Source organism: Coenobita brevimanus, chromosome 72, assembly GCF_032717465.1.
Source record: "Coenobita brevimanus isolate Jiangsu-jjx chromosome 72, ASM3271746v2, whole genome shotgun sequence".
NCBI lineage: Eukaryota > Metazoa > Arthropoda > Malacostraca > Decapoda > Coenobitidae > Coenobita > Coenobita brevimanus.
Window position 1 is genome coordinate 2,030,111 of NC_137025.1, and position 72,089 is coordinate 2,102,199.

General features: G+C 42.5%; 1 protein-coding gene and 1 pseudogene across 1 annotated transcript; both read right to left on the reverse strand.

Annotated features, from left to right (window-relative positions):
* Positions 1-13,667: 13,667 nt before the first annotated feature.
* Positions 13,668-54,701, reverse strand: LOC145407225 (1-phosphatidylinositol 4,5-bisphosphate phosphodiesterase epsilon-1-like). The gene is made up of 25 exons (XM_080278261.1): positions 54,426-54,701; positions 54,225-54,353; positions 46,081-46,371; positions 39,624-39,773; positions 37,998-38,096; positions 36,102-36,348; positions 34,844-35,094; positions 34,492-34,637; positions 33,697-33,946; positions 32,770-32,948; positions 32,220-32,361; positions 30,462-30,665; positions 29,425-29,543; positions 29,018-29,150; positions 28,326-28,457; positions 27,621-27,752; positions 26,337-26,596; positions 25,593-26,067; positions 23,370-23,482; positions 22,539-22,740; positions 20,398-20,504; positions 18,925-19,150; positions 17,115-17,280; positions 14,694-16,322; positions 13,668-14,651 (listed from the first exon to the last, which is right to left on the reverse strand). Exons 1-25 carry the CDS (start codon positions 54,699-54,701, stop codon positions 13,948-13,950), a joined length of 6,762 nt encoding a protein of 2,253 aa, XP_080134387.1. The 3' UTR covers positions 13,668-13,947.
* A 3,742-nt stretch (positions 54,702-58,443) lies between these two features.
* Positions 58,444-59,241, reverse strand: LOC145407226 (sphingomyelin synthase-related protein 1 pseudogene; annotated as a pseudogene).
* Between the last annotated feature and the right edge of the window lie 12,848 nt (positions 59,242-72,089).

Here is a 72,089-nt window from a genome sequence, read left to right on the forward strand (position 1 = left end):
AATTTTTCTGTAATTAACATGGACTTAATGGCACAAAAGTATGCTAAAAAAAGGGGTGGGTTGTAACAAAAACCTGCTGTACTGAAACACAAGACAGTTATACAATAGCCTACTGTACCGTATAGCTTCACATTTATTACTAAAAATTTTGAGTTAACTGACACAAGGACTAATCAACCACAAGTAGGTTCTGAGATAAGCGAGGCTGAAGTTTGTGCTCAGTACTTTTTATGTAACCCAGAAACAAACCATTTTCTGTCATAAGCCCAAGTTCTCAACTCCTAATCCTACTCTTAGCTGGAGACAAGTCATATGTAAGCTTTATACTCAACAAAGATCTGTTGTCCAGTATTGAGGTGATACAGTGGTTCAAAGCCTTGCCAGAATGCAAAAGAAATGCTTATAATGAAACTGTTACACCTGCAGCCAACAAAAGCTTCAACAACCAATAGGTCTTCATCTGATGTGAAATGCTGCTTACAACTTTTTTCAGTAAGGGTTCAGGGTAGCAGGTGGTCAAAAATTGTGACACACAACTGAACTTTGTCTCAAGAGACAGGAAAATTACCATGTCACATCTCAAGATGGAAAATTAAGAGTAGGGAAATGAGCAGTACCTGTATATAACCAGGCCAACTTGTTGCATCAAACTTAACTCATTAAATCAGAAGATGTATTAATCATTTTACTCTTTCTCCCATCTGGTGATTGTATTCAACTGCACAAGGACCTCCAGTTGTGAAAGGATCAATCAAAGCTATATCTGATCCCCTCTGGTTCACAAAGTCTTTCCAAGCCTGAAGAGAGCTGTTTGGAGACAGCAAAAATAAAAAAATTATAGCACTAAAATCAAGGTGTTTAAAAGTTAGTGGCTGGTTGAAATGTCACCCTTCCAACTCAGCCTCAACCTAACCTTCCAAAATATCCACCTGACCAGCTTATTTGACTTGTTAAGCCTGGGGACATCTTTTCCAATTTATTGTTATTCAGCCTAGAACTCTTCATACTGGAGAAGTTAGATATAGCCTTACTAAACCCCTCAGAATACAACAAACCTTTCCAAAATTGAATTAAGCTGCCCAGCAACAGTTAAAAGATTAGTCAAAACTAAGTATCAACTTACAAAAGGACGTCATATGACCAACTCTCAATTTACCCTCTTTGACTTGTAGGAGCCTGAGGATAGGCTGCCACAGTCCAGTACACTGAAGGGTAGATAAACAACCTACCGGTACTTCCCTTGGTGGCAGTACATGATAAAAAAGCCTCCAGTCAGTTATTAATAATCGAACATATGGAAGGCCATCACTCAGATCGGGATATTCTAATCATAAGCTGTCTACAGTACAAAAACTATTTTTAAAAACATCACTTCCAAACACTGTGCAATTAATCTCTCTCAGTTACCCCATTCACTGCATGGAGACATCTAAAACAACCCATCCAAATGCTCAGGATAAAACACCACCCCATCCATTCCTGATACTCTAGCTTGGACAAACAGTAAATCACAATTACCAATGTTAAACCATTTTAATTCTAAATTTTCTTTCTTTCCTTTTTTTTTTTTTTTTTTTTTTTTTTTTTTTTTTTAAATGCTGCTACCAAAAGTTTTATTCAGCTTGGGGAGACATCTCAGTGGAAAGGTTAACTGATATTGCTAAAATGAGCTACCTCCAACCTCACAAGAAACCTGCCTGTATATACAACAAACCACTACACTGAATTTGTACCAAACTCCAACATAACCCTTTCAGTATTGTGACTGTCTCTATATTATATTTTTTCTATTACCACTGGATTAATACTGCATTGGAAAGACTCCTCACTGTAAGAAGATTAGAAACAATATTCATTAACCTTTTAATTATCAGTATATCATTCACATTTTGTATTTACTACCACCAAATTATTTCATTCAGTAAGGGTTTGAGTTTCAAGTGATGTTGCTACCACCAAATTATTTTCTAGACAGCAAAGTGGAGTCTTACTCATGTACTGCTACCTCCAAATGGTTTAATGTAAGACCTCTTGTACTGAAGGTAGTATACACTGAGTCAGAAAAACCAATTTTATTTTATTCCTGCCACCTCTTGATGATCTTAGTCTATGTGGGGCAGACTTTTTGAACTGGAGGTGTTAGATAAAGCTTTGATAAATTCTTTCAATACCAGATGTCCTTCCTAAGTTTCACAAAACTGTCTGGTAACAGCCATCAAAAAACCCGACATCATCTGAACCATAGAGGTTAAACACAAGGTCAGGACCCTCCTATTAAGCAATCATCTTTGGCAGACTTACGGGAATAATTCTTCACTACCAACACCTCATCATACCTGAAGCCTGATATGGATTTTGTGGATTGTGCATCTTATGGCCAGGAATGAGCAATATCTCCCCGGATTCTCTTATAAAACGCTCAAACCTTGTTAAGATAATCTGGGCCCAAAACTGCAAGGTATTTACCCAACTCACTAAAAAAATAAATAAATAAATAAAAAAAGTCTTTACATGGATATTATACTAAGTCCTAACCTAACCCTGAAAGCCATTTTCTTCTCTCAGGTTAGGAATAATGGAAACCAAGGGTAGGACCAAATGATGTGGTTTTCACAGTTACATCGTCTTGTTCAGTTTGGTTTGTGTAATACCAGTAAATATGGCTGCAAAACTATCATAATCTTGTCCTTTTATCCTTCCATCACCTGTGTGGGATGTAACCATCAACTTTAATAAAATGTCTGAAACTTTGCTACCTCCTTAACTGTGTAGGACATGACCAATTATTGTACAAAATGCATAAACCTTTCCTAGTTATCTCCACTTGAATAGCCAGGGTGTAACAAACTCCTAGTTCCACTAATAAAATGCCTAAAGCTTGTTCAGTTACTCCTCAACTGCAGGTGATCAAACCAACCTTGAAGATGAATGGGTATCACAAAGCTATTCAAAATATACCCAAATCCCTCCTCACTTCTAAACAGCTCACCATATGGCTACCTAAATAACTGCATTGTGCTGTACTTGCAACTCTTTACAAAATTATCTACATCCATGTCCTATATAATAAAACTTAGCTTCCTATATATTATGTACTGTATATCATTTTCAGTCTAAGAATCTCCCTACACCTAAAAATTTCCTCATATAACCTACAGTATCAGGCAGTCTACTTATTTCTCCATTCTCCATATATTTTCCAAAAGTCCAAAACAAATTTTATGCTTCTAAAAAATCAAGTTCTTATGCTGTACACTTTTAGAAACCTAACCATTATTTTACCTTCAAGTATTACGGTAATTACTCTATGCAATATAATATTAAATTGAAAAAAATTCCAAGTCAAAGAACATTACAGCAATGTACAACAATTACATGGTGTTACAAATTTTCCCTTATATATTCTTATACAAATCATCATTACATTATCAAATACTGTATTACAAACTCTGCCAGACTTTCTAAACCTATCTGTAATTAGGAACACCAACATCCAACCATATTACATGATGTTAATTACCTTGCCTGTGCTTATCATTTCCCAAATGTAATCAGTATTCCAGTAACTGAGAATGCTTATTGTTGACCTCTACACATACATGAAAGCACCTACAAATGTTCTTTTCCGCAGATATTTCCATCATTTCTCCCTCTAATCCTTCACCAATACTCTGAATCCTACAAACACGACTTTTCTCAAAATGCATTTCTACCACATCTCAACTTCTCCATCTTCACTTAAAGATGACAAATACAAGTAATGGTACATCTTTCCTCAGTCATCCTCACTTCTTGTCTTTTCTACTTCCACAGCAAAGATTTTATAAATACAAACAAATAACTGGTCTTCACTCTTCAGTCACTCAGCTTTATACAGTACAGTACTATGATTCTCCTCCTCATTACCCACAGTCAGATGCTTAAATTCCAGAAAGGGTGGCCACAAATAAACTCGATATCAACCGTTCTTTCCACAGGTTAAATAAGTGCCTTTCTTACAACCTGTCCGTGTAACTATTCCAGTTTGTTGAACACCACAAATTTACTGTACTGTACTTAAGTGCTTTCCAATGTTGAGACTGAATAAAAAAATTAATATGATATGGTTACAGTAGCTACTTCAAATAGGACAAAATTAGTAAACCAAGTGTCCATGGTACCAAAACACTATGGACAGACAATTATGAGATTATATATCCAGTATCCAAACACAATTAGCCATTAATTTAAAGCTTCAACTGGCCTGATGTTGGAGTGTCTCTACATGCACTCCACACTGGACAGTACTTCAATCTGTGGATTAATCTTTGAAGTGCTTCCAACACCTAACCAATCATATTCATCACTACACAGGAGTGACATCAACTGCAAGCCAAAACACAACAAACAGTTTCCTCCCTCTTGAGGATATGAGAAATTGATGCAATACCTTACACATTAACAATCTCACACAAATCCTGTGACAGACCTACAATAAAAAAATGAAGGTGGTCACACAGACTGACAAACATCCACATACAATCACCTATCTCTTACCATGTCACACCATCAACTACTTAAATATCTTCACTATGTTGATGTCTGATTTTCTTTAGCCTAGCAACTACCATAAATTTTTTTCAACCATGAGACCCACTGCACTGAAGAAGCTACAGTCTCCAATAACCCCTTAATATTATTCTTCCTTATGGCACACACTGTTATTCACCTCTAGTAGTGAAGGAGTTAACACGCTAGGTGAGGATATGTTAACTTGGATACTTAAGTTACATTAGGTGAGCTAGACATGGTAGTAAGGTTAAGAATGTACAGATTAGGTTACAGTAGGATATGGTAGCCTTCATAATAGCCCAGTACAGTATATACCTTGTAATTAGGAAAATAATCCCTTCAATCTGAAGATGTAATTTGTTTTATTCTTGCTGTATCCTGATAATCACCTTCACCCTATGGTAGACTCTTTAAACAGGAAGGGTTATATATCGCCTTCACAAACTACTGTATTTTGTTACCATACATCCCTCAAGATGAGTAACACCATCATGTGGATTTGATTAACAAGAAACATCATCAGACTGAGGGAATTAATGGAAGTCAAAACAGAATATTATTGGTCATAAGTGGATTAACAACTAAACTACTTGCTATTAGTTGAAAAAGGAACTTACACTAGGTTAGACATGGTAAGAGTAGGAGCAATCAGACCTGAAGACTCATGATATCTACAAATATTTCATAGGAGTTTGTTTATATTGTGCTTTTTGGGGAACATATCCTTACACAGTACAAAGTTAAAGTGATAATACTTGACTGAGGTATGCTGGTTACATGGGATGGTGTGCACGTGTGTGTGTGTGTGTGTGTGTGTGTGTGTGTGTGTGTGCGCACTTGGCTTATATACATAACTGTGCAAGTGGACTTCATGCAGGAATTGGTGCATGTGTAACATGTCCATATACCACTTGTTTCATGTGACGTCCTTTTGAAATTAATATTGTTGCTACCATATGATTCTACTCATCTCAGGAGAGACCTCTTGTACTAATGGAGTTTAGTAATGCTAAATCTATCCGTACAATTTTGACGCACCAATCTGAAGCTCAGTTACCGGTACATCAGAAGATGGTATGAATAAGATGAAAAAGACATTCTTGGGATCAAAAGGTTAAAAGTGTGAATGTAATTTTTAATTTAAACTGAATGAGGTCTGTCAATGAAAGTACAGTGGGATGCATCTTGGGTGTATATGAAATGTACTGTATGTGGGTCTGTATGTGAAACTGTGCAGCTATATGGGACTGGCCAGTGAGATGGTATGATGGGTTTGTGCAAGCAACTGAAGGAGTTAGATCTGTAGACTGAACTATAGGAATTGAGTAGAATGCAAGAGCTTGTGTGCATGAAGGTTAACTCCTTGGGTATATCATCATCCTTGCTACTGCCAATTATTTTCATCTTTCCATTGGACTGAAGGGGCAAGAAACAATTTCCATTAACCCTCATTAATACAATACTGTCTTTCTAGTTTACTCCCTGATCATTTTATTCAGCTTTGGATAAATCAACCTATGGTCCTGTACACTTAAGGGGTTAATGACAAGTTAGATGAAGGTGAATGCATGAGGTGTAATCAGGCCCCTTAAATTTTCTATGCCCAGTTATGGAACACCTGCAACTGACAATGTGATCAGCATGCATCTCACATTACAGAGTGCTGTCAGGAGTAACATAGAAAGGTAGGCCATGATCTATTGGGGGGGGGGGAAAAAAAAAAAAAAGGGGGGGGGGGGGGGCTTGTCCACACCTTCATGCTTTCAATTTTAGCAACATGGCTCTACGTTGTTGCCAGTGGAGTCTGCACATATCAGTCTATTTTGATTATATTTGTAATGGATTAATGTGGCTGTCCTTCCTGCATGTAAAGGATGACTGAGCTGATTTTTTGCTATTAAGTGTGCATGTTTGCAAGAAATCCTAATGATCACTGCCAGCAAATGCCAATTTGCAATATATATTAAAAACCATTAGTTTACAATTAACTCACTCCTCAAATGATGTTACTGTTACTGTTCTGTACATATAATTTACAAAACATAATGGCAACAACGGTAAAAATAATGATAGAATCATAAATTATTATACAATAACATAAATAAATTTCCTACAAAAAAATATAGCTGCAACAAAGGTTTCCATGGAGGTATCCACATGTGTACAGGAAGAGACTGTTGCCCAAATACTTCTTCCTTAGCTTTTAACATTCTTTTTCTGTGCCTGCCCTCTTCTCTTCCTGTTTCTCCCATCTTTCCTGTCACTTTTTAAAGTTTTTCTTTCCTTTACAGGTGGCTTTACATTGAGTGACAAGCCAAATGGTTTCCCGTAAGCCAAGAAACCATTTACAACACTGGGTGGTAACCATATAACCAAACCATACACGCTCCCTACGGTACGTGTCAACAAGTGGTTTGGTGGAGGGTTGGTGCCCCTCCCGATGAAACAAATAACTCAAAAGTCAAATAGCCACCCCGTACGGGATTATGGCGTCTGGCAATAGATAGACAGACAGATAATTACTACTGTACTTGCCAGATACCAATGTATTTTAGTTAAGAAGCTCCCAAGCACCTCTTCCTTACTAGTTTACTACTGTATCTGGTAGCTATGTTAATACAGTCTTGCATGTTATTTATATATCTAACAAAGGATATATAAAGGAAAATAAGGTGTTAAATGCTGGGCAAATAAAACATGTAAGAGATGCAGGAGAGCCCCTTAATCTGATAAAAAGATGACCATACTTCAAAACAATGACATTTCAAAAATTTCTCTTCTTGCTATTGCCAGATACCCAGTTAAGGTGAGGCCTACTGATATCAAGGCCATATTTCTAATAAATTAGTAGACAAATTAGAAATTGGCCAACTTATGAAGTAACCAATGTTCATCAAACTAAGAATCAGAATACCTGGAAAGCTGATACAGTTTTTATAAAATACCTTATCATTCTTTGTGATAACTGTTTCATCCTGCAGGTGGGAGGGGGGGGGGGGAATCCACTCGATCCAAGCCCCTAATGGTGAATTAAACTTTGTTTGGATCTCAACCATGGCGGACTTTGAACCCAACGTTTGCATAATGGTTACAATAAAACAATAATTAAGTCTAGTGGTTAAAAAGATCAATGAATACAGCTTACCAATGCCATTAGTGCCTTCGTGCGTGCTGCTAAGCGTGTTAATGTCTCTCGCATTACAAAAGCGGGTTTTAGATATACCAATAAAAAATTAGATACAGATTCACATACAACACAAGGAATAATTATTGGACTCCATACCTTACTCAATCCAGTGAAATTCATGAAGTTAAGCATTCTGGTGGACACCCTCTCCTCGCGATCACCTCTATTCCATTATCTCACCGATCTCACCTTCATCCCTAGTTTTATTTCCGGCTTACATTAAAAATGTTCTTCAGACATACTAACTTTTGTATTATAATAAAAATATTATCACGGTTATCGAAATATCAATAAAGCTTACTAAAATACTTCAGAATAAAAATTTTACGTTTAGTACTCTCCGGCTATGTCATAAAAAGCTTCCGTAAAATTAGCAACTGAATTTACCAAACTCGCCACTTCGTCAGTATAATTACCAATTGCTTTTATATTATTATATACACCAGTCATATAATCGGTAGTGTAGTTTTGGCAGGCTTTTTACGGGCACAAGTCCATTAACATAAGCCCGTTAAAGCACACGGAGCATCCAACCTTAAATATTTCTTGAATTACATACAAGTTTCCCCAAAAGAAGCCACAGTACAATACTGAGGCTGGGATTTCTTTTTGCACAGGCGACAACACCATCTGCATTGCAAGTTGCTTTATATTTGCTCTGGCCGGGGAGGTACCCTGTAGCCTACCTGGGTTTCCATTCTCCTCTTGCCTACCCGCACAAATAATCTTATTTGGGATCTCACCTCATGTACATCTGCAAACAGAACTAATATGACAGCATACAGCATGGCTGACGGGCTCTCATTAAAATTATTAAATTTATCACACATAACCCTTGATTACAGTCATCTCTTCCTGCACACTGACACACGAAACTTTTCCATTATTTCAAGCAAGGCTACATGACCTGGCACACTGTACAACATTAGCTTATCAAGACCAACTCAAGGTACAATATATATATATAATATATATATATATATATATATATATATATATATATATATATATATATATATATATATATACACACAGTATAGAGGATGAACTAAGACAGCATACAGTAACCTCGTCTCAAACAAACTCTGATTTACTTACCTCCAACTTTAGTAATCTTTTTGAGCCACCCAAACAATATCTTTCTATCCCCAAAAGATTTAGTGTAAGTGAACAATCTCCTCATAGCCCCCCCCCCCCAAAAAAAAAAAAAAAAGTTTAATATTTACAACAGGTGTAGCTGCTCAACCAACCGGCCAACAGAATCAACCAAGCTGTCAGGCAACATATTGGCATTTCCACCACTGCTCTCCTACATACTTTTTTTTTTTTTGACAGCCATAACCCTTTTCAGCTCAGCTGATGGCCAGGTATATGCAGACTAGGGGGAAAATCTTGACTAAAAACTGTGAAAATACATTGCCACCTCATAACTAAGGTTCTCCAAATTTCACACAGCCACAACTCTGTATTCAAGTTATGCAAGTGGCCCAATTCCATCAGATGAAGACAACCTGGCTATAGTTACCTTTCCTGTCTCACTGTACTGTAATTTATTATTTTTTAGTTTATATAACAGCAAACTGTACAGTGCCATATCTTATCTACAAAAAACTAAAGTACAGTACATGACACAAAGGAGGGTACCATAATCTATCTAATAAATTGGGGTAGTTACATAATGAACCTGCCTTCGTAAATGTCGAGCACTGAATTACACAAACTTCAAATTTAACGATCCACTATTCTTTCCAATTAGTTTGCAACAAAAAGAGTGTACTGTAGTCATAAGCATAATAGCCTGGACTGGACTTCACTCCGTACCCATGCTCAGATTCCAGTCTCAACTAGCTGCCGATTATTTTTTTAATGAACCTTCATGGGAAATAAATAATTTTTGTTATATGAAAAATAAATAAACCAACAAAAATGATAAATGCCAAATACTATGATAAGTCAACATATTCAATCACTCCTTGAAAAATGCAGTACAGTACATGAATCCACCTAATGTCAGGATACCAACAAATACAAAAATTACACAGTACAGTACCATGTAATTTACTGCTTTGTGCAAGGATAAACCAATAAAGATGATACTCAATGTAATCAACTACTTCAGAGCAACCCAAGTTCAGAAAACTTCAGAAGACAGAACTAGTAAGGCTGAATACAGTATACAGCAATTTGAATACTGTATTTATAGGGCAGGCTAAGTTAACAGTAACTCCATCTTAATAAGAAGAGTAGATAATTTATAAGTGTGCGGTTACTGAGAACAAAAGTTTTATGGCGAACTGGAAGATGAGTATGGGTTAATGATAGAAGACTGATCATGGCTTTGGACACTTTGTACAACTTACTTTGCAATTTATTTTTCATATTACACTTAAACATTCTCTTTTATGTTATTTATATAGTTTTAATATCGACACAATTTGCTTTAATACCAAGTGAGATGTTGCAGTGTAATGTGAAGAATAAATCACTAAAGAAAAGGCGTCACAATGCTTCCAATGCCACCTAGAATGTAATGGCCCAATAATGATGATAATTTGGGTACCAGCACCCGATAAGAAATGAAAGGGCTTTAATAAGACAGCTACTCCTTGTAACTTTACCATGAACAAAATGTATTATAGTGCATTTTTTACTCTGACCTACCAGAACTCCATTACCCCTTTCAGTTCAGTTGATGGCAAAGTGTACTCAGACTGGAGGGTTGATTAGACTAGTAATCAAGGAGACCATCCATACCTCATAACTAAGGCACACAGATTTTCATGCAACCAAGGTGTATTCAAGTTGTGGAAGTGGCCCAATTCTAACACAAGAACACAAATCAGCTCCAACAACCACAGTCCAGTGCCGCATAACTCCTTGAATCCGATGATGCATTTTGCATTCTGTTCTTGCTATCTCCAGTGATTTGACTTTGCTATGGGGATTTATCAAACTGGAGGTGTTGGATATGGACTTTCATTAACCTCGACCACAGAGTTCTATTAACCAGATTAAAACCCTCAAAAGCTAGCAAGAACATACCAAAAACTACATCATTGGATGGAAGGGGACAAGGAAAATACGAGGGCATGGAAACAACTGCATTCATAATTATGCAGCTTTCCTTATTCAGTTGTAACATCCTAGACTCATACCAAGAAATCACCAAATGTACCGGTATCAATCAAAACCACACACAGATTTATTCCTCAGTCTCATTTACAGCCTGGGTTTTATTCTCGTCTTTACTGTTTGAAGCCTTACCAGCACCTCTTCCTTACCAATTTAGTTCTGCATATGGCACATTACTGGCTGTTTGTATTCTGGTTTTGCAATCTTTTTCAGTACCTTAAGGACATAAATTATATACATGAAAATATCAAGGCACAATATGCAAAATAAATAGCTAAGGAAGATGCGTAAGCAAGTCTGCTAATGTGACAAGAACAGAGATCCATGTGATGTACAACGTGTGCTTTAAACTAGATGATCAACATTTCTATTTTAGGCACAACAACTGTGGCTGAACAAAACTATGCCATATCTGTACCATTAAATGCATCTTTCCTTATTTTATTTTTTTTTTACAAATATATTGACAGTTAACAACAAAGTTGTTTGGGCTTAATAGTAAATACTGTACTGAAATTTAATAATTACATATTAATACATACTGTATTCATATTCATTTGATTTGAAATTTATTATTATTTGATATGACTGGGAATGATTGGAGTGAAATTATAAATGATTGTGAATAATTTGTATTGCAGTACCTTACGATATCACAAGTGATTCTCAAGTACATCTACAGAGTCTGACAAGCCTAGGAAATGCAGATGTTTAGATATTTTGAGCTAGTGATTAAGACTATCCATAATGATGACTACAGATGATGAAATGAAGACGACATATGATTCACCATTCCACGATATGTTGGCATTTATGCTATACTGCTCCTTAAAATGTTTTGATTTTTATACGGACAATTACAAATGCTGAAATCTGTGAAGTTGTAGAGGGCTTAGCGAGGAGGATGAACGTAATTCCAGCTCTGAAACATGTGCGTCAGATGCCGAGGACCAGCATAACACAAACACCGATATGTTCCAGATACATCAGCTGCACAGACTAATGGCCGCATTCTAGGAGGCATATGAGTCTTTGCAGCAACTCTTCCTTGGCAATTTATTTTGTATATCATATCTTAATATTCTCTTGTATGCCATCTATATCACTTCAAATTCGATATAGATTGCATCAATAACATACACGAGGATACTGAGGTGTAATGCACAGAATGAATTGCTAAAGAAGAGGTGCTAAGAAATCTCCAGAGCCACTTAGAATACAACCCTAAAACTCTGGGGGGGAAAGTTAATTAATTCCTACAGGTTTTTCAAATAACACCGACACGCACGAACACCAACCACGACACTGATATGACTGACACGAGGGGGAAGTTATGCAAAATATCTCTCGGTTTGGGGAAGGATGGAGGGCAGGGGTTGAGAGAGTAAGAGGAAAGTAGGATGGAAGGGAGCTGGATAATATACAGTACTCTGCTTAATTCGTATTGCTATTTACACTATAATATATGTACATATGGTTTTAGAGAATCATTTAATGTGCCTGCCATTTTTAACCCCTTCACTCCAATGACACATTTTTGTATTTTATTCTCACTACTTTCAGATGATATTATTGACCTTATGAAAGACCTCACATTTTAAAAGAGGTTAATGAAGGCTATATTTAACCCCTCCAATTCAGAAAGTCCATCAAAAGCCAAGTAAAAGCATCAGGAAAGGGCAAGAATAAAATTTTAAAATATGTCTTCAGAGTGAAGTGATTAATAGACTTTCCACAATAAGGCGATATATCTCAACCCACCATGGGCAGGCTAATAATATTCACCACAAAAATATTATAAATACCCAGTAGTCCATTTCACAAATACTGCATAAGAAAAACTTCCCATTTAAATATATATATAATATATACTGTATACATATATACTGTATATATATCTATGCTTCCAAAAAAATCTGCTCAGCCACCTAAATGCTACAAATCACCAAATATTTACCTCACTATAAAAAAGTCAGTGAACAAATATTATATAACCTCTTGGATGGCTTCACCTCATGCACTCCTTAAAAGTTTTATATTATATATATATATATTTATATTTATATATAAGATAATTTCCATGCTATAGACAACATTCAGTTCAACTTATATCAACAACACATTAAAAAAACTCGACGACAAAATCTTCCTCTCGACAAGAACCTCACCACTTTCATAACATAGCCATAAATTTTTCCAGTGCTGTATACAAATACCCACAGGAAAACCAAATGGAAAAGTCACAGTTCACAGCAAGGTCAGACAGGTTGAATAATCACTCAACTGTGTTTGCCGACAAAAACATTCGCAGTTTTACAAATTCACCACACATGCACTCACACACACATAAGAAACACTCTGCATATACTTTAAAATTATTTATTAACAGAGAATCTTAGTGATTGGGATCATTTGCATGGCTCTGAACTGATTATCCTTTACATCAGAGCATAACCAGCACAAACGCTCACTTCGTCAGTCTTCCATTCTCTGATTGTCCTTCGGAAATCACCAACAACTGATATGCCATGTGTCTGAGTTTTGGAAAGTGCATATGGCTGTATATGCTTATAAAACTGATACCGTACTTAAAATTATTTGACCTGATAAGTTTTCATTATAAATATGTTGTATTTTAAAAATATTTTGGTACAACGTCAAGATCAGTGCTGTAACACCATGTATACATCTTCAGATTGGGAAATGGTGTCCTGTTGGAGGAATATGTTGGAATCTCTGCTTTGGCTTGCTTGAAATAATTCAAGCGACATGTGTATTTATCGTCTATAGTCCTTGCTTGTGGCCCCATTCGAACACCATTCTAAAAATTTATTTTCACATCACATAGTTTCACTGTTGCAGCTCATTATCTCCAGTGTCTTCTTTCATGAGCAACAGCTCAAAGACAGAAAGAAAATTACTGATTTAATGGATTGTCTTGCCTTGTGGATTCTGGATTACAAGAACCTCATTGCACATTTTCAGACCCATCATGAGTCTGCTCACTTTCAACTCAACATTGAATTTTTTCAAATGATATACCATAATTACACTCAATATCTCTGTCTGGATTAATTTCATCTCCATACCTTTTGTATTTTCTTAAGAGATACTTTCTTCAGCTTGTGAACAGCAGCACGAAATTCAGAGGCAGGGATGGGCTCATCATCCGAGAGAATCTCACCCTCAGAATGAGCCCCACTTGATCCACCTGCTGCTCTCCAGGTCTCGTGCAGACTCTTGAACCTGCGATCTGGGAAGGTGCCCTCATGACCAGCTGCCAGAGCACTTGGGTCACTGTATGTCTCTTTAACAGGCCGCCGGTCCTGCTGTCGTGACCTACTGTATCTGCTGATGGCTGTGGTGAGGGTGGTGCCAAGTGCAGAGGCTGCTGCCGAGGCTCTACTAAAAGTACCCTCAGAAGGAGCTCCTCGTTCTTTCAGCACCAGTTTGCCAAGGGTCTTCCATGCTGCCTGCACTTTGTAGATGTTCTCTGTGTCCGGGAGCACTCGGCGCTCTACCCTCGGACATCGCCGCTTGGCAGCCCCACCAGCTGGCTCAGTCAATTGGCCATACTCCAACTCCTCCACAAGCACAAACCTTGCTGGGTCCTCCATCCTGCGAGCCTTCACCAGTGCCTGTGCTAAGATGTCTTGTGCTGTGCTGGAGGTGGGAGCCTTGAGGATGGTGTAGGGGATCTGCGATGATACATTGTATACACACACCAAGAAGTTGTCCTCCTCTTCCCACCCCTTGGCCTCCTCACTCACCTCACCCTCCCCTCCACTCCCTCCACTTCCACATGCTCCACCTGATCCTGTACCACGCTGCTTCTTTTTCTCCTTAGATGCAGTGCTCATGATGGTGGTAAGCCAAGCTCGGGTACTAGGATCATCAGAGGTCTTCTTCAAAACAAACTTTCCTTCACCTTGCCAGTGTGCCTGTGCCTCTAAGGGCCGTTCATTCATGTCCAAGATGCGCTGGGTCGTGGGGTTGTCACCCTTTCGCTGCCATCCTTTGGCAACTTCCTCAATCAAAATATAGTCCTCAAGCCTGGCACCCTTCCCAATCTTGGCCACTGCCTTGTTGATCACATCACGTGTGGTGCATTCCTGTGTGGCACTGATCACTGTGTACGGCTCATCAGGCACTACACTGTGGATTTTAACAAAGAATTTACGTCGCTTAAGGGGCACTGTTGGGGTTATATCATGGCTTTCAACATCTGACTCCTTCAGTTTAGCTGGGTCCACTGAGAGGTCTTGTCCAAGGGAAAGTTGCTGGATCTCATATTCTTCCTCCTCCATCATCGTATAGATGAAAAGTGTTGACACTGGTAGTGGCTGGTTTTGAAGATTACGCAGACGCACGTGTCGGTAGCCTCGCCGCAGGCACTTGAGAGGCAGGATGCGCTGGGCAGTGGTGTGACCAGTCACTGTGTCAGTCACTGTCAAACGCACAAATGCCAAGTCTTTAAACATAACTCTAATGTTAAATGTGTCACCCCACATGGGGTTGAAGGAGTTCCGCTGCACTATTTTGGTCTTGAACTTGAGACAGTCCACTGGGATTCCTAGTACTTCCACCTCCACCTGTGGGCTGCCCTGGAAGTTACTCTGACAAACATACTGGCCTGAAATGACTGAAATCTTGAGATTCAGCACATGCAGTCCATCAAACTCCTTGTCAAAGGGGTTGAAGCGGCGATACATCATGTGTGTATAATCCCACATCACTCTGGGCTTGGGTACATAACCACAGCGGCCCGTCTGTTCAAACATGGCATAATTGAGGTGCAAATAGGTGTCATCTGTTTGGTAGTTCAGAGCTGCCATTTGAATCCCAAAAGCCCAAAAGTAGAGCGGGTTGAAATTAGACGAGTCGATGCGCATGGCGGCTGGGTATGTCCTCATGAGCTGTGTCTCTGTGTGCTGTATGGCATCTAAGGGCTGGCGTCGGCACAGTCTCTTGGCGGTGTTTTCATTCAGGGATGAGCACTGATAGCACGGATGCACTCCCATTGACCTCTTAAGAATAGGTGGCTGCAAAATGGGCTCAAGTCGGCTGGGGTCTGAGGGCACCTGAGTATGAATTAGTATAGGGGTATTAGTGATTATCGGGGGCTGGACTGTACTCTTCCTCCCGCTGATCATCACCTTTTTCCCCTTTACAGACTCCCGTGGGCTTGAGAGGTTGAAGCCATGGAATTTGACTGCCTGGCAATAGTTGACCAAGTCTGAGAGCTCCTTGGCAATCTGGTTCTGTTTCTTGTACTTGATTGGAGTGATATCTTCATCTAGATTCTCATCACTCTGTGATTTGGGCCGCAATTTGTTCCCCTCGGCACTAGAGAGGGACTCTGTTCGGTTGCCCATGGAGACGCTCTTGATCACCATGCAGTGTTTCTCATCAAACAGGCTGTCATGGTGGCCAATGTCAAATGGATTGTGTTCTGTGGGGAGAAGAGAAGAGGAAGCTCAGTAACTGTGTGAATGCCATATCATCATCATCAATCTCCACTTCCTTTCCCATCACATTCACTCATTCGTTCATTCACCATCTAACCCTGTGTTGTCCTATGAGATGTGTAGGAGCCCAGGGCTAGGCAAGTTGGTCCTGACATTTAAGATGAAAGTGACCAGCCTCACTCATCCCTGAGTGGCATTATGTGGGCAATAAATCTCAACCACCCCTTGGACATAAACCTGTACTTACTCAATCTGACTGGAATGCCTTAATTACCTATTAAACCACCAGGTGCCATCATCTGGTTATATGGTTACCACCCAGTGCAGTAAATAGTGTCCTTGTGTACAGGAAACCATTTGGCTTGTCACTCAATGTAGAGTCACCCACAGACAGAAGGAAGGGGAAAGAATGAAGGAAAGAAAGACAGATGAGGAAGGAAGGAAAGAGGGAATGAAAAGAGGAATGGGCAGTCACCTGAAAGCAGCACTACATTAAGTGGGTAGATAGTGAGTGCCCCACCTACCACTCACTTTCACATAATTATCATTATCATCATCCACTTTCACATTCTTCTCCATCACCGTCCCCTCCTCTTCACTTAACCATCCTCCTCCTCCTCCTCCTCATCATCATCATCATCATCATCATCATCATCATCATCATCATCATCATCCTTTTCCTCCTCCTCATCATCATCATCCATTTCCACTTCCTCATTTTTCACTACCTCCACCACCCATTTCCTCATCCACACTTCCCCCAACCCTGTACCCACCTTCATCATCATAATCATCATCCTCATCGTCCTCGTCCGTCTCTGGGTCGTTGAGGGATCCCGTTGAGGCAGTGCTGATGAGGGAGTTGGTGCGTCCTGAGGGCCGGTTTGCCACGTTCTTCATGCTCATACCAGGACCCCCCACCTCACCCACCAGCTTCTTGTTCTGCGCAGACATGGAGAAAGAATTAGGTGTGTCATTATGAAAGGTCCCCGTAAATCGAACAGCATGAGAGTTGCAAGGATATAATAATAATAAGAGACAATGATGAAAGGGCGTAGGCATGTTATTATCTGAGGTCCAGCTGAATGAAACATTGTGAGTGGAGAGGAGAAAGGATACAAAAAATGACAAACACATCACACTTGCACCTGGACCAATCTCACCCATCAGATGTTTGTTCTGTGGGGGGATGGCCTGATGAATTAGGTTGGAGAATATTAAAGCTTCTCTGCTGAATAAAATAGTATGACAGTATCATCATCATCATCACCATCATCCAGATCTCTTTTCCTCCTCTTTCTCCTCCTCCTCCTCATCATCATCATTATCCACATCTCTTTTCCAACCTAAAAATGGGGTGAGGCAGGAGCCAGAGATCAAGAAAAAAAACTGACAGATGGAGAAACTATCCAAAAGTCTACCTAACTGAACGGGCCACACTCTCATTCACTCACCATTAAGCCCCATGGAATCCTGACTGATGCATACACACACAATTCATATTCTATATTTCACTGACTCAAGGTGACAGTAACATGGGTAAAATAAGAGATGATGGCAAACACTCCAGACTCGCACCTGGATCCACCTTGCCCTCCAGCCTCTTGTTCTAATTAGAAATAGATGAATGGATGGATGGATCTGGCTCTCAATACAAACGACCTCCCTTAAGTTATGCGTAGGAATATTGTCATTTTGTTGCTGTGACCCTAAACCCAGTAAACTGCAGGTTGAAAATGCCACTCTCCTGCAGCCCAACATTCTTCTTTTGAGAGCCAGAGGGGGAGTTGAGGGATATTTATGCTGCCCAGTGCTACTGTGTGAAGGCATCATTCTCCAGCACTGAGGCAAAATACAATATATATAAGTGCTCGTTATATCACCTCTTTTGACAACTGTTTTTGCTATTACATCCACAGGAAACTGCACAAAAACTGCCTATTAAAGTTCCACTGTTACCTATCAAGACCATCTGCAAATTGCTCCAAATTACACAACAATGTACATAAGAAAATTTGTCATATTTTGTAAACACATCTGACTCATAAAAAGGTTAGCCTGGATTGCAGAATCAGCTGTTAACCCCTTCAGTCCCATGATGTATTCTTCAGTTTATTCTTGCTGCCTCCAGGTGGTTTTTGTCCAGCTTAATCCCCTGTGTCTGATGATGCTAATTTTGTTTTTTTCTTTGTGACTACAGATGTTGCTACTCAGCCTAGGAGAGAGCTTTCAGACTGGCGTGGTTAGTTATCGAGGGTTAGTTATCCTTCATCAACACCCTGAACATGTGAAATCTTCATCAAACTGAATAAAATAATTTGTAAATGGCAAGAACAAAATGGAACAAGAAATAAAGGGACCGAAGGGGTTAAGGTCAATATCTTGGCTGTGGAGGGGATTGTAAAGGCAATAACAAAACCCACTACATCCAGCAAAGGCACATTTATTTCAATCCTGTATGAATGTGGACACTGTATCAAAAACGTTCATGTGGTGAATCAGTTTGTTTTTCACAAGAGTTGTAACAATACATCCTGATCATGTTAAAATCACTAGACTGAGAAGGCTAATGTTACACTTTCTCACCTTAATTATGATACGGTGCTTCAGCTGGGCGGGACTGGGAAGGTGCACATCCTCTGAAAAATCAGCCTCAAACAGGAACTTCGTGACGAGCTTCTCCCCAAAGACTTGGTTGAAGATCTGCGCCATACGAGCCTGCTGGATGACGGAGCAGTGGTTCTCTATGGACAGGATCACTGGGTACGGTGAGGTGACAAAGGCGCTTCTGTTGATTGTCTCCACCACACTCCTGAAAAATGGTGACAAGATGCTGTGCTCTAGTGTATACAGAAATCAAAATAGTGACAAGATGCTGTGCTCTAGTGTACACAGAAATAAAGAAATCAAAATGGTGACAAGATACAGTGCTGTAGAGTATAAAGAATCATCATCATCATCACCACCCTAGGCCTGTAAGTGGGATGGGTTGAGTCAATGTTCAAAAGTCATTCATTCATTCATTCATCATCTAATCCTGTGTTGCCCCATGGGGAGCGTAGGAGCCCAGGAAGGCAAGTTGGTCCTGACATTTAAGATGAGAGTGACCAGCCTCACTCATCCCTCAGTGGCATTACGTGAGCTATAAACCCCCAACCAACCCTTGGATATAAACTTACACGGGCTCAATCCAACTGGAGTGCCTTAATTATCCACTAAACCATCAGGCACCATAATTTGGTTATATGGTTACCACCCAGCACAGTTAATGGTTCCTTGGTGTACAGGAAACCACTTGGCTTGTTGCACAGTGTAGGGTCACCCATAGACAGAAGGAAGAGGAAAGAATGAAGGAAAGAATGACAGAAGAGCAAGGAAGGAATGACAGAAGGAAGAGAGGAAAAAGCAGTCACCCGAGAGCAGCACTACATTGAGTGTGTTGATGGTTAGCATCCTCACCAACCACTCATATAATATATAAATATTTTATTCTTGCTAATACCATATGATTTTATTCATCTTGGGAAGGCTCCCTTGATACTGGAAGCTGTTTTAAATACTTCACCACAAGAGGCCCAATGCTGAACAAAATAATCTGGAAGTAACAAGAACACTGTGCAGTCCCATCTAATGAAAGCACTGGTGGCCTTTTTATTTGTATCTCTACTTTACCCCCTCAATTCCATGTCCTGTTTTTTATATTATTCTTGTTACATCTAGACACTTATTTAGCTCAGGTAGACTTCTCAAAATGAAAAGGTTTGCTACCATCTGGTGGCAGCAAAAATAAAACAGAAAGTATGTTATGTCCTCACACTAAACCTCTACTTCCATGCTGGGGGATGCCCTCATATGGTGGCACTGATATGACCAGGTGGTGGAGCTGCCTGGTTCTACAAACACCCCTTAATCCCTTCCTATCCCCAACAGAAGACTGATGGACTGTGGAAGAAATGCAACTTGGGCTTCCAGGCCACCTGGTTTACTTTCTGATGAGCCTCAGACTACTACTACTACTAGTGCTGCTGTTACCTGCTGCCTGCAATGGCCATACCGTACCTGAATGGGATCTTGGTGGTGAAGGTGTGGCCGTGGTAGATCATGGGAGTGCCGTCATCCCCATCCCAACAGTCCAGTTCCACACACCGGCACCCTGTCAGTAAAACCTGGAGAGGGAACGAGAGTTTGTGAATATCAGGTGTAGAAAACAAAATAAGATACCTTAAGGGGAGAAAGGAACTAATAAAGGTTGGCAAAACAAAGAAAATAAAATTAAATAGCAGCCTTCAAGCTCCCAAAGCAGCCTCCAAGTGGCCTATAGACTCCCAAAAGAACCCCAAAGCAGGCCGAGTCTCAAAATTTCTTTAAAAACATTAAATGGCCTAGAGGCTTCCTCAGAAATTTAAAAAAAAAAAAAAAAAAAAAAAAACTCAAGGCTCTCTAAAAAACTCCAGAGCGGTCTATAAGCTCCCTAAACAACTCCAAAGCAGCATACAGACTCCCTAATCAACCCCAGAGCAGACTAGAAACTTAAAACACTGAATAACAATAGAAACAGCCTCAAAGCTCCCTCAGTATCTCAAAGCAGCATAGAAACACCCTAAATCACCTTAAACCAGTCTAAGAGCATCCTAAGGAACCTCACATACCTTGGAAGTTCAAAATATAAAATAACATACAGTTCCTAAACAGTCACAGAGCTCCTTGAACATTCCCAAAACAACCTAAAAGCTTCCTATTTAACCTCAATGCAGCCTAAAAACCTCTAAATCAACCCAAAACAGCCAAACAGTAAAATCAAACACAAATACACACATTTCAACAGAGAGTCAGTTTGGATTCTGAAATGGAAGGTCATATGTATCTAATTTGTTGAGCTTCTACTCAAGGGCGATTGACATGCTACAGAGATAGTTGGGCAGATTGTGTGTACTGTACTTAGACATGGAGAATACCTTCGACAAGGTACCCCATAAGTGACTAATAGGGAAATTAGAGCACATGGGAGGACTGAAGGGGAACCTCTTGGAGTGGATGAGAGAGTTCATGAGAGAAAGACAGATGAGGACAGTAATAAAGGACAAGATGTCAGGGTGGAGGGAAGCAACAAGTGGAGTCCTGCAGAGCTCGGTGCTGATGCTCATAATGTTCCTGCTTTACATAAACGATACGGTGGATGGAATGAACAGTTACACAAGTCTGTTTGCAGATGATGCAATGATCACGAGGAGAATTGAAGTTGAATTTAATTGTAAAATTCTACAAGAAGATCTGGACAGGATTTACAAGTGCAGTTGGGAATGGCAAATGAAATTCAATGAAAAAAAAATGCAGAATATTGGAAACGGGTAAAAGTACTAAGAGGCCATCACTGAATGGGAAGGGAACCAATCACAAAAGCAAAAGAAGAGATAGACCGGGGAATGTTGGTCCAGGATAATTTGTCACCCGAAAAACACATTGACAAGATTGTCAGAGAGACATAAAAACATTTCAATACATGGATAAGGGGATGATGAAAAAATTGACAGTGGCCATGATCTGCCCCAGGCTGGAATATGCAGCAGTGGTGTGGTCCCCACATAAAAAGAAAGATATAAACAAGATTGTGAGAATACAAAGTGTGGCAACCAAGATGGTCCCTAGCCTGGTGGATCTATCATACAAGAAAAGACTAGAAAAGCTGGGTCTGCCTTCCTTAGAAGAATGAAGAGAGAGAGCGAGTTGACATAATTGCAGTGTTCAGGGCCATGATGGAAGTAGACAAAACTGACAGAGAAGATCTGTTTGTATGGAATGGGGGAGCAATAAGAAGACATAGAAAGAAATTGAAAAAGACATGTTGCCTGTGGGATCTCAAGAAATAAAATTTTCCATATAGATGCACTGACCTGTGGAACAGACTGGACAAAGAGATCGTCCAGTTGAAAAGCTTAAATGAGTTTAAAGCAAAGTTTGGCTAGTTGAAACACAGAGGTGGGACCCCACAAGAGTAGCTCATTTCCAGTATATCACAACTAGGTAAACACACACACACACACACACATACACAAGCTCCCAAACTGTTTCAAAACAGACTAAGAATCTCAATAAACCCAACGTAGCCTACAGTAGAAGTAAAATTACAGAAAAGAAAAAAAATCCCAAACTGCTTCAGAACCGCCAAGGTACTTAAATCCCTTCACCACCTGGCCACACACCTGACTGTAGAGCTCAACGGAAGACTCGCCCTTGAGCTGGTGGCCAGTGAGGTAGGTGTTGTGGGATGAGGCGATGTAGTAGTTGCTGAGGGGCATGCTCATCTCATCGTCGTCCACGCTCACGCGCTCATCCAGGAAGGCGTAGTTGTCCTCGTCCATCATGTATCGTGCAAACCCCTCAAACGACAGAAGTTCCTGGGATCTTGGGGCCAGACAGGGTAGAGTAAATGAGAAAAGGGCCCATAAGCCATGTACTGTGCAAGAATAATTTGCACTCTCCTTACACATGCCTTCATTCACACAGTTACCATACACTTCACAACCACACCAGAATGAATATTAATATAAAAATACATAAACAAATAAATAAAGTAAGAGAAAAGGGTACGTGATATCTGGACCAAAATTATAAACTCTTAAGTTGTATACGAATATAAGATCGTTTGTGTATTATCTCTGTCTCATTCATACAGCTATCATAAGCCTAAGAAATAAATCGAAGTGAATATTGTATCTATCTACCCATATATTGGCAGACACCTTAATCCTGGAATGGGTGGTCACTAACTAATTTCCTCCATCACATCCTGTCCCCTGCCACCAGGATGTCCACCCTTTAACATGCACCACACTCATTCATATACCTTCTCACCCCAAACCACCACCTCATCTTGGTTTCCCCCTCTTCCTCTCTCCTTCCACCTCATTCACACATCAAAAAAAAAAAAAAAAAAAAAAAAAAAAAAAAAAGTTCCCATGTAGTTTTGTTTATTATAATTGTGGTTAGGATCCTTCATAAATTCTCTGTCATTCTCATGCTCTCTCTCTCACCTTAGGAATGGGTCAGGTTCATGGCGGTGCAGGAGTTCCCTAAGCTCATCCTCGGTGCGCACCTCTCCCTGCTGCTCCTCCAGGAAGCGACCCAGCTCAAGTAATGTGATGACCTGAAACACACGAAGGTCAGCCACAGCAAATGGAGTGGGGGGGGGTAGGCTTGGTTGGGTCAGCTCAGATTAGACTAGGTTACAATAGGTCAGGCTACTTTAGGGTAGTTAAGTGTAGTACAGTGTAGTCAGGTTAGGTCATGTGTGATTAGGTAGGACAGGGAAGGATAGGATAAGTAAGGTCAGGTTGCACAAAGTTAGGTCAGTTGCCATACTATAATATGCCAAATTATGATGTGTTATGTTATGTTACGCAATGCTGGGTAGGCTATGTTGGGTTGGGTTGGATTGGGTTGGACTGGAGTGAATTTTGTTTGATCTGGGTAGGTTAGGCTCTGTTAAGTTATGTTTTGTCCTATTTTGTATTTTAATATAATGTGTCATACACCACAAAAATATCACTCCACAAAACAAAGGTATAAAAATGAAAAAAAAAAAAAAAAAAAAAAATCAATAAATCAAAGGAAATACACAAACACCTTCCCCATTAACCTCACAACAGCTCTGGCAAGCAATAAAAAATACACATTAATCCCCAAAACAACAAAACCAAATGATACAAAAAACATTTGCCTAAAACACCTTAGTTCCATAGCTACAAATACCCCATATGTATATAAATGTTTTCCTTGGATTTACAAAGAAATAACTCATATCTAGAAGAAAGCAATCTTCATCCTTTTATCCAAGCCTTTTACCCAAGCCTGGGACACCACCCTATAGTCTATCACCAAGTAGGCCAATATGGCATTGCATATCACCCAAAATCATGAAAACACAAATCCTGAAGACCATCACTCCCCACATTCTCCTGTCTGATTCCCAGCATGGCTTCTGACACAAACAGCAAGCCACTTCCCAAACTGATTCAAATTATCTTTGATGGTTTCACCAAGAAACAGATCCCATCAAGAACCACATTAGCAGCAATACAAATAAACAAAGATTGTGAAACAGTCCCAAGATATATCCTGATAAACAACATCTTGAACACAAACACAGGGACAATGACAAGGAGTGACCAGCCCACTCCTCAAGCAGTCAAGCCCTGGTACTTATATAAATCCACAGATCTAACTTTAGAATGCTCGTCTCACTTTTAACCTTTCCTCCATGACATACTAATCCCTCTCTCCTCTGTATTAGTGCTGTCCTATGCTGATGACCTAACCATTGCTTCACAAAATTCCAAAATAAGTTCTGCAAGCTTTATGCCTTGGGCTCTTTCTTTTTACATAAAAAAAAAAAAAAAGTATGAGAGGATCACAATGACTGGCAAAGAATCCATTCCAACCTCATACCTTTATACTGTGTCACCCACCACCACAAAGAAACAAAAAACAAACAACTTAAACTACACTGAAAGCTTCAACACATCCCTCTGCTTCCATCCAACACTACCCTTCACAAATATGAATACACAGCCACCAACTTCATCCAAAACCTACAGGCAAACATCAACCTTCTTGAACCCCCACCATGCATTCATCCCACAATAAATGTTTTTCCCACAGACAGAAAAGCTTACTGGGGAGAAAAGAAAAAAAAAAATCACCCTTCTATGCTTTAGTACCAACACAAAATACAATTCACACACAACACACCAAGTCCTCACTGTAATGTAGCCCTTCATACCACAATCACTCTCACAATACATAAAACTTTTCAAAAGAACCTCAGCAAGAGATTTCTGGGAGTGCCCGGCTGAACTGGTTGGTTTCCTGTGGTCCACCAGAATTACGTCCAAATGATCCTGGGTTCACAACAACACATTACTATAGTATGCTCTGCCAGGTAAAGTGTAATTATACTAAGTAACATCAGGTTAAGACATATTACAGAGTTAATGTTAGAACAATGAAAGAGTGTGTAGACTGCAGGTTTAAGACAGTGTTAGCCCCATCACTTTAATAAACTGCAGTGGTGATAGGATTATCAGAGTATATATCTGACCCTTCAAGATCAAAGACTCTCCTAAACTAAATATCATATGAGGTTTACAAGAACAAACTAAATAGGATGTCATTGGCCTGAAGGGGTTACCATAATTACCAGTGCACAACTCTGTTAATGAACCAACTATCTTAAAATAACACCTCACAATTCTCACCTGACTCTTGGAGCTGTCCACACCAGCACAGTTTGTGACAATACTGGCAGCGGCAATAGCGTCAAAAATCTTCTTCTTCTGGCAGTTGTTGCGTGACACAAGGAGGTCGAGGGAAGTGTTGCGTGTCAGTACCCCAAGGTTGGCTCGAGCTAGGAGTGGGCGAGACTGGCCGGGACTGGGTGGGGATTGACCGGGGCTATGAGCTGGGGCCTGGGGCGGGCTGGAAGCTGTGGGATCTTCTAGGGAACTGTCCGATAAACTCTTACGTGTGACAGCAAGGGTCTTGAACAGTTCCCGCAGGTCCTTCCGGGCACGCAGGCTGAAAGACTTGTAGAGGACAACAAAATCTGTGAAGTCCAGCTCTGCTGCCTGTGTGATGCTCTCACCTCGGAAACCTCTCGGTGTCAGAGTGCCAAAATCCCCCCCAGCCACTGGCCCACCTCCAATGCCAGCACCACTGGATCTACTACGCTCTCTTGGGGATGACACAAACAATGGGTTATTGAGGACTGACATGGTATTGTATGATTTTGTATCTACTATTGTAACAAAAATACTTCTGAAACTTAAACACTCCACATCCAAATACTGTACAGGTACAGTAGTTAAAGCTCAGTTGTTATGCTTTATCAACATATGTAACCTATCCAGTCACAACTTCATCCTGTTATTACACAACTACAAACCTGCCTGCCACACCTACACTCTTACACATCTTCTAGTCACCTCTACACCCCTACACACCTGTATCCTATAGCTTGTTGTGGAGGAGAGGGAAGCCCCGTTGCTAGGTCATATGAGGGCCGGGGTGGTGCTGGGGAGTGGACATGCGCTGCAGGGCCCACCAGGTGCTCCCCTGCAGCATCACAGGAGCGGGAGCGGGGTGGGGAGGGGTGGTGGTGTGGGTGATGGGGTGGGACAGGGCGGCGACTAGCAGTGGACAGGGCTGGGGATGGGGCAGTTCTCCCTCCCGCTCCCTCTTCAGATCCTGGTCTGCTGGAGTCCTGTGAAGAAAGGAGAGTTTGCAGTCATTATCACTGACACTGTAATGTCAACATCAGCACTGTCATCACCACAGTTATCAAGAATATCATCACTAATATCATCATTATCATTAAAATCATCATCATCCTTATCACTGATTTTACTGATGACATTTAATTTCATTCTGGCTACCCCCAAACAATTTCATTCTGCTCAGGATAAATTCTTAAGCAGGAATGTGCTCTGTACAGTGGGATGCAAGCTAACCACCTCTAATGCTCACAGCTATTACATAAATGATAATCAGAAATGAATACACTTTTGCCCTCTCAGTTCTAACCCCTTCAGCCCAGCTGCCACATATATTTTATTCTGGCAGCTACCAGACTTTTTTTATTAATCTTAATGAGAGGACCCTAATAGTGATGAGGTTAATTATGACTTTCTCTAGCCCCTACCAGTTCAAAAAGTCTATTCTAAAGCTTGGCACAATAATGTGAAAACAACATGACTAAAACAAAAAATATATATAATCTGGTTGAAGAAGTACAAAGCACAGTCATCAGTGTCAATCAGATGGCAAAGTCAGGGATGAAAGTCCACCAAATATTCCAACCATTCAATGTCTCACTGCCTACTGCTGGGTAAACTTCCTAAGCTGTGAAAGGCTGGTTGTCTTTCACTGTTTCTGCTGGCTAATCCTTATACGAGGAGAGAAGTTTGATCTCTTCTCATAGACAACTCTCTCTGATAAAGTGCACCGGAGACAAAATTAACGGACATGTCATGAATGTGGAGTAATCATGGTGGAATATTTGGAGAACTCTTGTTCCTGAGTGTAACATTATGGACAAAAATATTGATTCACTTTACAATGATAAATAACAAAACAATGAGCAATGACTTGAAAAACTGTGATATAAAATAAGGAGCCCAACAAACTTTTTTCAAATACCATGTAATGGATAGTTATTTAACTAATAAGTGAAGCCATATTACTGACCCTAACTATATCTTCTACTGGTCACTCACACTCGCACTCACCCTGACAGTGATGGTGGCCTGAGACTTGAGCTTCTTGAGTCTGGTGGAACCTGAGCCCCTCTTAGCAGCGATGGGGTCCTGCGGGGACATACTGCCAGCCGTTGATGTCACCCAGTTGCGACCTCCAAAGATCTGACAATGGGAAACACAGTGGTTGAGGAAGGTTTCAATGATGAGTGAATTTACCTGTGACCATATCATACCATCTCAGTACACTCTCCTCTACCCGTGAAATAAGATCAGAGACCATAAATACAAGCAGTTTACCCAATTGTAATAAACACCACTTAAAGAACTTCCACATAAAAACAAGAACACCTAGAAAAAGATGATGATGTTGAAGAAAATGATGCAAGTAAGTACTCAGTAGTTGTACATAATGTCCCGTACCTTGCTCCACACGTAACTTCCCCCACAAGACCTACAGACAGTAAAATAGTAACAACCAATCCATTTTACCCCCTTAAATGTGCTAGACCTGAGTCTATGCTACGATGGTCCAGTACATAAAGGGCATATGGCCAGCCTGCATCCCTTGGTGGTATTACATGATCAAAAAGCCTCCAGTCACATCTTGGGGATGGAACCTAAACCGAATGGCATCATTCCAGCTGGGGCAGTCTAACCACTAGACCAACAGGCACCTTATTAAACTATAAAAATGTCCTTGAATATCAAAACCAACCAATAAACTGTCAGACCCACCTTAATGGCCTCAGCTGGCTTGGGGCAGGCGCAGTTCTCGTCCTCGAAGTACAGCTTGAGGTATTGTTCCTTGAGCCACCACAGCCGCCGGTCACTCACACCCGCCAGCTGCTTCTGAGCTCGTATCAGCACCTGAGATGGCAGTACAGTTACTTTGTTTTCACATGACGGAACTGGGCCACTCCCAGAAACTGTATGCTTATTCATGGTTGCACAAAAGTTGATGAACTTTAATTATGAGGTAGAAAGGAGTCTCCTTGGTTACTAGTCAACTTGACCCTCTAGTCTGATAGCATTTGGCCATCATTTAAACTAAAAAAATGTCCAGGATCTTCACAAGCTTAGAACAAATGCATTATAGGGCTGGTTATGCAGTACGGTGAAATTTCACCATAATGGAATATCAGTGTACCAAAGGTTCTTTTTCTACAGGACAAAAACGAAAACAGCTTTCCAGTGGGTAATATTATTCTAAAAACAGAAAGGGATCCAAGCAAATGTGCTCATCTTCAACCCACTCCATAAAACTGTATTTTACTACAATGGTCTTGGCAGTATTAATGAAGTAGTCATATTCCAGTCATGAAAAAAAAAAAAAAAAAAAAAAAAAAAAAACAGTACTGCACTCCTGTATTTTCTGGTGGTGGGGTGCAGTGTATAAAATAAACAATAATAATAAATAATAAACTCACCTGTAGGCCCTGACACCAGAGTGATGCAATGGAGGGGGGTGCCACAAGCACCATAAGTCTGTTGTCAGCCAGGTGGCCCCCGTAAATTAATGTCACACACTGCTCACCCACTAAACCTGTCTCAAGACCATACCTGTAGGGAGAGAGTATACACATCTTGGATGAACAATTATGGTTACATATGAAGGCTGAGGAAGGAAAATGGGAGAAGGAGATGTGGAAAACAGTGAGGGACACTGGGAGGTGGGAGGGAATAAGGGAAGACATTACATTAAATGAAGTACTGTACTGTACTGTATGTGCGATACCTGCATGAAATGATGTACTTCCACACATAAAAAAAGATAAAGTACACTAATCCAACTACCTACCACATTTACCAGTGACCAGAAAAAACAGACTTATACCTCCGAGCTATGGGTGTGAAATTTGCATCCCTGACCCCCGGCTCAACCTCCTTCAGGCACGACATCTGCACAAACCCTTCCTCCAGCGTCCCACCACTCAGCTCAGGCGCCATCGAGTACTGGTAGAGGCAGAAGGAACACTGTTATGAAGCTTTTCTGTACCATGACATGCAGAGTGGTTTGCAAATAGCACTCCACTAGAAACTCACCTGGCAATATTGTATGTACTTCAACAGCTCAGTCTGCTGGTATGGGCTTGAGTGTGGTATTGGGAGTAATAAATAAATAATGCAAGCTAGACAATGATATCACTAACTAAGTCTTCCCCTTAACACACAAGAAACTGCCCAAGGAAACAGAAAGAGGAGCATTATATATACAGTATAGACTGTTATACATTCTTTTTGTTTTGTTTTGTTTTTGTTCAATCCCATTATGTATTTTTCTCTTTTCTACTGTTGCTCAATCCAATTTTATATTATACTGCTGTTATTTCAAGATTATTTTTTTCAGCTCAGGAATGCCCTCATCCTAAAGGGGTGAATCAAGGCTGTCCCTCACCCCTCCAGTTCACAAATCAAGGTGAAAAGTGTACAGCTGCTAGACCAATGTAGCAGTTAGTACTGTAGTTGCAATCCCAGGGTCACCTGCACATGAACCCAGTGGACAGCAGGCTGAAGTCATACTCCTCCTTCAGCTCACCAGTCTGCTTTTCGAGGACAGGAAGGTGAGTTAGGGATGCCTGTATAACCAAGCAGCTCCATCACCCAGGCATATCAGTGCCACCACATGAAGGTATCTCTCTCCAGCACCCACAGCACAGTAGTGGTAGCCGCAACCCTTGGTTCATTTGAATGTGAACCCGGTAACTGTTGTGTGAAGCGGCCTCTCTGCTGCAGCCTACCATCCTTCTCTCAGGGTGATAGAGATGAAGTTGAGAGACATTTGTATAATTAGGCAGCTCCATCACCCAGTACATATTGATGCCACCACATGAAGGTACTCTGCTCCAGCACCCAGACCACAGTAGGACCCACCATTAAGAGAAGGCCTGGAGACACAGCCGCTTCTGGGTTAGCAGCAAGTGAATAGTCTGAGGGGGAGTGTGAGGTGCGCAGGCCAGACCAGGGTGGCCGTGTCCACGTTAGGGTGCCATTACTTCGCTCCAGACGCAGGTATACAAGGCAGCTGCGGCCACTCTCGGGGTCCCATTGTACCACTGTTGTACCGTGGTGAAGGATCTGGAAAGGTATGGTACAGTGAGGGGGTGCTGTGAATAGGAGGATGCTTATCTATCTATCTACCCACCTAAATCTCTCCACACATCCATTTTCTCTTTACATATCTATTTAACTATCTTTGTCTATGTATCTGTATCTATCCATATCTATTTTTTACTGATGTATCTAATTAACTATCTATCAAGCTCTCTATCTATACATATTCTATACTGTGTTGTTAAATGTGAGGCACAGTGAAAGAGTGCAGAGAAAAGAAGGACCTCTATCTATCTATCATCTATCTACTTACCTATCTCTCTATCTACCAGCCTATCTATTATCTATCTACCTAGGCTACCTACCTATCTATCTATCAATATATATCTCTCCACTCTATCTATCTATTTGTCTGTCTTCACATACATACTGTCATTTGCATAATATTACTGCTCATTCAGGGTGAGGGAGAAAAAACAACCTTCAAGCTTGGTACAGTATCAGGCAATGGAAACAGTAAAAGCCAGCCCTGTAAAAGCCTCCCAAAATAAGATGAAAATAAAATCACAACCACTCCATTTACGTCAACAGCCAAAATACAGTAATTTCTGAAGCACAAAAGACTAACAAGGAGAGTGTATGTGACTGAGGTGGAGAGGGGGAAAGGGAGGGAAAGACTGAAGATGAGATGGAGGAATGGAGTGGAGAGGTATATGAGAGAGGGGTGTGTGAGCTGGGGAAGGGCAGTGAAATGGCAGGGGACAGGACGACATGGAGGGGACTTGTTTGTGGCCACCAAAACAGGATTAGGGTGTCTGGCTATAGACAGCAAGTTAGACAGAAAGAGACATCGCCCTCAGTAACATTACAAGCTTACGTACAGTACAAGCATAAAGTTTGGAACATATTATACTAGATTGTGTGCTTATAGAATTGTAATAATGGGATAATGCTGGTTTTAGGGGAGAAACAGTTAGGTTAGTGAAGTGGTGACTTTTGTGTTGCCCATGTTATGGGTCCACAGGTTAGGCAATTGGTTAGGAGCATTTATGGGTAAGTGACTAACTTATACTCCCTGGTGGCATTATAAGAAAAAAAATAAGAGGCCCAAATGCAACCAGAACAAAAGGATCGTCATTATCAACATCCTTATCAACAGCACCACCACTACCATCATCATCATCATCACCATCATCATCATTATCCCAACCTCTTTTCTCATCCAAAGATGCAGTGATGTTGGGTTCATGAAGCAAGAAATGAGAAAAACAAAACTGAGTGAGAACTAAGGAACTGCACACCCTAAGAAACTGGCCACACTCTCTTAAACTCATCACTCAAGCCCGAAGAAGTGTGACCCCACCTCACAGGCAAAAGAAATTGTCATCATCATCATCATCATCACCAACTTATCTTCACAGCTCTCTCTCTCTCTCTCTCTCTCTCTCTCTCTCTCTCATCAATATACTGCTCCACTTTCAAATTCCATTCAACTTAAGGTCTACCAATAACAACTGTATCATTGATATCAATTTAAAAATGTAAATAAATTAAAAAAATAATAAATAATTGTGGTACCTGTAATGTGTGGAGGTCCAGGCCGATGGTGGACTTGGGCAGTGGTATGAGGGTGACGCCGTGGTCATGACTGAGGGGCTGCACGGGACGGTACTCCTCCAGCTCGCCCCCCGCCCCGCCCAACCCACCCAGCCCCATCCCACTGCTGCTCATGCCTTGATCACTGTCCTGCTCCTTACTCAACATACTGAAACAATACATCAGATTTACCTGTAAGAACTGGACACACAATTACTGGAATTTAATTATACAAAAACTGCACTTAGTCATTATTACTGCATACGGTACTGAATTTCAGCGTCTAATCCTATAACTTTTGAAGTAATATTCAGTCCAAAAGAAATCATAACTATCCATCTATCTATGTACCACCTATCTATCTATTTATCTATCATCCAGTCCTTTCCCGTCCCATCAGAAGCACCTGGATCTTTGCACCTATTCAACCACCACAACCCCACACCTGAGTCCCTGAAAGCGTGGAAAAATGTGCTGAAGTGTCTAGCTAACACGACCACAAGGCACATACTAACCCCCCAAAACACCTCACCTGATAGAGTCCCTGAGGATGGCATGTGCGAGTGTGTTGGAGCGTGTCACATAGTGCTGATGGAAAGCAGCGATCCTTTCCACCACCTGCTGCGCCTCATAGATCTTGCCCATGTTGATGAGACCCCCCGGACCAATGCGCGTGAAGAAACTGTCCTCGCCGCAGTAGTCTGCGATGAACTATGGGGAATAGGAGGGATTAGATGGAAAGATAGTTTGAGGATAGTTGGACAATAATGGGACAATGGCTTGGATTGTTTGATGGGAGTGGGAGTCAAGTAGAAAGATAGTGGATGGACAGCTTGAGGACAGTGGGATGACAGCTGGTGGACAGTTGAAGGAGTTGGAGGATAACGAGACAACAGCTGGAGGAGGAGGACAGTTGGGGGAGAATGGAAGAAGTGGGGGAAGAGAGTGGCATACCAAGACTAAATTATGCAAGACATCATGATGCCTTCAAATTTAAGCAATGAAAGAACACACATTATACAGTATACATAATATACACATAACTGTATATAGGCCATCAGATACACGCTCATACATACTTAGATCTCCACAAAACACAGACCCTTTTAACACAACCACAACTGCACTTCTACAGCGTGACAATCATCCGTCCTTAATCAACACAAAATACAATTAAAAAACAATCCACTGTGCCTACACCACAGTGCAGTCCCCCCATCCACGACACACTTACCTCATCCACCTCACTATCACAACACAGACAAGAATCAACATAACCTACACAAAAGATCTCCAGGAGCACCCAACTGAAGCTGCCAGTTTCCTGCGGTCCACTGAGTTCATGTCCAGATAAGCCTGGGGTTGTAACTACTACTACTACTACTACTAATGCAACCAGGCTATCATCACCATCCTCTCCCTCCTTCCCCCCCCTCCCTTCTCTCTCTCTCCAACCTACCTCCACCTCCTGACCATCCTCGGCCAAAACCACCAGCGATGGGGTAGACTGCAGGATGCCCATCAGATCAGCCAAGAATGATCCGAAGAAGGGGACCACGCGGCACTCTGGGAGGGCCAGGGCACGATCCAGAGCTGCCTCAAGCTCCCCCCGCCCCGTCTCCCCACCCAGAAGCACACCCGCGAGGAAGTCCAGCACCGGAAGTTGTTCACTCTCTAGACTCAGCCAAAATGGTTTTAGCTTCTCGGATCTGGAAAATATAAAAATAGTTCGGGGTGGTATGAGTTGGACGAAGGGCAGCATAAATTCAAATTTCTGGTTATTTCTCTAAGAACCACACACACCCTTTTCCAAAATGCTGGATCTGACCCTCATGGTGAATTACAGAAAGACTATAACACTGACATGGTGCAGAACACTGGGTTGATTACTGTACCCATGAAAAATCTAACCCTCTGAATGCTGGGATATCAAACTAGCTGAAAGAAAGTACAGTACTGTATTTGTTCCCCAGAGTGAAATCTATGTGTGGGGACAAGCAATGAATGTATCAATGGTCTTCCTAGCTTGGTTACTTCCTAATATACTGTTTTTCTTACTCAAGGTCTTCATTTTTATTTCTTAAAGGAACAACTGTAATTGCAGCAAATGATGCTGTGAGACTGGTAAAAGATCATCATTATCATCATCAACATTGATATCTCTGTCTCTTTCCCCACACATGGATGGGGTAGGGAGATGTAGTAACAGTAATAATATTACCAGTCACCCAACAAAGCAAACCTCCCAACATACTTGAGTCCAGTAATGATCTCCATGGCAGCGTTGAAATTGGCCATGTTCCAGCAGGCGAGGGCCACCCGCAGGATACACGACAGCACCCCCTTGCGGTCCTCGTGGGTCGGCTGTGACACTATGACGTGCGTGATCCATGACGACACCTAAGAAAGAGGAGAATGAGGTGCAGGAAAACATGTGGGTTCAAGTTTCCTTAACCTATTCACTCTCTCCCTCACACTACATCAGTTCAGTCATTCACTCACTCACTCTCTAGCTCTCACTCTTCTTAAATATTAGCATATCATTCCGACTCTCTGTATGTCTATGTCTCTGTCACTGTCTGTCTGTTTCTCTCTCTCTCTCTTACCTCTTTAAATCGTTTAGTAAGGTGTGACACAGTTGAAGCTTGGTTCGCGTATCGTTCTTGGTGGTGTGGATGCCTGAGGTCGGATGTGACGTGTCTGATGTAGGCTATGGGAGGCACACGGTAGTACAGATCATACTCCCCTTCTGTCAGGCGCAGGGCCACCTCCTCAGGGAAGTGAAGGAGCCTCTGTAGATTCTCCAGTTCCTCTGAGTAAAGCAAGCCCAGCTCCCCACCGGCACGTAGCACCTCCCCTGCAGATTGGAGGGAACATAGGTACAGTGGATGAAAGGGATATGTAGAAAAGGGGCTGGAAAGAATGGAGGTAGAAGAAGGGAAAGATGTAGAATAGGGACTGGTGGGGATGGAGGCAGAACAGAGTAAAGAGAAATGCAGAGAAGGGGTAAGAGGTCTAAAGATTCAAAGGTCTGAGTCACAAACATGAGCACTGCAGTTACGTGACTCTTGGTATTATCCCCTTTACCTACCTAACTGTACATTCAACTGCAACAGTTATAACTATACAGTCTATTTTATAGTCAATTCTTTCCATACACATGTTCTATGCAATGTGATACTGCATATTTAAAAGTAAGGTGATTCCCTACTGCAAACTAGAGGGGCACTCAGTGGAGCGTATCTCTCCAACAAGGACAATGTAAATTCCAAACCACTCTTCATAATGGGTTAGGTTTTCTCACCACTGATTAGGGCTTCACAAAAAAATGTTTTCCATATCCAGAATCTATAATATGATCCGGATCAGTCCCAAAAGTTAGGTGACTGTTCCCTGGGACATGAGGTATTTACCCACCACATTTGGTCCAAATCTCTCTTTTAGTTTTTGAGTAATCTTGCTAACAGACCAACAAACAAACAAACAGGGGTGAAAATCTCCTTGTCAGAGAGAATGATATTAAAGTTCTTCTCTTACTGCAACTACTATATTGCAAAATCAATGCTACCATCAACAGATTTTTGCCACATAAAGTTCTTTTAGCATGGTAGCTTTTTTCAGTGTATACTATTAACTAAACAGAAAAGTTGTAATCACTGGGGAAAACATACTAGGTACATAGGTAAATGACAGAGCTATGACAGATTTAAGTTCACAGTCTTTACAAAAGGGTACAGACTTATAAAACAAAATCTAAAATGCCTGATAACATTATATTCACAGCCTTTACATAACAGTAGAAAGTTACTCATACACAAAATCCAAAATGTTTAGCCAGTCTTAACAAGCCTGACCCATACACACCAGCCTTATGAGTCGCCAGGTGTCCGGTGTGGTGGTAGAGTGTGGTGGCTGCGGTGGTGGAGTAGGGGAGGGCGTGGGTGTGATGGTGGGCAGGGTAGGGTAGGGCGGGGTGGTCGGCCTGCAGGGTGGCCCACAGTGCACGGCCCAGGTGGGAGAGTGAGGCAGCCGTACCCACACTGAATGTCCACTTGGTGCCTCGGAATTCAAGCACCAGCCGGTCGTGGGAGCGGCCGCCACCTGTACGATACTGGGGGAGAAGACAGGCAATGCAAATGCAGTACATTGTAGTGACAGATATAGCACATACTGTATTATGAGGATATTATAATGTATTGTAGTGCCAGTATTAGGACACACAACCCTAGGTTCATCTGAAATGTGACACCAGTGGATGTAGGCAGCAGTAGCCACTCTCCAGCAGTTTTACATTCACCTACTGGGTATGCAGAGCTGTCTGGGTAAATCAGTGATAAGGCATAAGAGTATCCATCTCCAGCACCAAAAGTGGGAGGGGACGCAAATATAAATACATGGATTGATGTGGCGTTGTGAAATATGTAAAACTGGGAAGGTTGAGAGAGAAAGAGAGATGTGTTAATGTGAGTACAGTCAATGAAATAAGGGCTACCAGTACATACATATATTTATATATATATATATATATATATATATATATATATATATATATATATATACAGAAAGAGAGAGAGAGAGAGAGCAGGGGGGGAGCACAAGTCCCTCTAAGTCTGGGTTTACTGACGCCAGGGGTAATGGGCCACGGAGGGAGGCAAGAGGGGAGGCAGGGAGGAAGGGGGGGAAGGGGGGAGGGAAGAGGGAGGCAGGAGGAAAGGTAGGAAGAAAGGGACAGATAAAGGAATGAAGAAAGGAAGGGAGACAGGAGGAAAAGGGATGAAGAAAAGGGGGAGGAAAAGCAAGGAGAGAGGAAGAAAGCATGAAAAGAAAAAGAGGGAGATAGGTTGAAAGGGACGTAGGAAGAATAGAGGGAGGAAAAGGAAGAGACAGAGAAAAAAAAAAGGCAGGGGGCAGGGAGGTAGGCATGATAGAGCAGAGAGGTAGGAGGAAGGCAGGGGAAAATGGGAAATAAGGAAGGAGGAAAAGGAAGCAAGGCAGGCAGGGGAGGAGGGAGATATAAGAGGAAGGATGTGGGGAGGCAGGACAGGAGAGAAGTAGGGAGGTAGGAGGGGAGGAGAGAAGGAGGGAGGCAAGGAGGGGTGGGGGATGGGGAGGCAGAGGGAAAAGTATGGAGGCAGGAAAAGGAGAGGTAAACCTGGTAGGAAATGAGAGATAGAGTACAGAGTTTGTTGGGGGTGGAAAAAAAAAAATGGAAAGACGTGAAAGGTGTGGTGCATAGCAGTTAATATTTTGAGAGGGAAAACACTGATGCAGACTTAAAAAAAGAAAGAATGAACAAGAAGGACATGCAGGTGGGAGTGGGAGGAATAATAACACTAGAGGAAAAGCAGGAAAGAAAGGGCAAAGCTGGAAGAAAAATGGAGTGAAGAAGAGAAGAGTAGGGGAAGATGAGACAGAGAGAGGGTGACCCAGAGGTGAGGAGGAGGAAGACTTGGAAGGGTGAAAGGAAGGACGGAAGACTTGAATGAAGTATGAAAAAAGGAGTGTGAGAAGCTGACCTGAAGAGAAAGATAGTAAAGGAAAAAGAAGGGCTGAGGAAGAGGTTGGAGGGAAGGAGGAAGGGAGGGAGTGGGAAGGAGAAGGGAATGCAGAAAGGTAGGAAAAAAAAAAGAAGCAGAGTTGTAACAAGAGGAGAGCCAATAGCAAAGAGGCTGAGCTATGGAAAGAGAGAGAGAGAGAGAGAGAGAGAGGGAGAGAGAGAGAGAGTGAGTGTGTGTGTGTGTGTGTGTAAATCGTACTCACCTGAACGAGATCATAGGTATGCTGCGCCTTAGCTAATATTTTGGTTTTGGTGTCGAGAAGTACGATCTTGTCAGGACCAATGCCCAGAAGTCTTGACGCCTGTGAGTGTGGGGACATTCATGAGAAGAGCGTGCATAATTCCATACATACAACATCATCACCATCATCATACATACATCAACACCATCATCATAATCATCATACATACATCATCATCATCATCATCACCATTATCACTGAGACTTCTTTTCCTGGAGAGCAAGAAAAAACCAGGTACAAGGAAAAACTAACCAAATGTCTGCCCAATGAACTAGGACACACTCTCATTCACTGACTATGTAAGCCCCTGGAATCCTGACTCCATCCCACGGACATACACATCCACACGCTGTAAAGGCATCAGCCATGTAAGCCCTGATTATATTATGGTTTCTTGGTATGCTGCTTGATTTTTTTATAGTATCTCTGCTTAATTCCTTTACCCTGAGTCTTTATGTAAAACCTCACCCCATATTAATTTCGGCTTTTCCCTGCACACACCTGCCTTCAGTGTTTGCATCCTAACCTCTTTCTCTCCACATGCAAACCATCCCAACTGTCCCATATGCATCATGTCATTAATACGATTTATACCAAGTCATTCCTTCAACGCATCGCTACCTTTGTACATTTACCTCTCTTTTATTACGGCAACAAGGTACTTAAACTCCCACACCAACTCAAGTCCCTCTCCATGCACCAGCACATCACACTGCGAGCCAACTTCTCTCTCAACCACCACCACTGTACTCTTACCTATATTTACTTTCAAAACACATTGCTCATTGACATCCATAAAACTCTGCATCTCTCCGCACAGTTCATTCATGTCGCAATAAAGACTCTACATGATAAAAAGCCACAAAAACTCTCCACTGGCAATCATACAACAGAAAATATCCAAACCACAATGACAAAAGAAACACACACACACACATTCATCTCCCTCTCAGCTTACTCCTTTCCTCCCTCCCTCCCTTTCACCCTACTTTCCTTCCTTTGTGCTCTTTCTCATTTATTTCCTTCCCCTTTTTCCCCATCCCTCCCTTCATCATTCTTTCCTCTCACCATCTCCCTCTTCTCTTTCTTCCTTTCTTCATCTCACTTTCTCCCTCCTCCTTTACATCTCACCTGCATCCTTTTTCTTTTCCTTTCTTCATATTTCTCCTCATTCTCCCTTCTTCTTCCATTCCATCCTCATTTTCTCTCCCTTTCCTCCTGCCCTCCACAACAACTCTACCTTCACATTCTCTCCTTCCCCTCATCCTTCTTTCCTTTTCTTTCCCCTACCTCCCTTTTCTCTTCCTCCCCCCAGTTCCTCCTCCCCCTCTCCCTTCTTTTCCCCCTCCATCCCTCCCTCATTTTCCTCCTTCCTTTTCCAATTCCCTCCCTCATTTTCCTCCTCCCTCCCTTTCTCCCTTTCCTCCTGCCATCTCTACCCACACATCCTTGGTCAATCCCTCCATCCTTCTTTCTTCTTTTCCCCCTTCTCTTTCTCCCTCCTTTCTCAGTTTCTTCCCTTTCCTCTTCCTCCATTCTTTTCCTCCTCCCTGCCTCTTTTCCTTTCCTTTCCTCTTTCCTCCTCACCTTCTTCTTGGTCTTCCCCCTCAGCACCTCCTTGACGTGGTGTAGTCTGCAGGGGAAGGCAGGAAGGCGGCGAACTGTCTGGATGTAGAGTTTCTTCAGGGCAACCTCGGAGTCGTACAGGGACGTGTGGAACAGCTTGCGTCGGTGCTCCTGTGGGATGAAACCAGAATTAAAAAGGACCAGAGTAAAAGAGGTGGGATGAGAGTGGAAGAAGTGATGGAAGAAAGAAGGGCGGGTTGGAATTTGAAGGTGTGTGAGTGGAAGAGAGATGGAGTGAATTAGGACAGGAGGAGAGGAGTAACAGACGTAGGATGAGAGAGGAAGGAGTGATGGAAGAAAGAAGGTAAGGCTGGAGTTTGAGGGTATGAGAGGAGGAAAGATGGAGGGAATTGGGACAGGAAGACAGGAGTAAATGAAGAGGGATGAGAGTGGAAGGAGTGGTGGAAGAAGGTGGGGCTGGAGTTTGAAGGTGAGAGGAGGAAAGATGGAGGGAATTAGAACAAGAGGAGAAAGGGAAAGGGGACACGTGACAGGAAAGGTCTGGAGGATTCAAAATGGGGAAAGAGAGATGACTAAAAACAAGAGATGGAAGAAAGAAGGGAGGGCTGGGGAAGGAAGTGATGAAAGAGGGAGAGAGGCAGAGAATGAGGGCAGGAGGAGGGAGACAAGAAACAAAGGAAAGGCTGAACAAATTAGGGAGAGGAGAGAGGGAAGGAATGAGAATGAGAGGAAGGATGGCGGGAGGGAATGATGATGATGAAAAGAGAGGATGGAGGGAAGGAAGGGCTGGAGATGAGAGGGGTGGATGAGCAAGCATAAAAAAAAAAAAAAAAAAAAAAAAAAACTGAAAGGCTTAAAAATATTTATAAATCCCTGTGCCACTGGATCTGAGCTGGATAAAATTGTCTGGCATCAGCTGGAAGAAAATACAGAAGTTCACAAAACAAGAAGTGATGTAAGGCCTCCACTTCCACATAAAACACATCCCATTGTGCTATCACCAGCAAAAGTTTGCTGACAAAACCCTGCCAGCACTGCGTCCCATCTTCCATATTTCTCATTCTACCCCGAGCATCAGAGAGTATCACTCATTCTGATACTCTTTTGTTGTATGCTTTATATTCCTGACACACACACACACACACACACACACACTCACAAATTATAACACCTCATAAGTCAGTGAGCATCCTTCCCCCCTCTTCCTACTATCACACAGAAATACTGCGTAGTGCATCCTGTTAACACCTTCCATCATCACAAATGGGAGAAAAATGTCAGTGAACTTTTAATCATGAAAGTAGGCTACCAATACGCCAACACATGGTCACTGAACCTCATAGTGGACATGTGTGTGGCTGCATCAACACACAACATAACAACAGACTACACCTATACACAGACAAAAGAAACACACAAGTAAACATTAACAGAATAAACAAAGACCATGTTATTAATCTTTTCACTATGATGCACATATTTCTGTACTCTTATTATTCTCTTTATTTCTCTAGAATGGTCTGAAATTTACTCTTCATCCTGAATGCCGGGTTAGTTAAAATATAAAAAAATATTAACAAAAGAACATGGCACCAGACATGACCATGCGCTATGGAAAGGATATATAATGGTAGTATTGTCTTTTCAGGTAGCGTGACTTGGGATATAAGCTGCTATAAGGACAAATATCTCTGCTAAACTAAGGTGAGAGAACTATACTATTTTATCCAGACTGGGAATGGATGAGTTATTGGAGAGCGCCAACCAGCTCCTTATGAATCAGGAGGATTTGCTGCATATGATATTCCTTCTGATGTGTATGACTCGGTACAGACCTCACAGCCCAGTCCCTAAGATGCAGCAGTCCTCCTATGTGCCACACATTTCATGTCACCACTTCCGCATTATTACCCACGCCTCATATTTAATACATTCCAGGTCTGCCTCATGAAGGACTTACTGTATGTGATGGTATGACTGTGGTATTCTTACGACATGTCGGTGGATATAACACACAGGGTCCAAACATGTACATATTCTATAGAAAGTACATAGTATAAAGCACCCAATTTAAATGCCTACCAAGACAAGTGTTCCAAACATCAAACTCAAAGGACACGCAGGTATGATCAAGAGGTGAACACAGCAGCCACAAAGCCACTATATGTCCTGCGATAGCCTCCAAGCACAGGCAGCAATGCAACACCACCATCACATACATTAAACACCACCAACATTACACACAAGCACCTGGACACTGCCTTACACAGAACAATGACCACTTGAGCAAAATCAGCCATCACTCACTTCATTCCAGACATAAATGAATCTCAAACATACCTCTCGGCAGGGACAACTTTATAACCAATTACACTCAGCCCTCAATGCAATGCAGCCTCCTCACAACACACTCACCACATCCACCTTACCATAACAACACACTCTGCCCTCAATGTAATGCAGCCCTCCCTCATTCTCACAATACACACAATCACTTTCTGCACCTCACTTTTACAACACACTCAGTCACATCACTTTTACAACACGCTCATTTCACGCACCTCACTCTTACAACACAATAACTCCACGCACCTTACTCTTATAACACACTCACTTCACGCACCTCACTCTTACAACACACTCACTTCACGCACCTCACTCTTACAACACACTCACTTCACGCACCTCACTCTTACAATGCACTCTCTTCACGCACCTCACTCTTACAACACACTTCACGCACCTCACTCTTACAACACACTCACTTCATGCACCTCACTCTTACAACACACTCACTTCACGCACCTCACTCTTACAACACACTCACTTCACGTACCTCACTCTTACAACACACTCACTTCACGCACCTCACTCTTACAATGCACTCTCTTCACGCACCTCACTCTTACAACACACTCACTTCACGCACCTCACTCTTACAACACTCACTTCACGCACCTCACTCTTACAACACACTCACTTCACGCACCTCACTCTTACAACACACTCACTTCACGCACCTCACTCTTACAACACAATCACTTTACGCACCTCACTCTTACAACACACACTTCACGCACCTCACTCTTACAACACACTTCATGCACCTCACTCTTACAACACACTCACTTCACTCTTACAACACACTTCACGCACCTCACTCTTACACCACACTCACTTCACTCTTACAACACACTTCACGCACCTCACTCTTACAACACACTTCACGCACCTCACTCTTACAACACACTTCACGCACCTCACTCTTACAATACTCACTTCACTTCACTCTTACAACACACTCACTTCACACACCTCACTCTTACAACACACTCACTTCACGCACCTCACTCTTCACAACACACTCACTTCACGCACCTCACTCTTACAACACACTCACTTCACGCACCTCACTCTTACAACAAACTCACTTCACGCACCTCACTCTTACAACACAAACGAGGCCTTCAAAACACCCTCAACAGCAAATCTCTGGGAACACACGGCTGAAGTGGCCACATTTTAAAACATAAATCAAGTTCACGTGCAAGAGATGAGCCTTGAGTGGAAACAGCAACAGCAAAAATAAAAAATAATAACAACAAAAACAAGAAGAACAAGCAAGCCAAAACACTGCACTGATATGAACAAAAATAAATCCAACTAAACCAAAGATAAACCAAAATCAACCAAAAAAAATATATAACCAAAAAATAAACCAAAATCAACCATAAACAAAATATAAAACCAAAATGAAAAAAATCAACCATAATATAAAAAAAAACCAAAATCAACCAAAATCAACCGAAAAATCAACCCAAAAAACAAAATCAACAACAAAAAGAAAATCAACCAAAATTCATCACAATGGGGTGGGGTGGGGGGGTTGCCGTAAATCCGAACCACCAGAGCGACGAGCCGTACCTGGAACCGAGTCCGTAGTACTTCCGTCACGCCGAAACCCATCGTGACCCGAAAACGCCTCAGTAAGGACCCGCGAAATCCTGAGACGAACCGCGCGAATTTTAAAGTCCACTGAAAATCGGTACCACTAAAGATTTCAGTTTTGGGGGGTGTAGTTTGGGTTGATTTTTGCCATTCGGGGATTTTCTGTAATTATGAGGTTTTATGTAATTTGGGGTTTATGTATTTTTCCGGGGGTTATCACTTCAATTTGTTAATGGCAATTTAACCTTCTTCAATTACACGATCTTTTTATTTTTAATTACTGAATAATCTTGCTATCTCCAGACGATTTTATTCAGCTGAGGGGAGACTTACAAGGGTCATATTACTTTGGAGATCTCGCAGCACCACTGAACTAGCGATTTATTCATTACCTGCAACATTATTTTCAACATTTACACTCAATTAGCGGTTTCTGCTCAACAACTCATTTACCTTGTTGCATGCCACTGCTACAACTGATGCTGATAGTCAAACGCTGTAAAAACATACACTGCAATGTAAATAAGTAAATAAATAAATAAATCGCCATGGGAGAGGTGTATAGAGCCTCTTATGACGCCTAAAATCCCTGGAGGTAGCAATAAATATAAATAAATAAATGTGTGTGTGTGTGTGTGTGTGTGGAGGATGGGTGGGTGTGGATGTGAGTGTGGGTATAGTGTGGTGTGTTGCAGGTTGTTGGGTGGGTGTGGGTGGGGGTATGCCTGTGGGGGTGTGGGTGTAAGTGTGGGGGTGTGGGTGTAAGTGTGGGTATGTGGGTGTACATGTGGGTGTATGTCATGTGGGGTGAGGATGGGGGTGACTGTAGGTGTGGGTGGGTGAGTGTGGGGTGGGCATGTGTGTGGGGTGGGTGTAGGGTGGGGTGTGGGTGGGGAGGGCGGGTACCTGTGATGAAGGTGTGAGGCAAACTGACCACACCTGACTTGACACGCTCTCTCTCTCTCCTACCCCTCCCTCCCACTGCTCTCTCTCTCACCTTTCGTTTTCTTTCTTCTCTCTTATTTCCTTTTCTCGCTCCTTCCTTTCTCTCTCTCTCTCTCTCTCTCCCACCTTTCGTTTTCTTTCTTCTCTCTTATTTCCTTTTCTCGCTCCTTCCTTTCTCTCTTCTTCTCTTCTTCCCTATTCTCTCTCTCCCACCTTTCCTTTTCTTTCTTCTCTCATTCTCTGTTCTTACTTCCTTTTCTCTCCCTCCTTTGTCTCTCTCTCTCTCTCTCTCTCTCTCTCCCCTACCGACCATAGCTTAAGTACTGGAAAAGGTCTATTTGGGGGAGGAAGGGAGGGAGGGAGGAGCATAGGTAGGTAGGGAGAGAGGGAGGGAGGAAGCGAGGGGAGGAGGAAGGAAGGGAAGGAAGCAAGAAGAGAGCGGGAAAGACGGAAAAAACGGGAAAGAGGGTGGAAAAAGGGAGAGAAAGAGGGAAGGGAAGAAGGAAGAAAGGAAGGAAGGATGGAAGGAAGGAAGGAAAGGAGGAAGGGCAGCGAGGGAATGACAGAAGAGAAGAGGAGGAAGGATGGGTAATAGATAGCGAAAAGAAGGGAAGGGAAGTGAAAGACGGAAAGGGGAAAGGAAGGAAGGAAGGAAGGCAGGGACAACGGCACTTCCTCGTGACTAGCATCGTAGTGTTAGTCTGCTGCTACAACTCGGCATTCAAGATGGAGACGGCAATTTTAGCCCAAGTTAGGGTGAAAGGGGTATAGATATAAGTAATCCTAGGGCATAACAGGGCGATTATCTGTGTCTATCCTTCATTTCCAAACCCTCACTGCCACACCCACGCCCACACCAGCAGACAGGGCCGTCCTCGCAACAAGTAACGTCAGGCGATATAGGGTTTTTACCGGTACTTTGAGAGAGAGAGAGAGAGAGAGAGAGAGAGAGAGAGAGAGAGAGAGAGAGAGAGAGAGAGAGAGAGCAAACAGTGGGGATAAATAAGAATGTATGGAGGCAGGGGAGCAAACAGCTTAGGAAGGAGGGAGGAAAGAAGGGACGGAGGGAGGAAGGAAAGACGGGGGGAGGGAGGCACAAGGGAGGAAAGAAGGGAGCAAGGGAGAGTAGGATGGAGAGAGGAAAGGAGGGACGGAGGGTGAAAGGGAAGGAATGAGGGAGGATGAAAGGAGGAAAGAGAAGGGAAAGGATAAAAGGACGGGTGGAAGGAAGAGAGTGAGAGAAAATGAATGAGGGAAGTACGAAGGGAGGAGGTACGAGGGAGGGAGGGAGGAAGGGAGGAAGGAAGGAGGGAAGGGAGGAAGGAAGGAGGGAAGGGAGGAGGTATGAGGAATGAAGGAAGGAAGGAAGGAGGTGCGACGAAGGAAGGAATGAAGGAAAGAAGGAAGGAGGGGTAAGCGATATTCGGTGAGCACTAAACCCCAACCATTCTCAGGACCTTCGCCCTGCAGTAGTTACAGGTAAAATAATAATAAAAATAATAATAATAATAATAAATAATAATAATAATAATAATAATAATAATAATAATAACACCTCACCCACCTTAATAAGCCTGGCCATGTTCTTCGCCCTCCAGTAGTTAGGGGGCAAGCACCTCTGCAGGGCGGCGGCAGGCTGACCCCCCTTCTTGTGAGGGTCCAGGGCGCCGTAGCAGCCCCTGAACAAATCCCCGGGCCCGCCCATGAAGGATTCGGAGGCAGGGATTTGGTTGGGGCGGCGAGTGGAGGCGGTGAATCCCCCCATGTCATCTTGCTCGGGGTCCACAGAGGGGAGGAAGGAGGGTCGGCGGGGGGGGTCCAGGCCCACCACGGGGATGGACAGCGACACGCCCTCCTGTGGGGGTGAAAAGGCGTTGGGGGAAATTTTAGAGGAATGCTGGAAACTGGATCTTATATGACAATTTTATGGATGGAGGGGAATTTTAAAGGAATGTTAGAAATTGGATCTTATGTCAAAATAATATAAAAGTGACAATTTTTTAGTGTACAGTACATGCATATATATACATATTATATATATATATATAGAGAGAGAGAGAGAGAGAGAGAGAGAGAGAGAGAGAGAGAGAGAGAGAGAGAGAAGAAATTAAGGAAGCAAGAAGGAAGGAGGGCGAAGACTGAGCAGGAAGGAAGGAAAGTAAGGGAAGATGAGAGGGAAGGAGGAAAAGGGGAGGGATGAAGGAGGGAAGGAAGGAAAAAGGGAGGGAAGGAAGAAGGGAGGGAGGAAGGAGGGAAGGAAGGAAAAAGGGAGGAAGGAGGGAAGGAGGAAGGAAAAAGGGAGGGAGGGAGGAAGGCGAGAAGGAACAGGTAACAGTCTTCATTAACCTGGGAATCCAAGCTCTCTCTCTCTCTCTGTTCGTGATCTCTTAAATACACAGAAAGGAAGGAAAGAAGGAAGGAAGGAAGGAAAACATCAGGAAGGTGAGAAAAAAGGAAGAAAAATATTTAAGAGAATGAAAAGAAGAAAATAGGAAATAAAAAGAATAAGAATAAATATCTGAGGGGTTACGGCACACACACACACACACACACACACACACACACACACACACACACACACACACACACACACACGAAGCAAATCTGTAAATGGCGACTGATAGAAGCTGAAGGCGAAACATGCTTACCAAACATACACAGATATTAAATCCTTTGGCGAAACATGCTTCCGACCAATGTAAAGGTATTGAGACAAGCTAAATTAGTGAAACAAGCTTAGGCACTGAAACAAGCACAGATAAACAGAAGCAGCAGGTGAAACATGCTTAAGTGAAACCAGATTTTTCGTGGTAAGACAGATGTTAAGATGACAACAGATATGCAAAGGTTATGAAGATTGTATTTAATTCTTCCTGTCAGAAAAGTGAATTAATTTGCTGTGTAAATAAGAGACACCAGTAGTAGTAGCAGTAGTAGTAGTAGCAGATAATAATAATAATAATAATAATAACAGCAGTAGTAATAGTGGTAGTAGCAGTAGTAGTAGTAGCATAATAAATAATAGTAACAATAATAATAATAATAATAAAAATAACAATAATAATAATAATAAAGTTGGTTATAAAGACAACCTTGCTCCCAACTCATCCTCACCAATTCTTTATCTTCATGGTGAAACAGGAGCGAAACACACACACACACACACACACACACACACACACACACACACACACACACACACACACACACACACACCTTCAGCCCGAGAGCGTCACTTTTAATTCCTACAACCCCTCACGACTTTATGCAGCTCAGAGGAATCCCGTAGCACTTTCCCCTCACCGACTTATTTTTGGATATGACAATATTTGAATGGCTTGAGGAACACAAAAGGCGGTAGTAAGGTATATTAAGCAGAATAAATCGCTTAGGAAGAGGTGTTACGGAGCTTCCTTCTGTACGTTACCTATGCTGATTATGGCGATATTAGATTTAAGCAACATAAAGACGACAGTAACGTATAAGCAAAATAAATCGCTTAGGGAGGGGTGTTAGGGAGTTTCCTCTTGTACGTTACTTATGCAGAACAAATAAGTAACACAAAAGACGCAAGTCACGTATAATAAGCAAAATAAATCGCTTAGAAAGAGGTGTTAGGAGACTCCTTAACCGACAAGAATACAAGCCTTCTTCCCAAACTAAATAAAATCATCAGGTAAAGAAAATGAAAGAAAGAAAAAAGAAAAGAAAGAAAAAGAAAGAGAGAAAAAGAAAGAAAAATAAAATGAAAGAAAGAAATCACATCCTGGTACTGAAGGAGTTAAAAAAGTCAAGAATTTTTACATTACAAAAATAATAATAATAATAATAATAATAATAATAATAATAATAATAATAAAAGTGAAACATGCTTAAGAAAGTCAATAAATTATATAACAGTTCACATATATACAAGTGTGGTGAAACTGAAACATGCTTTAAAAATGTGGGAAAAAGGCGAGAGAGAGAGAGAGAGAGAGAGAGAGTGTGTTACATAGATACACAGACCACACAGACCTTACGGTCCCTACGAGGTGGTCCGGCCTTAATCCTAATATAGTGCATAGGAGAGAGAGAGAGAGAGAGAGAGAGAGAGGGGAGTATATGGACAGAAAGGATAAACGCTGAGACAAATGACAAAATATTACAGAGCAGCTAAACTCAGTGAAACATGCTTAAAGATAGCGAAACTTAGTGAAACATGTTTGAAAAATGAAAATGGCAGGTAAAGAATTATATACAAAAGGTACTGACAAATAATACAGCAGAGAAAATACATAAATATGTAAAAATAAGTGAAACATGCTTCAGAATTAAAACAAGTGCAAACATATACAAACGGAGAGGACAGGTGGCACGGCAGACAAACAGGTGCTTTGCTGAAACAGGCGCTCAGGTGGCGAAACAAGCTGAAACACAATGCTGAGCGACATAATACAGTGCTGAGCTGGTGAAACGGGTGGCGAAACAGATGCTGAGGTGGTGAAATAGGTGGCGAAACAGATGCTAAGGTGGTGAAATAGGTGGCGAAACAGATGCTAAGGTGGTGAAACAGGGGCTAAGGTGGTGAAACAGGTGATGAAACAGAGGCTAAGGTGGTGAAACAGGTGATGAAACAGAGGCTAAGGTGGTGAAACAGGTGATGAAACAGAGGCTAAGGTGGTGAAACAGGTGATGAAACAGAGGCTAAGGTGGTGAAACAGGTGATGAAACAGAGGCTAAGGTGGTGAAACAGGTGATGAAACAGAGGCTAAGGTGGTGAAACAGGTGATGAAACAGAGGCTAAGGTGGTGAAACAGGTGATGAAACAGAGGCTAAGGTGGTGAAGGAGGTGATGAAACAGAGGCTAAGGTGGTGAAACAGGTGATGAAACAGGCTAAGGTGGTGAAACAGGTGATGAAACAGAGGCTAAGGTGGTGAAACAGGTGATGAAACAGAAGGTAAGGTGGTGAAACAGGTGATGAAACAGGCTAAGGTGGTGAAACAGGTGATGAAACAGAGGCTAAGGTGGTGAAACAGGTGATGAAACAGAGGCTAAGGTGGTGAAACAGGTGATGAAACAGAGGCTAAGGTGGTGAATCAGGTGATGAAACAAAGGCTAAGGTGGTGAAACAGGTGATGAAACAGAGGCTAAGGTGGTGAAACAGGTGATGAAACAGAGGCTAAGGTGGTGAAACAGGTGATGAAACAGTGGCTAAGGTGGTGAATCAGGGGCAGAGGAAGTGACAGTCATGCTAAGTAACTCATATTTAATTTTAGATGCACAAATCACTAAAAATAAAATAAAATTAATACATAAATAAATAAATAAAAACTAAGAACAGGTGCACAGGCCGAAACAGGTGCTTCAAGAAAATTTAAACTGCTGTACAAAGGGGGAAAAGATGCACAGGAGCAAGACAGGTGCACACAGGCGATCATACAAGCGCAAGTACCAAAAACAAACAAACAGATGCACAGACTAGAACAGATGCGAGAGGAAAATTTAAATTGATATATAAAATGAAAAATAAAACAGATGCAGACTAGAACAGATGAGAGAGGAAAATTTAAACTGATATATAAAAAGAAAAAAAAGCACAGATGCACAAACTAGAACAGATGCAAGAGGAAAATTAAAACTGGTGTATAAATGAAAAACAGATGTGCACAATGACAGGAAGATACGCTTAAATTAGAAAAAGATTTTATATAAGGAGAGGCAGCGATTAACTCCAGGGGTGTCTTTCTCTTCTGCTATATCCTGAGTCCTATACTCCTCCTCAGCTATATTTCTCAAACGGGTTAGATACAGCCTTTTTAAACCCTTTCCGTACGAGAGGCCTTCAATAACCTTTTTTTCTTTCTTTTTTTTTTTGTAAACAGAAGATGAACAGAGAAAGGAAAGACATTAAATAATAAAAATCTACATGAAATCGCCAAAGCAAGAAGGATAGCGAAACAGATCACAGGATTTGACAGCTTTTGTACCTCTCGAAGCAACTACCTACCGTCTCCCTGGCTCGCATTCTAATCGATCATGGAAGCTCCCTAACACCTCTTCCTTAGCGATTTATTTTTTGGACATGGCTGGTTAGTATCCTTTCGTATGGCGATACTGGAGAGATTTATGTAACACAGAAGGGGACAGTAAGATGTAATAAACAAAATAAATTGGTTAACATAACACATATGGGAGTGTAAAACGTAATATACAGAATAAATCGCTTAGGAAAAGGTGTCAGGGAGCTTCCTTAACCGACGAGAATACGGGTCTCAATCAGAACACCTGTCGATCACTCATTAGCACACCTGTTATTTTCCTTCACACACCTGTACTCGTCTGATGAACACCTGCCTTGCATCTCTATACACCTGTCCTTTCTTAGCATCTGTTTTCATACTTTTTTTTCCCCCTAAATAACTGCACTTTTCAGTTACTCTAAATTCTCTCTCTTTTCCCTAATGCATATCTTTCTTTTTTCCCATACTTTTGTTTCTCTCTCTCTCTCTCTCTCTCTCTCTCTCTCTCTCTCTCATCTTTTCAGCCTAAGCAAATTTTTCCCTGCATAACTGTTCTTTCTTCAACACCTGTCGCCTTTCCACCACACCTGTTATCTCCCTCCACGCCTGTCATCGTTTTCCTCCACACCTGTCCCTGTTTCCTCCACCTGTCACTTTTCCTCCACACCTGTTACCTTTTCCACCTGTGGCTTCTCCTCCTCCACACCTGTCACCTCTGTCCTCAACATCTGTATCATCCAAAACATTCATTAAAAAAAAAAATGCAAGATACTCTCTTCTTTAAACACCTGTTACCTTCCACCAAACACATCTGTCCTCTCCCCTCAAACCTGACTCCACTACACACCTGTCTGCACACCTGGCTCGCTCCGTCCTTGATGTGCGCCAGTAGACAGGTGGCGCGGGCGAGACACACCTGCGTGACGCCCTGGACCATGTGTGTGAGGGAGCAGGTGTAAGTTGGGCCCCCACACCTGTCCTGCCCTCGCCTTCGCACCTGCCCGGCCATTTGTCTTCGTCTACACTTGTGTCTTTGGTTCCGCTACACGCACATGTAAACACACACACGTACTGATCTATAACTACACATGGGTATAGTGTATGTGCATGTTAATTGCTCCTACACACCTGTCTGTTTCTTTCTGTATACCTGTCAACACCTGTATCTGGCTCACACACACACACACACACACACACACACACACACACACACGAGTACACACCAATCTGCTTACAATTCTACACCCAGCAACACGTGCTACACCTACACACACCTGCTCTGAATCACCACACCTATTCAAAACATCTGTGCTACCCTCTACACATGCCTATGACCCCCCCCCTCTCTCTCTCTCCTATCCTCTTTTTCTTAACGCACGTTGGTTCGATCTTTATCAGAATCGCTTTTTTCCCTAAATGATAACCTACGCAACTCTGCACACTTGTTCTCCGTCCTTTCTAGTTTTGGTTTTTGCACATCTGTCAGGTAAGGATCTACACTTCACTACAGCTGCTCTAGAAACCCCTCTACCCCTCAGTACACCTGCTACACCTCAACATCTGCCCCAGAAACCTTGCTACACTTGCTCCACCTCAATACACCTGCTCTAGAAATCTCACTACACCTGCTCTAGAAACCTCACTACACCTGCTCTAGAAACCTCATTACACCTGCTCAAGACACCTTACTACACCTGTTCTCAACACCTATCCTTGTTATCTAGCACTACAGCTGTACACATCTGCCACTATTAAACCTGCACACACCTGTTTAAGACCTCTCTCTCTCTCTCTCATACAAACATACACCTCTTTACACCTACCTATGACCTCTACACATGTCTCTGCCAATTTATACCTACTCACACCTGCCACTCTTCTATACACACCTGTTCCTCTTCTATTCACACCTGCCTCTCTACTCACACCATTTCTACATACACACACACACACACACACACACACACACACACACACACTATTCTGTATTAATGTTTTGATATCCCACTACTTCTAGCTTCCAATAAACTAACTTATTCCTATTCTTCTATTTACCACACCCGAGTCAGTGTAAAAAAATGTAAAAAAATAAATAAATAAATAAATAAAAAAAATAAAAACTAGCTTTCTTCCTATCCACCTACTCTTTCTCTCTCTCTCTCTCCAAACCTAATTAAATACAAGTGTGCTATAAAACCTACGTACCTGCTCTATTACACTACTTAACCACACACACCTAATTAAATACACCTGTCCTACCACACTTGCCACACCTGTCCAACCACACTAATTATATACACCTGTTCTACCACACTAATTATAAACACCTGTCCTACCGACTAATTACATACACCTGTCCTACCACACTTGCCACACCTGTCCAACCACACTAATTATATACACCTGTCCTACCACACTAATTATATACACCTATCCTACCACACTAATTATATACACCTGTCCTACCACACTAATTACATATACCTGTTCTACCACACTGATTATATACCTGTCCTACCACACTAATTGTATACACCTGTCCTACCACACTAATTATATACACCTGTCCTACCACACTAATTATATACACCTGTCCTACCACACTAATTATATACACCTGTCCTACCACACTAATTATATACACCTGTTCTACCACACTGATTATATACCTGTCCTACCGCACTAATTATATACACCTGTCCTACCACACGAACTATATACACCTGTCCTACCACATTATCACACTAGTCCTACCAAACCTAATGAAGCAAACACGTGCCCTACCACACACCTGCCATTCTATACCTAATTAAGAACACACCTGCCCACCACACCTAGTCAAGCACACACCTGTCCTACCACACACCTGTCCAACCAAACAATTAATATACCTGTCCAGCCAAAACACACGTCCTACCAATTCCTACCTAAGAACACACACACACACACACACACACACACACACACACACAAACACACACTTGTCCTACCACACCTATCTCACCATCTACCACATCTGTTCTGCCACACCTGCCCTACCACAACTCTCCTACCACACCTCCACAGCTAACCACAGAATGACCTCGTAATCATGGCTGCTGTGAGGTAGTACAGACGGATAGCACAAAGCAAGAGTTCAGTACACAGACAACACAGTACACCATTACACTACACACACTTCTACATTACACTGTCTCTTCTACTTTACACTCATATGCACATCTCAAAAGCATTTCTGTCATCAGCAACTAATTACAAACAAATATATACAATGCCTCTTTTAGATCAGCAGATTTTAAAAGCAGTTCTACGTATATTCAAGAAAATCAGGTTTGAATGACTGTTAAAGCTGCTAAATGTCAACCTTACCGCTAACTTCCAGCTTTGCGTGCAGATAAGCTAACAACAATGCACGTATTTGCTAACATTACTATAGCTGCTTATTCAACTTTCGGGAAAAAAAGCTAGATTTCAGCGTGCAATTCAAAATACGCTAACAATAAGCAAAGGTTCACTAACGCTACTTCTTAAACGCTCAGCATTTTTCGTTAACGCTATCAAAAAATGACTTCAAAGTATCACAAAGATTTACTAACGCTCGCTGAACTCATACTTAGAAAAAAAAACTAACCTGAAAAATAGCACGATTCGCTAAACTCGCTAAATTCATGCTACGCTTCGTTCAAACACTAATATCACACTAACCTTGCCATTCTGGTGCGTGTGTGTGGTAGCTGTGGTAGTTGTGGTGGTAGGTACGGTTGTGGTGGTGATGAGCCCTCCGTGGTTGGCGGTGGGGGTGGTGAGAAAGTGGGTAGTGGTGGTTGTGGTAGTGGAGGTGGTGGGGGTGGTTAGGAAGAGGTGATGCTGTTGATGTTGATGGGGGTGATGGGAGTCGCTATTAACCAAGCTGAAGCTAAATGTCTGAGGGTGTAGGAGGGAGGGCTGTTGTGGTGGGGGCTGTAGATGTAACTGGGACTCAGGTAGGGGGTGGGCGGGCGAGTGGGGCGGGTGTGTGGGCGTGGGGGCGGGCGAGAGGTGGGCGGACGTGGGCGGGTCAGGCGGGGCCCAGGTCTCTTCAATGCGAAGCTGGATGCAGGCTAAGGAGGCGGCGTCTTCTTTGCTGCAGGCTAATTCCCCACTCACCACCAACTGCTGAAGCTGGGGAAGACGGCAGAACATCATCATCATCATCATCATCATCATCCATCAGATCATCATCATCACTATCATTATTATCATCACATCATCATCATCATCCATCATTACCATCCTCATCACACCACCATCCATCACATCACCATCATCATTACAACATCATCATCCATCACATCATAATCATCACTATCATCATCATCATCATCATCCCTCATATCATCACCATCATCATCATCATCATTACTGTATTATTATCATCCATCATCGTCATCATAACCATCAACATCCATCACATCGCCATCATTATCATCATCACTGGTACAAAATATCATCACTATCATCATCAACCTCGAAAAATGAGACAAATATATAACAAACTCTCATCATCATCATCAATTATCACAGCATCATCATCATCATTATCAATATATCATCACTATCATCCATCACATCATCATCATCCCCATCAGTATCATCATTATCACCATCACTATCATCATCAGTACAAAATATCATCACTATCATCATCATCATCATCAATCTGTTAATATATATTCTTTACCTCATCCCTACAACCTAACGATGGCTTGAAGGCTTGGATATGAGAGTTATAAAGACTTTCATCCACTTATGCTATGTGTATGCTATGGTGTCACTCTACTGGCTACTTTTAATTCACATGGTACGGTACCGCTATACAGTACGGTGCAGTATGGCCTCAATGGTATGTGTGGCTGACCTTTCATCACTCACCTTTCACCTACAATATATATATTTTTTTTAACTGTCATCATCATCTCAACCTCTTTTTCCCACGCAAGGATGGGGTAATTCTATCTACCTATCTATCTATCTATCTATATTTGGAGATATGAAAAATAGTCTTTGGAGATAGGAGGAAAAATTATAAACAGCCTTTGGTGGTAGGGAGGAAAAAAAATGTCATATTGAAAGATTTATAAAGACTGGCTCACCATGAACACCTGAAAATAAAAAAATATATATAAATCAAATGCTATTGGCCATGAGTCTGAGGAGGAAATAGATGCATGGATGACAGAATAGATAAATTACTGGATGGATGAACTGATGATGGATTGATGGAGAGTGATGGAAAAATTGCCCGAAGAAATGATTGAAATTGATGGAGGAGCAGGTAGATGGAGTTTAAGGTGGAGATGGATAGATACAAAGGATGGATAGATATAGGTGGATAGACACATGGAAGGCTGGGTTACTGGTGAGGCATGGTAAGGAATGCTCATTGTTCATTTGACAGAGAGAGAGAGAGAGAGGTTGCAAGACAAATAAAGCCTGAAAAGAAGAGACAGGAAGGAAAGACGACGGAAGCTAAAAAAAGTGTGTGTGTGTGTGTGTGTGTGTGTGTGTGTGTGTGTGTGTGAGAGAGAGAGAGAGAGAGAGAGAGGGAGAGGTAGTGACATACCACCTCTATGATTCAATGCCTCCCTGTTATATCCTGAATCCCCCCTCCCTTCCCTCCCTCCTTTTTTTTCCCCTCCCATCTACCTCCTCCTTGTCCTTCCTCCCCCTCCCCCCTCTCTCTCTCGTTTATCCAGCTCAGGACCTGCCTCTCTCCTTCCCTCCCCTCCCTTCCTTCCCTCCATTCCCCCTCCCCTTCCCTCCCTCCACACAACACACTAAGAGTCACAAGGTTCAGACGGGCTTTTGTACTTTTTCGTTGGTACCGGTGATTTTCGTGGCGTATGCTGTTTTTGTTTTTGTTCCTGGGAGAGGGAGACAGAGAATGAGAGATTAGAGATATAGGGAGGGGACAGACAGACAGACGCTTAAGAAAAAGAAAAAACTCCATTCCAGACGGGTAAAAAACGGACAAAAGAAATTCAAAATAAACATAAGTTCGTTTTTAGATACCTGGACACACTGCATTTAAATCTATGAGGGTTTAAAGCAAAGGGAGATACAGGTTGATATGAGACAGTTCCAGAGTTGACCGGCTGTATGCAGAGGAAATTATTTGTGTATGTATTCTGAAAACATCGTAAAACTACAAAACTACTACTCCATAAACAAAGATTTGAGCACCCCCCCCTTCTCTCGGACACACTTCCGTCTATTGTCGCATAAATGGTTCAAAGGCACACACACACACACACACACACACACAAATTTTCACCTACTGACATACTGTATACACGAACATATTCCAACACACGTAACTCTTCACGCAGTCAGTCTCTCTCTCTCTCTCTCTCTCTCTCTCTCTCTCTCTTCTTCTTCTTCTTCTTCACGCACAAAAATACGTTGATACAAGAGGATTTAAATGTTCAAACACCTGCTTCTATGGCATTTCAAATATTCAAAATCTAAGCGCCACCACGATGACGTAACCTGGTCAATAATTACTGGGACTCAACGGTGATGGAGAGTAGTTATGTGCCCGTAACTTAGGTGATTACCATATTAGAGAGAGAGAGAGAGAGAGAGAGAGAGAGAGAAGGAATGGGAAAGGTAGACTGACTGACTGATAGACGAAAGGAAGAGATATGTCAGATAGATAACGACACAGAGAGAGAGAAAAAAAAAAATTACCTCAACCTGGCTCAGATTTTCGCCCTTTTGCAGCTTATTTTACGTAGGTCAATGATTTGCAACATAGTCTAGTGACAATCTACTTTTTTCAACTGATAACGTATTTCAAAGGCAACAGTGCTAATCTACCGTCGTTCAAATCGGTACAATACTTTCACTTCGCCCAGATTCTCGTCTTATTACAGTTTACACATAGCCCAGTGGCAAAAAAAAGAAAAAAAGAAAAAAAATACTACAGCTGTAAGTATTTTTCACATCATCATCATCATCAGATCAAAGATTAGTGGGTATAAAATGGTGATGAAGGTTCAAGGTATATCCATAAATGAAGACACATCATCATCATCACATCAGTCTAAGTGATGAAGTTAGGTTTATTAAGAAACAGGAGGTAACATCATCACCATCATCATCATCATCAATTGCACTCCATCCACACACAGAGCCAATATCATCATCACCATCATCATCATCATCATTTTAAGTGCATATCAGTATTGGCTAAAATATGAAGTTTATGGTTTTATCCATAAACAGGGCCAATATCATCATCATCATCATCAACACAACCCTAATGCTCACTAAAAAACGAGGCACTGGCATACTTGTGAATTATACTTTGCTGTGAAACTGTAATGGTGGATGTTAGAGTACGGTATGCAAAACAAACAAAATATTCAGTATGGCCTAATCTTGAAATCAAAGGCACACAGGTTTCAGGAGAGGATTTTGGAATAACTGTGAGGTGTTGCCCATATCACGTTGCAGAGTACTGAGGCTTTGGTCTCCCCTCTCTCTCAGCTAACTACGTAACATTTGTCAGTCGAGGAGAGTTTGTATGATGGTTGTATGGGAGATGCAAACATGAGCGCCAGTAAAAGATGCACGTCTGTGTAGTAAAGACCTGTATACTAATCCTCCGCCCATGGTTTTTCCCCTTCCTTCTTTGCCAAGGTTAAGGTTAAGGGATGCCTGTGCCGGGACCAAAGTACAGTACAGTAGGTGGCTTTTGCAGTTACGTTAAGTCTTGCTGGGTTTCATATGCATACCGGTAATATCCACATTCACCTAAGCTGAAAAATTAGGGGAAACATTTCTATGGCATGGGGAAACATTTCTATGGCATTTGTATACCGGTAATAGCTTATCCACAATCACCCAAGCTTAAAAATTAGGGAACCTTTGCTATGGCACATCACTTCCAAAACTGATATATCTCAATGTTATAATTCTTGAGTAAGTAATCCGCCGCAACATCACAACACCAAAAGATGTTTTTACGTGAGAGCAGAAAATCATACTCATTCGGTACAACGCCTACAATATTCTCCTCAAAGTATTCCCAGAACAGAATCTTCGACCTAAAACTGGGCTTAATAAAATGTCTAGAGACGTCATTAGCCCACTGATGGTAGTACAGGACCATTCGAGAGGCAAAACAGTAGCCCACAAACACATCAATCGTATAGTGCTCGAAGGACGTCAGGATCATGAAGACACCGAAGATATTAAGGGACCACGACATTTTATGGATCCACCTGACATGACGCGGGCAGTACTCGGTGATGAAGTAGTTTAATATCGTTAGGGCGCAGGTGTGGCCGCTAAACATATAATCCCCTGCTGTGTGGACGTCGTAGGGCCCTATCGTCATGCCCCAGCCCCACCAAACTCTCCATGCCAGAGATAGCTTGTCTGTTAATCCCTGAGGCGCGGCTCTGTGCTTCAAAATATGTGAGCTGGGAGCCGGGAAGAGCGTAAGAGACATGGTTATCGCCCTGAGAAGAAGCATTATGGTGGTTACGGTGAAAAATCTCCTGGCAATTATCCATCTGTGTACGTGCATAAGCCACACGCTAAGCCACATGCCTGCTAACGTCACTATGCACGCCTCAGCAAGCTTAAAAGTACCCTTGATGCGAACGACAAGCCCATGGTAAGCATCGGGTAGAGGAGGGTACTGCGGCACCCGGTCATTGGTGTATATTATCATCCCGGTGGCAAGAAATGATGCACAAGAAACGCAAAGGAAAGACAATACTGTTTTACCTCTTTCAGGCTGGAGAGGTATAATTTTGGTTCTCATTTTGCTCTGCGGTAATTAATATAAATAAATCACTCACTTCTACTCTACGGTACTCGTTAAATCACTTATCAAATCACTGCAACAAATATCCTAACACAAACGATTCAGCAAACGAAAGATTTTACCTCGCTGCTGAGTACGTGTGCTTCCTCTTCGGTGTCTCTCGGAATAGTGAAGTTTTAGAGCCACGGACTGTGATTATAATACATCTCTGTAAGACTGATAATAACTCTTTACAAGTGAAAATAACCACATCGCCCCTCCTGTCTTATATCGAACCTTCACAACACTAAACTGATATAATACTTCTAAACCCTTACAAAATTTACCCTTGGTCTGCTAGTACTCGTTAAATATTAATAAAACTAGCCATTTACCCTTGTTTTACCTTGAAGTATTTAAAATCTCTTCTTTACTCCTTGTACTCGGGATGTAAACAAAAATAGTCTCGTTTTCCCTATCTCAGTTAAAGAAAATGGTCCAATTTATCCACATGATTTTGAATTTATGACAAGGGTTATTATCACACATTCAGCGCATACAATAATCGCAATTAGAAACTCAATTTTATCCCAGTTTAAATTATGAAGGAATTTTTACTCGTGAAGCCGTGTTCTCGCTGACAGGAGATTATCAGCACCTTTTCCTCAATTATTTCTTTCGCATATTACATCGCAGTATTCTCTACACGTAAGGTGATGAAGTTTGGGCAACATAAATCGCTGAGGAACAAGCAATACGTAATAATTAAGCCAATCAGAATGCCGTTTCATTTTGGGATAACCAGGCTCTGGATCTGAGAATGTCTTTTACAATTTATTCATGCTACTGATTTACTAGACGATCTCTCTCTCTCTCTTACGGGAAAAAATGGGCTAGTGAAAGCTAAATCACACCCTCCCAGTCAGAAATCTATCCCAAGCTGCATAAAATCACCAGGTAATAAAAAAGACACGAAAATAGTCCCCGGGCACAATCGAAAAATTATCGTTTTCTTTAAATACTCTGTTCACTTTAAGTTGGCGAAAAAGTGCCATCTCTCCAGCTTGAATGCTCAATTGTAATAACCGTTTAACACTAGAATACGGTGATAGTCACGAAGAAGTGCTACGGAAAGGAAGTAGAGCCTCAGTACCATCTTTCTGCTACTGAGCTACGGGAAATAAGCTGCAAAAGGACGAAAATCTCTGCCAAGTTAAAATGACTGACCTATAGAGGGAAGAAAAAATCGTGAAATAATACGGATTAATATTACCGTACGCATTGCATATTATTATCGTACGCATTTATATTATCGTACGCATTTATTCCTGCGTATTTTGAACCGAAATCGAGAACGGTTTTAAGATGCAAAGCAAATTAATATTACAGTTGGTCTATTACAGCAAACATACTCTCTCTCTCTCTCTCTCTCCATCCTTCACCCTCATCCTCATGCTCACTCATGTTCAACTTTACTCTTATTTCCTCTCTCTCTCTCTCTCTCTCTCTCTCTCTCTCTCTCTCTCTCTCTCTCTCCATAAATCACATCTGTGGTGCAATTTGAAGCAGATGGAAAATACCCACCTCTAACTCGTGTGTGTGTGTGTGTGTGTGTGTGTGTGTGTGTGTGTGTGTGTGTGTGTGTGTGTGTGTGTGTGTCACAGAGAGAGAGAGAGAGAGAGAGAGAGAGAGAGAGAGAGTGGGTAAGTAGGTAAGAAGAGGATTTAGGTAAGCAGAAAGATAGGTAGGTAGGTAGGCAGACAAATAAGAAGGTAGGTAGGCAGGTAGGTAGACAGAAGTAGGTAGGTAGGTAGGAGGGCAGGTAGGTAGACAGAGAAGTAGGTAGGTAGGTAGGCAGGTAGGTAGGCTGACAGGCAAGTACGTACGCAGGTAGAGAGGTAGGTAGGTAGGCAGAGAAGTAGGTAGGTAGGTAGGCAAGGATAAATTAAGTAGGTAGGTAGGTAAGCAAGCATAAAGGTAAGTATATACACAGATATCTAGGTGGCAGGGAGAGAGCGTAAGTAGGTGTGTAAGTAGGTAAGTGGCTAGATTGGTAGGGAGTGAGCGAGATGAGATAATGTTGGTAGTTGTGGTGGCTGCGATGTTGGTAGCTGTGGTGGTGGTGGTGGTTGGAATGGTGGTAGTGGTGGTAGTTGTAGGGTAGTGGTGATTGTGGTAGATGGAATAGTGGTGGTGATTGTGGTAGATGGAATAGTGGTGGTGATTGTGGTAGCTGTGGTGGTAGTGGTTACATAACAATATAAACAATGGTATGACCCTCCCTTTTCCCTCCCTCCCCCCATACCTCCCCTTCCCCTCCCCTCTTCCTCCCCTCCCCTCCCCTCTTCCTCCCTTTCCCTCCCCCTCCCTATTCACCTATTTCACCTTCCCTTCCCTCCTCCCTCCCTCTCTCCCTGCATCCTAACTCCCTTCCGTTCCCATTACCTCTCTCTCCCCCTCTCTCTCTCTCCGTAATTAGATAGGAAGGCTTTCTAACTCCCTTTCCCCCCTCCCTCTCTCTCTCCACAGCGCCCCAACTTTGACCCCGCCTCGTGACCTTGACCTCTGACATTATCTACTGTGTATCTATTTTATCTACCCTATGTATCTACTTACGACAATATCCTGACGGCGGGGGGAAGGGCACGCGCCAATTTTGAAGGACTTAGACGAATTCCACAGCCTCGGGAACGTATTGTAGTGCCTGGAGCGATGGTGGTAGTTGTGGTTGGCGGTGTGGTTGCGGTGGTGGTGGTTGTTGGTGGTGGTTGTGGTGCGGTGGTTGGTGGTGGTGGTGGTGGTGGTGGTGGTGGTGGCGGCAGTGTTGTTGTCGTTGTTCTTCTTCTTCGGTCCCTCCTCACTAGTGCTTCTGGGCATCCTAGGAATGGTGGTAGTTGCGATGGTGGTAGTGGCGATGGTGGTAGTCGGGATGGTGGTAGTCGGGATGTTGGTAGTGGCGATGGTGGTAGTTCAGATGCTGGTCCTTCAAATGCTGGAAGTCGTCGCTGTGATAGTAGTTAGGATCTTGATAGTTCTCCCGATGGTGGTAGTTGTGGTAGCTGCGATGGTGGTGGTAGTTGTGGTAGTTGCCGATTTTCATTATAGATTAGTCTTTACATCTTCGTCCTTTGCATCACTTATTCTTTCATTTATCGTTCAAAAATTTTCTTTAACTCTCTTTCTCTCTCACTTTCTCTCCTTTCTCTACCTCCTGTTATCTTCACTATCTCTCCCGGCTCTCTTTCTCTCTCTCTTTTCCTTCATTATCTCCTGTCTATCTCCTCCCTCTTTCCTGTTCTCTCTCTTCTGTCTCTCACTTGTTCTTCTTTCCCTTTCTTTCTCCTTTTTTCTCTTTCTCCTCTCTCTCTCCCTCCTCTCCTTTCTTTATCGCAATTTACTCATTTTTCTAAAGTAATAAAAATGAAAACTAATTACCATCATCAAAATCACGTAACAAATAAACACACACACACACACACACACACACACACACACACACACATACACACACCGCGCAAAACACAACACGCGCCCTCATTTCTCGGGTGCAAAAAATTGATATAAAATAATAATAATAATGATGATGATGATGATGATGATGATAATAATAATAATAATAATAATAATAATAATAATAATTCGGATAGTTAACCCTCTGGCGGCCATAGAGATCTTGACTACCCTCTGCTCGATCCCTGGCAGCCGATTTCCCTCAGGTAAAGGAGTGACCTGGGCTAGGCTAGGGGGGGTTGACGGGAGTAAGGTGAGATTTTGATGATTGTGGTAGTTGTGGTAGGAATGGTGGTGACGGTGGTGGTGGTAATGGTGGTAGTAATGGTGGTAGAACTAGTAGTGGTGATAGTGAAGATGGTAGTAATGGTGGTAGTACTAGTAGTGGTGATAGTGAAGATGGTAGTAATGGTGGTAGTACTAGTAGTGGTGATAGTGAAGATGGTAGTAATGGTGGTAGTACTAGTAGTGGTGATAGTGAAGATGGTAGTAATGATGGTAGTACTAGTAGTGGTGATAGTGAAGATGGTAGTAATGGTGGTAGTACTAGTAGTGGTGATAGTGAAGATGGTAGTACTAGTAGTGGTGATAGTGAAGATGGTAGTAATGATGTTTGTAGTGGTAACAGTGGTAGTAGTGGCAGCAACCGATATACTGGTAGTAAGAGTAATGGTGGTAGCAATGTTGGTTGTGGTGGCAATGTTGGTAGTACAGGACATGACAACAGTGTTAAGTGACAGTGAGGTCAGCAAATCTCTCTCTCTCTCTCTCTCGTTTAACTTTCCTCTCTCTCTCAGAGCCATTATTTTCACCTTTCTCTCTCTCTCTCTCTCTTTTCTCCCTCTGCCCTTCTCCCCCTCCCTCTCTCTCTCCTCATTTATTTTCTTTCTCCCTCCGCCCCTTCCTCTCTCTCTCCTCATTCATTTTCTTTCTCCCTCTCCCCTTCCTCCTTCTCTCTCTCTCTCTCTTTCTCTCTGTTTACCTATCTAAATGTCTGCCGGAGAAAAAGAAAAAAGCAAGAAACAATGTGTGTGTGTGTGTGTGTGTGTGTGTGTGTGTGTGTGTGTGTGTGTGTGTGTGTGTGTGAGAGAGAGAGAGAGAGAGAGAGAGAGAGAGAGAGAGAGAGACGAGGTGTGCTTCTTGTCAAGTGTTTGGCAGTTGTGATGGTGACGTCATTCTACACCACCACCACAACTACCACAACAACCACCATTCACTACCACCATTCACTACCACAACTACCACCATTCACTACAACTACCACAACAACCACCATTCACCACCACAACTACCACCATTCACTACCACCACCACCATAACTACCACCACAATTACCACCATTCAGTATCACCACCACCATAACTACCACAACTACCACCATTCAGAATACAGCCACCACCACCACCACTACTACCACAACCACGACCATTCAAAATACCACAACAACCATCACTGCCACAAAAACAACAACAACAACTACTACTCCTACTACCACCACGATCTTTCTCTCTCTCTCTCTCTCTCTTAATTCCTTGTCTCCACGCCTCACTAAATAATTCTCTCTCTCTCTCTCTCTCTCTCTCTCTCTCTCTCTCTCTCAGCTACCACCATTGTACTACCAAAATCACCCTCATTACCGCCACCACAATCACCACCATCACTACCATAATCACCACAATTACCACTACCACAATCACAAACATTTTCTCACACAAAAAAACACCGAGACTGATAGACAAAAGAGATAAGCTGATAGATAGACAGATAGATAGATAGATAGATAGAGACAGATAGATAGATAGATAGATAGAGAGAGAGAGAGAGAGAGAGAGAGAGAGAGAGAGAGAAATTAATAGATTCTCATTAAGAGGTAATGGAGGAAACGGGATTTAATGGTTCTCTCTCTCTCTCTCGCATTTGATCTTTTCTCTCCTTGTCTATCTTTATTTATCTATCTAAATCTATCTACCTGCCTACCTACCTACCTACCTACGCATCTGTCTACTTACCTAGGCCACCTACAACCTACCTACCTATCTACCTCCTTCATTCCTTCCTATCTCCTGTCTGTCTGTTTGTCTCTCTCCCTCTCATTTTCTTCCCCTCTCCCTCAATCCCTCCTGTTCTCTCCCTCTCCATCCCTTCCATCCTTCCTCCCTTCCTGCCTGCCTTCCTTCCTCCCTCCCTCCCTTCCTTCCTTTTTCTTCCCTCCCTTCCTTCCTCCCTTCCTGCCTGCCTTCCTTCCTCCCTCCCTCCCTCCCTTCCTTCCTTCCTCCCTTCCTGCCTGTCTTCCTTCCTCCCTCCCTCCCTTCCTTCCTTCCTGCCTGCCTTCCTTCCTTCCTCCCTTCCTGCCTGCCTTCCTTCCTCCCTCCCTCCTTTTTCTTCCCTCCCTTCGTGACCTTGCATATAAGGCCTTCACATACCTTACATCTCTCTCTCTCTCTCTCTCTCTCTCTCTCTCTCTCTCACACACACACACAGACAAACCACCTGTAACCCCTTCACTACGAGGCGTCTCTCCTAATATGAATAAAATCGTCTGGTAGTAGTAGTAGTAGTAGTAGTAATAGTAGTAGTGGTGGTGGTGGTGGTGATAGTAGTAATAGTAGTAGTAGCAGCAGCAGTAGTTGCAGTAGTAGTAGTAGTAGCGGTAGTAGTAGTAGTAGTAGTAGTAGTAGTAGTAGTGGTGGTGGTGATAGTAGTAATAGTAGTAGCAGCAGCAGTAGTAGTAGTAGTAGTAGTAGTAGCAGTAGTAGTGGTAGTAGTAGCAGTAGTAGTAGTAGTAGTAGTAGCAGTAGTAGTAGTCTAACCTGGCACAGATCCCTAACCCCTCTCAGATCCGCTGATGGCCAGGTGTAGTCTGGCTGGAGGGCCGAATCTGACTGGTAACCAAGGAGACTCATCCCTGTCCCATAACCAGGGATTATATATGGAATTTTAGAGTGTGATAGTGACCCAGTTCCCTCGGGTGAAAGCAAAAAAATAAATAAATAAATAATGAAGTCACAATACAAGGGCAGGTTAGGTTTCTCACTGCAATGACGTCACTAAATTCGATGACGTCACCAAATTCCATGACGTCACTATAGTCCATGACGTCACAGTACCTTCAGACGGTTTTTGGGGGTGACGAGGAAGGGGTGTAGGGGTGAAAGTGTGAGGTACGGTATTGGTGGTGGTGTGAGTGGTGTTAATTCAAGGTTGGCTGGTGTTGAACATTCAGTGTGAGCCTATAAGGAGCATAACACCACTGCAGCTACTACTAATGCTACTACTACCACTACTACTACTACTATCAATGCTACTGCTGCTACTATTGCTACTGTTACTACTACTACTACTATGACCATCAGTATTACCGTACTATCTATCACTAAAACGATCAACACTACTACTACTACTACTACTATTACAACTGCTGCTGCTACTACTACTACTACTGCTACTACTACTACCACAGGAATACATCTGCTAAATTGAGGTCAGGGTCACAATGAAAATCAGTTGAGAGAGAGAGAGAGAGAGAGAGAGAGAGAGAGAGAGAGAGAGAAACACATCAGTACTCCCATCCTTCGTCCCTACCCAAAACTGCATTCCCCATAGAAGGCAAACTATGATATCTAAACTATGAGACACGTACAGAAAACCGCTTGATATTCCCTCGCCTCGTATGACTCGCTCCAGCTGATCAAAACTGGTGTTAGCTGGTGTTAAAAGAAAGGTATTAACGGTGGTATTACAAATGGTATTAGAGGTGGTTATTAGGGGTGGTGGTGAAAGTGGTAATAAAGGTGGTGTTAAGGATGGTATTAAAAGTGGTACGACGGATGGTATTAAAGGTGGTATTTAGGGTGGTATTAAAGATGGTTACGAGCGAGTAATTTTCACACATATGAGCGGCCCGACCCGACCCGACCGTAACGCATTGGAGAAGCTTATGTCTCAGCAACCACAGGGCCGATACCTGCGTGGTGCACCATATGACAGTCCAGTTCTTTGAGGTTTGTTTTTGACAGGTTTCATCAGACCCAGGTGGTGCACGTGGCACGTGACACGCGCCAGGTGCAGCATGTCGAAAATCTTCAAAAGTGGGGCACACGCCAGACAGTTTGTGGTACAGGCATGACACGTGGTGGGTAGGCAGCCATCAGTATACTCCAGGCAGCCTCGGGGCGTTAGGACACATGTCAATGCTTTCAGATTTACATGGCCTCTCTCGTAGGTGTGTGTGTGTGTGTGTGTGTGTGTGTGTGTGTGTGTGTGTGTGTGTGTGTGTGTGTGTGTGTGTGTGTGTGTGTGTGTGTGTGTAAGGTAGTCTGGCTGGAGGTCACCCACTACCACTGTTGGGGATAATTAGGTGCCTGACGTACCGCAGAACCACACCACTGACTTATTAAAAAATGGATGGATGGATGAATGAATGAATGAATGTATGCATGTAAGTATGAACAAATAAATAATCAAACAAACGAACGAATGAATGACTTTACATCTTACAAAAAAAAAATGTACAAAAAAAAACAACAACCAGCAAAAGAAACCATCCCTTCCAATCCATCTCGAAAAAACAAACCAACACAACCCCCTTCCTTCCAAGACGCCTTCACACAAATCCTTAAAATGGCTGGAGATCGTAAGCAGTGGGAGAAAAACATCTTGAGGAGACGCTGTGAGGAGACTAAGTGTATATATAAGACGTGAGGATAATAATCACTCTTAAATTGGGGACCTGGAGCTCTCATGTGACTGTTTAGGAAAGGGAGGTGATGAGAGGACCTTTCATTCACTTCCCCTCCTCTCCCTCCTTGCTGTCATATGTCTCTCCATTCCATTCCCTCCATCTCATCCTACGCTTCACCCTCCATCTCTCTCATATACCCTCTCCTAGTCAGTCTCTCTTTTTACATACATACATATATACATACACACATATATATCAATACATACATACACACATAAATACATCCATATATAATTACATACATACATAACAAAAGAGGTGAAGGCATAAAAAAAAGAATTACACCACCCACACCTGCCTACACCACCCACGCCTGCCTACACCACCCACACCTGCCTACACCACCCACACCTGCCTACACCACCCACACCTGCCTACACCACCCACGCCTGCCTACACCACCCACACCTGCCTACACCACCCACACCTGCCTACACCACCCACGCCTGCCCACACCACCCACACCTGCCTACACCACCCACGCCTGCCTACACCACCCACACCTGCCTACACCACCCACGCCTGCCCACACCACCCACACCTGCCTACACCACCCACACCTGCCTACACCACCCACACCTGCCTACACCACCCACACCTGCCCACACCACCCACACCTGCCTACACCACCCACGCCTGCCTACACCACCCACACCTGCCTACACCACCCACACCTGCCTACACCACCCACACCTGCCTACACCGCCCACGCCTGCCTACACCACCCACGCCTGCCTACACCACCCACACCTGCCCACACCACCCACACCTGCCCACACCACCCACACCTGCCTACACCACCCACACCTGCCTACACCACCCACACCTGCCCACACCACCCATACCAGAAGCGGTTGTTCCATCCCCAGGTTCAACTAAAATGTCAACACTGTGGACTGCAGGCTGAAGTTACCATCCTCGGTGGTGATGTGGCTAAGGGACTATCCAAGCTCCACACCTGCCTGGCTATTTCAGTGCCACCACGTGAAGGCTTCCCGTCCAACACCACCAAAATAAATAAATAAATCAATAAATATCTTAAACTGTTACTCCCAGACCCAGGATCGAACCCACACCTGCAGGACAGCCAGACCAATTCATAAGACCACAGCCAGACCCATCGCCCAGACCAACGCCTTAAAAACGGTCTCAGAAGAACACAGGGTCCAGTTCTTGCTGCGATGAAGAACACTGAAGTAGAACAGAAAATGAGGTGAATGCTGTGTGTGTGTGTGTGTGTGTGTGTGTGTGTGTGTGTGTGTGAGAGAGAGAGAGAGAGAGAGAGAGAGAGAGAGAGAGAGAGAGAGAGAGAGAGATTCAGGACGCATACGGGTTGACCGTGGGGACAAGTGTGGTTAGAGAGAGAGAGAGAGAGAGAGAGAGAGAGAGAGAGAGAGAGAGTACTAGTAGGTGTAGTACTAAAAGTGGTAGATGATGATTTTAAAGTTTCTCTCTCTCTCTCTCTCTCTCTCTCTCGTGTTTTACTCCTTCCAGCTCCTTCGTTTTTTATTTTTCCTTTGTCAACAACAAATTTTTAAAACACACACACACACACACACACACACACACACACACACACACACACACACACACACACCTTAAAAGATTGCTGGTTGGAATCGTAGATGAGTTAAACAAGTGTGTGTGTGTGTGTGAGTGTGTGTGTGTGTGTGTGTGTGTGTGTGTGTGTGTGTCTGTGTACTTCGCCCCCTCTCTCTCTCTCTCTCTCTCTCTCTCTTCTCTCTCTCCTGTACCTTCCTTTCTTCCTCTTCCCTCTCCTCTTTTCTTTTTCTCTCCCTCTCTTCCTCACCCACTTCCTCCTCTTCTTCCTCCTTCTCTCCGTCTTCTTCCTCCCTCTCCCCTTCTTTCCCCCCCCCTCTCTCATCTCTCCCTCCTTTCCTTCTTCCTCCCCTTCCCCTCCCCCTCCTTTCCTTTTTCTTCCCCTCCTCCCCCTCCTCCTCCCCCCTCCCACCATGACCTTCCCGCCTCCTCCTCCTCCACACTCATTTTCTACCTTGCGCAACACACACACACACACACACACACACACACACACACACACACACACACACACACACACTTCATACACACATACATACATAAGATACCCACACACAAACATACGCACACAGCCACACGAACAGACAGACACATCCTCTCTCTCTCTCTCTCTCTCTCTCTCTCTCTCTCTCTCTCTCTCTCTCTCTCTCTCTCTCTCTCTCTCTCTCTCTCTCTCTCTCTCTCTCTCTCTCTCAAAAGCTGTATACAGTTCAACGTCAACACTACCTGGCTCCCGTTTTTTGTGTGGCTCCCGTTTTTTGTAAGGTAATTGTGGTACTGGCAGTGTGGTGGTGGTTGTGGTGAAAGTAGTGATTTGTGGTAGTGGTGGTGGTTGCGGTAGTGGTGGTGGTGGTAGTTGTGGTGGTCGTAGTACGCTAGGAGTCGTGGTAGTGGCATTGAGTGTGGTAGTTGTGGTGGGTGTGGTTAGTAGTTGTGGTAGCAATGGCAATGACGGTGGTAGGTGTTGCAATTTTGATCCTTGTGGTAGATGTGACTAGAGTACAAATAGTGGTAGTAGTTATGGTAGTGGTAATGGTAGTAGATATTTTGGTGGTAGTTGTGGTAGTAATTTTGGTGTCAGTTGTGGTAGTAGTTGTGGTAATAATGGTGGTAGTACCCGTGAAAACACTGGTAGTAGTGATAATATCCAGGTAACAAGTGTGGTAGTAGTAGTAGTAGTGGTGGTGGTGGTGGTGGTGGTAGTAGTAGTAGTAGTAGTAGTAATAGTAGCAGTAGTAGGTAGTTGTGGTAGTAAAAGGAAGAGGAGGAGAGGATGGAGGAGAATAGAGGGAAAAGAAGGAAGGATGGAAGGAAGGAACTGGGTGCGAAGAGAAGGAAGGATGGGGTAAGGAGGGGAGAGAAGGAGGGAAAAGGGAAGGGAGGGAAGGAAGAAGGAAAAGGTGGGAGGGAAGGAAGGAAAAGAGACAGAAAGGGAGCCAGTGAACACATACCTCCATCACCTCCCTTTCTTCCTCCTCTCCCTTCCTCTTCTCTTTCTCTCCCCCCCTCCCTCACCCACCCCTTCCTCTTCTTCCTCCTTCTCTCTCTCTTCCTCCTCCCTCATTCCTTCTTCCTCCTCCCCCTCCCTGCTGCACTTCCTCTTCGTCTGCCCTGTTATAAAGTCTCAGAGAATGCATACCCCCGCGAACGCCAATAAAATTCTTGATCTGCTCTTGTATCCGGATTTGGGTCCACCTAAAGAGAGAGAGAGAGAGAGAGAGAGAGAGAGAGAGAGACCCTATCCAACAAACTTCATTAAAATCTTATAACAATTGTTTGAGATATTTTGCACACAGACAGACACGGGTGATGACACTACCTCCCTCCAACTTCTATGGCGGAGGTAATAAAGGGAAGAAGGAAAATGAGGAAGGAGGAGGGGAAGATAGAAAATGAGGAAGGGAAGGAGGAAAATCAGGAAGGAGGAAGGGAAGAAGGGAAATAAGGATGGGAGGAAGGGAAGAAAAGAGCAATGGGTAACAAAGATGAAAGAGAATGAGATGGGGGGAAGGGAGGACGTATGGAAGGAAGGGGGAGGAGGGGATAGGCAAGGACGGCAGGGAAGGGAGGAAGTATGGTAGGAATGGGGAGGAGAGGAAAGGTAAGGATGGCAGGGAAGGCAGGACGTATGGAAGGAAGAACGGAGGAAAGAAAGGCAAGGATAGGAAGAAAGACAGAAAGGGACGGAAAGAAGGGTGAAAGTGGCCGTAGAAGTGTTATAAGCATCAACCCTATGTGGGCAAAATTACACACTTCACTACACAAGGGTCAAAAGCGGGTGGGGTCATAGATTTTTTACTTTCCTGACCTTGACCTTTGACCTTTCCTGACCAAACTTCACCTGTAATTAGGACTTGACCACACGTAACTACATGTCAAGTTTGATTACGATTGCTCAAGTGGTTTAAGAGTTATTGAGGGTGAAAAGAATGCGCACACACACACACACACACACACACACACTGCAGATGAAACGAATGCACACACACACACACACACACACACACACACACTGCAGATGAAACGAATGGACACACACACACACACACACACACTGCAGATGAAAAGAATGCACACACACACACACACACACACACACACACACACACCGACCTAAATATGGTGAAAGGAGACTTGGGATGGTATGAGGAAGGATGGGAAAGAAGGAAATGAAGGAAAGATGATAGGAAGGAAGGAAAATAAAGGAAGTTACAGAGGAAACCAAACAGAAAATGACCTGTTTATCCTTTCGTTTATCCGTTTATCTTTATCATTATTATATTTATTAATTTATTTATTCTCATTTACTGTTTATTTATTTTTTCATTTATTTATTATTATTTTAGTTATCATTATCTATTTTTTTATTTATCATTATTATTTACCATTATTTATTATTTATTCATATTTATTTATTCATGCTTATTTATCATTTACCATTATTTAACATTATTTTATTTAT

Bases quoted from the DNA above. Each gene is read 5' to 3' on its own strand.
- LOC145407225 (XM_080278261.1), bottom strand. From the start codon at position 54,701: ATGTTCTGCCGTCTTCCCCAGCTTCAGCAGTTGGTGGTGAGTGGGGAA. The intron at 38,097-39,623 runs GTGAGGAGGAAA...CCACACTCACAG, and splicing joins GGGGGAAGACCAAGAAGAAG to GCGTCAAGACTTCTGGGCAT. The intron at 26,597-27,620 runs GTGAGTGCGAGT...CTTTCTTCACAG, and splicing joins AGGCCACCATCACTGTCAGG to GACTCCAGCAGACCAGGATC.